The following is a 67,563-nucleotide window of genomic DNA, read 5'->3' as shown; positions in this document are numbered from 1 at the left end:
TGCGTCATAAGCCTACATAGTTAAACAGTGGGCATTTAGGCATACGTCTGTGGTCGTATCCCGCTGAGCATAATGGGGTTTACGACTTGGTTCTGTTAGAGATACTTAGCATATTCTTTGAGGCGACCGAGAGTCTAGGTACAAGTCCCGAGGCTCCTTCTTCGGGGCTCTGGGTTTCCATTGGTATGCCGTTCCCACAGATACTGGGCATAGAGCTCAAAGTCCACAGTCCGACCCAAGATGGATCCTGCTCTCACGATAGAGCCCGTGCCGTTTCCTCCTTCACAGGGTCCCCACCTGGGACGTCCTTCTCCGCCGAGGACCACTGCTGACTCGTTGGCAGAGATCCCAGGACTCCTGCCCACGGCCAGGAAACTTCTCGCTGGGCTCCCTGCAGAGCGCAGGGCAGCCAGAGACCAGCGGCCACAGGTGACCCACCTCGGATCCTTAAGACCAAGGTCCCGTTGGACTCCAGCCCCGTGGAACAGGCCCGATCCGTCGCCTTGGGGTTCCCGCCCCCAGCACGTGATCGGTTGCCGAGCACCGGAGCACAGGGGACCCTCAGGCTTCCGGGGTCGCACACCGGCTCCGCACACGGCCGCGGAGCGTCCCCTACAGACTCTGGGCCTCCAGGTCATCGGGGAGGGGAGGGGGACCTGAAAGCCCGACCGGGACGATGGTCCACCTCGGACCAGAGCCCTACACGAGGTCCAGGTGTCGGAAGCACGTGCTGCGGGACACAACTCCTTCAGCAGGACAGGGCCGAGGGTGGAGTGCAGATATTTACACCGGCAGCCCCAAGGCAGAGTCTCCTCTTAGCCAAGCATCCCGACCGGTTTCTGTGAACTGCTTAGATTCCCTAGTGTACGAGCCCAAACCCGCCTCCCCAGCTTCCTTGAAACTAGTCTGGACAAGGTAGAAGGGAGACAGCATCGGAGTGAAGCCAGGATTCCTGCGTCATAAGCCTACATAGTTAAACAGTGGGCATTTAGGCATACGTCTGTGGTCGTATCCCGCTGAGCATAATGGGGTTTACGACTTGGTTCTGTTAGAGATACTTAGCATATTCTTTGAGGCGACCGAGAGTCTAGGTACAAGTCCCGAGGCTCCTTCTTCGGGGCTCTGGGTTTCCATTGGTATGCCGTTCCCACAGATAACTGGGCATAGAGCTCAAAGTCCACAGTCCGACCCAAGATGGATCCTGCTCTCACGATAGAGCCCGTGACGTTTCCTCCTTCACAGGGTCCCCACCTGGGACGTCCTTCTCCACCAAGGACCGCCGCTGACTCGTTGGCAGAGATCCCAGGACTCCTGCCCACGGCCAGCAAACTTCTCGCTGGGCTCCCTGCAGAGCGCAGGGCAGCCAGAGACCAGCGGCCACAGGTGACCCACCTCAGAAACTTAAGTCCAAAGTCCCGTTGGACTCCAGCCCCGTGGAACAGGCCCGATCTGTCGCCTTGGGGTTCACCCCCCAGCACGTGATCGGTTGCCGAGCACCGGAGCACAGGGGACCCTCAGGCTTCCGGGGTCGCACACCGGCTCCGCACACGGCCGCGGAGCGTCCCCTACGGACTCTGGGCCTCCAGGTCATCGGGGAGGGGAGGGGGACCTGAAAGCCCGACCGGGACGATGGTCCACCTCGGACCAGAGCCCTACCCGAGGTCCAGGTGTCGGAAGCACGCGCTGCGGGACACAACTCCTTCAGCAGGACAGGGCCGAGGGTGGAGTGCAGATATTTACACCGGCAGCCCCAAGGCAGAGTCTCCTCTTAGCCAAGCATCCCGACCGGTTTCTGTGAACTGCTTAGATTCCCTAGTGTACGAGCCCAAACCCGCCTCCCCAGCTTCCTTGAAACTAGTCTGGACAAGGTAGAAGGGAGACAGCATCGGAGTGAAGCCAGGATTCCGGCGTCATAAGCCTACATAGTTAAACAGTGGGCATTTAGGCATACGTCTGTGGTCGTATCCCGCTGAGCATAATGGGGTTTACGACTTGGTTCTGTTAGAGATACTTAGCATATTCTTTGAGGCGACCGAGAGTCTAGGTACAAGTCCCGAGGCTCCTTCTTCGGGGCTCTGGGTTTCCATTGGTATGCCGTTCCCACAGATACTGGGCATAGAGCTCAAAGTCCACAGTCCGACCCAAGATGGATCCTGCTCTCACGATAGAGCCCGTGACGTTTCCTCCTTCACAGGGTCCCCACCTGGGACGTCCTTCTCCACCAAGGACCGCCGCTGACTCGTTGGCAGAGATCCCAGGACTCCTGCCCACGGCCAGCAAACCTCTCGCTGGGCTCCCTGCAGTGCGCAGGGCAGCCAGAGACCAGCGGCCACAGGTGACCCACCTCGGAATTTTAAGACCAAGGTCCCCTTGGACTCCAGCCCTGTGGAGCTGGCCCGATCCCTCACCTTTGTGTTCCCCTCCTGTAGCCCAAGATCGGGCTCCGAGGACCGGAGCATAGGGCACCCTGAGGCCTCTGGGATCGCACACCGGCTCTGCACACGGCCGCAGAGCGCCCCCGAAAGACTCCGGGCTTCCAGCTCGCCGTGGAGCGATGGACGACCTCAGCTCTTGAGTCTGGCGGGAGGTCGGGTAATGGGGACTGGACGGCCACCTCCATCCGGCGAAGCAGGGCGTTCTCACCTGGGCGAGACCACCCCGAGACCCCGGTTTCCGGCGTGCCTCGGCCTTCCACCGCCGGGTCTGGCCTGGAGGCTGTCTCTGCAGGCTTGGGTGCCCGCTGCTTCCGTGGGAGACAGATTCGGAAACGCCAGCGCCTCCTGGCCGGGGCTCGGACCTATGCCCTGTGTGGTCTGCCTGGTGTCTATCAGTGCTGAGGCGCTGATGGGCCGCGGGCCTGGAGACCGCTGGCCTGGGACCAATTTAAGCTGCCTATTCTTTTTTTCTGCCCTGGTGTTCTGGAGAGTTTTCTCCAGAGGGCAAGATGGATGCCCTGCCCTCCAACAGGAGAGGATGATAAACCTCTCTAGCGGAATATCTGAAGGTGGGCAGGGCACCCGAGACCGTGTCCCAGGAGAGTCCCCTCCCATAGGCACCCTGGAGTTGTTGGCTGAGCTGGGCCTGCTCAGGGACAGGTACTCCCAGCTGGAGGAGGAGGTCGACGTTCTCAAAGAACACCTGGGGCAGCAGGAGGCGTGGGTCCGAGAACTCAAGGGCTTCCTGCTCAACTGCCGGGGCTTCCTGGAAGCCTGTGCCCCGGGGCAGGTTGTCTGTGTCCCCCCATCCCCGGGAAGGAGCTGGCCTGAATAAACAGTTTTGTGTGCAGACACTGTCCCGTGATGGTTGCGCCGGGTCAAGGGCTGCTCCAGCCCACACGTGTCCTCGCCCTGCATCCAGCCGGCTCGGAACTGCAGATCCCCAGGCTCACGGCCAGCGCCGGGTGCCACTCTGACGGGAGGGAAAGCAGCAGAGGGGAGCCCCACCCGGGGGTTCCAACGGAGACCCTTTCTGGCACAGGCATCCCAGCCAGTCGGTGGCAGAACTTGGCTTTGGACCTCGACACTGTGGCAGCAGGTGCCAGGCTCACGCAGACCTCCGGGGAGCAAATGTGGTGGTGGGGGGTGGGCGAGGCCAGGCTGGAGACAGGTCGGGGCGCCGGCTGCCCTGGGCTCGTGGGGACAGAACTCGGGGGTGCTGCGGCTCGGATGGACGAAGGATGTGGAGGTGCAGGGTGGGGGCCGCCACCCGGCTGTCCACTCAGCCCAGACTCCAGTCCTGGGAAGGGAGGTGCTTGGAGCCCGGGGAAGCCGCAGCCCGGCCAGGCGTCTGCGTGGGGGCTGAGCGTGGTGGCCCCGCGGCTCGAGGCCTCTCCCCCGGCCAGGGTTCTCTGTCATGGGCACAGAGCCTGTGGGCACGTGGCTTCCATCCATGCTCCAGAACTGATGAGGTATGGCTGTGGACGATCTCGGCAGCAACAGCCAAACATCCTGACACGCTGACTGTGGTCCCGCCAGCTGTGCACCAGGACCCGTCTTTCACGAGAGGGACAGGGCGGTCTGGTAGCCCCCAGGCCCGGCCCCGGCCACCCTCCAGCACTCACCTCCCACGGCAAAGCAGGAGAGGCCACACTGAATCGGGTTCTCGGGGAGGCTCCTGTGGGTTTCCGCCGGGAGCGATTGCTGGTTCCGGTGTGACGTGGTGAGCAGCCTGCCAGTCTGGCTTCCGTAGCAGCGGCCCGGCCCGCTGGCAAGTGAGCAGGCAGGCTCCGTCTTGTCCACATCTTCACTGACACCTGTTACTTTGTTTCTGGATGATTTTGTGTTTTCCTGGCTTTGTATTTTGTTCCTGGGAAAGCACATTAAGGAGCAGGGGCCGCGCACACTACACACACACACACAAAGTAAGTAACTTTTTTTTATACTAATAAAGGTTATTCAAAATGGGCCAAGTAATTAAAATGCAGCTTTATCTTCAAATACAAGAATTCTCAGAATGAATTCCCCCAGACAGATTTGGGGGGATTCACACAACGTCTCTGCCACGCAAATCTCTGGGCTTTCGTGTTCCTGGAGTCTTACTCTTACATCCCACCTGCTGGATCTGGAGGCACTTGGAGGCGGAGCCCCAGAGATGGGGCGTCATGAGAAGAGGGGGTGAGCTGGCACTTCCCCGGTGGTCTAGTGGTTAAGACTCCAGAGGAGGCCTGGGTTTCATCCCTGGTGGGGGAACTAAGATCCTGCAAAGGGAAGTGAGTGAAATTCGCTCAGTCGTGCCCAACACTTTGCGACCCCTTGGACTTATTTTTGGGCTCCAAAATCACTGCAGATGGTGACTGCAGCCATGAAATTAAAAGACGCTTACTCCTTGGAAGAAAAGTTATGACCAACCTAGATAGTATATTCAAAAGCAGAGACATTACCTTTCCGACTAAGGTCCGTCTAGTCAAGGTTATGGTTTTTCCTGTGGTCATGTATGGATGTGAGTGTTGGACTGTGAAGGCTGAGCGCCGAAGAATTGATGCTTTTGAGCTGTGGTGTTGGAGAAGACTCTTGAGAGTCCCTTGGACTGCAAGGAGATCCAACCAGTCCATTCTGAAGGAGATCAGCCCTGGGATTTCTTTGGAAGGAATGATGCTAAAGCTGAAACTCCAGTACTTTGGCCACCTCATGCGAAGAGTTGACTCATTGGGAAAGACTCCGATGCTGGGAGGGATTGGGGGCAGGAGGAGAAGGGGACGACTGAGGATGAGATGGCTGAATGGCATCACGGACTCGATGGACGTGAGTCTGAGTGAACTCCGGGAGATGGTGATGGACAGGGAGGCCTGGCGTGCTGCGATTCATGGGGTGGCGAAGAGTCGGACACGACTGAGCGACTGAACTGAACTGACTTATAGTCCGTGGAGTTCTCCAGGCCAGAATACTGGAGTGGGTAGCCTTTCCCACAAGCCACTGGGAGTCTGCTAGGTGGGAAGACCCTGATCCTTGATCAGTGATGCTTTCAAGGAAAGATGTTGATCCAAAGGGGAAAACGTGGAATTCATTGAGGAATAGTCAGCTAACCTTTGGAGCTAAGGCCGGCCGGTAGGAGGCGCTCTCATACCCCCTTCGCATGTCAATCTCCCTGGCTGGAAGAGACTTCTATCTGCTTTCTGGCAGGAAGAAGAGAACTTCCCTCTGCCCCTGCCCCCAGCAGCCCAGCTGATTTGGAAGATTCTGTGCTTTGCCCCTCCAGTGGACTCTGGCTATCAGAGCCCCACCCAGATTTTTTCCCTAGAAAACAAGTTCCCAGGGCTCGTGCTCCGGATTTGCCTGTGGTGGGCCTTTCTCTGTGCGTTCTGAACTCTGGTCCCTCCACTGTGTTTATTATAGCTAATCTGGTGCTTGAAGTGGTCTGTCTTTGTGGCTAATGGTATTGAGGATCTTTTCATTTGTTCTTTAGCTGTTCGTGTACCTTCTTTGGTGAAATGTGTTGCCCACGTAAAAAATTAAGATATTATTAAATTACAGATCTTTTTATTCAGCTGGTAAAGAATCTGCCTGCAATGCGGGAGACCTGGATTCGATCCCTGGGTGGGAAGATCCCCTGGAGAAGGGAAAGGCTACCCACTCCAGTATTCTGCCCTAGAGAATTCCATACACAGTCCATGGGGTGGCAAAGAGTCGGACACGACTGAGCGGCTTTCACTTAATTTCTCGTTTCCTGGTGAAAAAAACTGGCTGTCATACTATTACAGCTGACAGAGGCTTCGTTAGTTAGCCTTTAGCTGCGCAGACTCTGAAAGCCCTGATGTGTTTACTCAGGTTGACGCGTGTGTGTGTGTGTGTGTGTGTGTGTGTGTGTGTGTGTGTGGCGAGGCTGGTGAAGATGTCTGTAGAGGGTCCAGACGGCGTACCCCCCGCAACAGTGGATTTCTTGTGCCGCCTCAGGTGCATGGGTTTTTAACGCTGTTTCTTTAAAAAAATCATTTAAAAAAAGAGTGTGAAATTTGGCTTAATTTGAAAGTCTTCTAACTAGTGAAACCTAATTTAATTTCTATTTTTGCAAGGACTAAAAGGGGGTAAGTACATGGAGCGGCTTGAAAGGCAACTTGAGTCGGTGTGGGAGCCAGGGACGCCGGAGGCTCTGCCCGCACCGGGCCTTTGTACACTGTGGCGGCCTCTTTCCTTACCGAGTTCAGAACCGCCACCCCCCCCTCCCCAACGCGGGTGCCTGGGCCGCCGCTGTGGGCGGCAGCCGCGCCCCTCTGCGGAGAGCAGCCCACGGACAGGCGCTGGGAGCCTGCGGACGTCCTGGCACAGCGGGCTCACTAGCTGGGGGCCGGCCCGCGAGGGCCCAGGGACCGCCGCGGCCGCGCTGCTCGCGGGAGCGCGCTCCCCACCCCGCGGGAGCCCCCGCCCGCCCGCGCCGGGCCCGGGGCCGCAGGGGACCGGGGGCTGCGCGCACAGACGGGCCGGCCCGCCCCGCCTCAGGTTCAAGGAGGGACCCCGCCCCGCCGGGCTTCCCGTTGATTGGCTGGACGGGAGGAAGGCGGGCGGTGATTGGGTGGGCCGGCGGCCGCGCCTTCTTCCTCGGCCGCCGAACGGCGAGCGGAGGCGCTGGGTGCGGGCGCCGGCCCGCCGCGCCCCTCGACGTCACTACCCGGCGTGCCGCGCGCCGCGCTGCCCCTCCGCCCGCTGACGTTTCGGCCGCCGCAAGATGGCGGTGCAGGAGTCCGCCGCTCAGCTCTCCATGACCCTGAAGGTGCAGGAGTACCCGACCCTCAAGGTGGGGTCTGCGGCCGCGGTGCGCCCGCGCCTGCCAGGGGCCGCGGCCGGGGCGGCGAGCGGGCGCGGGGGTGGGGGGCGGGCCCGGGGCCGGGGCGCGGCCTGGGGCGCCGGGCGGGGGCCCGGGGCCCGGGGCCTGGGTGCGCTGCGCTCTGCGGCCGGGCTCCCCGGGGCCTGCGGCCGGGCTCCCCGGTGCCTGGGTGCGCTGCGCTCTGCGGCCGGGCTCCCCGGGGCCTGCGGCCGGGCTCCCCGGGGCCTGGGTGCGCTGCGCTCTGCGGCCGGGCTCCCCGGGGCCTGCGGCCGGGCTCCCCGGGGCCTGGGGCCTGGGTGCGCTGCGCTCTGCGGCCGGGCTCCCCGGGGCCTGGGTGCGCTGCGCTCTGCGGCCGGGCTCCCCGGGGCCTGCGGCCTGGGTGCGCTGCGCTCTGCGGCCGGGCTCCCCGGGGCCTGCGGCCTGGGTGCGCTGCGCTCTGCGGCCGGGCTCCCCGGGGCCTGCGGCCGGGCTCCCCGGGGCCTGCGGCCTGGGTGCGCTGCGCTCTGCGGCCGGGCTCCCCGGGGCCTGCGGCCGGGCTCCCCGGGGCCCGGGGCCTGGGTGCGCTGCGCTCTGCGGCCGGGGACCTGCTGGCCGGGCGGGCGCGGCGTGTGGCCGTCTCTGCCGCCGCGACTGGGCAGGGAGCGCGTCTCCCTGGCGCCCCACTTCGCCCTCTGGAGCTCTTCGTCCTCGAAAGAACGCGAGCCGCATCAGGGACCGTTCTGGCCGTGGCCAGGCTGGTTGCTTTGGAGGCGGGGATCTCGGGGGTGTGGGGTCGGGGGCACCCAGCGAGAGAAAGACCGTAGCCGGCGGTTGCGTCCAGCTTTCGTCCCGGAAGCTTCTGTCAGACGGTGCTGACGGATGGCTTCCAGCCTCTCATTAGGGACCTGTGCAGAGAGGCCTCACCACCGCGGGGCGTCACCAAACCTGAAATACAGCTCTTGCAGCTTGGCCGACAGTTGCGTGACCTTGGATGGCCACTTAGCCAAGTCGACGTAGACTGCAGTGGAACCGCCTTTCCTGGGAGAGGGACCCCCAGTAGTTCTTATCTAGTTAGTAGAGGATTCAACGCTGACTGGCTGCAGTGAAACAAAAGTAAATTCCTTCAAGGATCAAGGTTGTAACGTTCCCAGGAGAGCTGCAGCTGAGCCTGTGGAAGTCTGAGTTCTTTCCCTGGGAGTCAAGTAGCGTCTCTGCTCCTGGAGGGCCGGGCTTCCCTGTCCACCAAAATGGTGACAGGTGGTGGGTGCATTGTGGCAAGATTGCCATGAGCTCTGGTCGATTCTCGGGAGACCTCTGGAGGGTCCTGAACCCTTGGAGATTGTTTGCTCTGCTCAGGGTGCAGTGCGGGCTCTGGCTTAGGAGGTAGCTGCCACACTCCTTATTCCTTGAGCCCTGACGGGAAGGGAGGGAGGGAGGGAAGCCCTGTGCCGCTGACGTGAACCAGACGCCTGTTTGCTGGACCCCGCTTGTAGGGCGTGGTGTTTTTATATGCAACTCAGGCAAGACCCTGCATCTCAGAGGCCAGGGTTCTCTGCTGCCCCATGCACCCAACTAAGTGCCCCCACCACCACCAAAAAAAAGTATGAGTAGGGAGCTGTTAGCTGCTGACCCATTATCTCACTCAGACCCCATCAGGCCCGCCATTTAACTGACAGAGGAGAAAGCTGAGACATGAGAAGGTGGGAAACACCAGACTGGAAGGATGTCTCCTCCAAGTCCTCCTCTCTCAGTTCATAACCATGAACACAGTTTGAGTTCCAAACCTGTTAAATAGACTTTGACTGAAGTAGTCACGCAGCCTTCCCAGGTAGCTCAGTGGAAAAGAATTCACCTACCAGTGCAGGCGACAGGAGACGTGGGGTCGATCCCTGGGTCAGGAGGGTCCCCTGGAGGAGGAAATGGCAACCCAACTCCAGTGTTCTTGCCTGGAGAATCCCATGGACAGAGGAGTCGTTGGGGTCGCAGAGTCGGACACAGCTGAGCGCACAGGCGCAGAGGAGGCGTGCCGACACTCTTAGAGGCAGAGAGACATTCTAGTGTCGTCTCAAGTGAGCCTGCCAGCTGAAAATGTTTCGCTTCTTTATTGGAATGATTTTGGAAAGTAGAATTTTCACGAGGTGCTCTGTCCGTTTTTCCTGTACAGATTGTTTACATCCCGCAGGATAATCCCTCTCGTCTTGACACAGGTGTCGCTGCTGGTGAACCTTTCTCGGGACTAGTTCCCAGTGGGCGATGAGGGAGTTTCACTCGGAACGAGGGCTGCTCTGTTGGGAAGCAAAATTAGAGCACAGGAAAGCGGTTGTCTCGGGAGCTCTGCTGGTCTCATCTGAGCGGGGTGCAGAGGTGCAAGGGGGCCGAGGCCGGTGCTGGAAGGCCGAGCTCCAGCGAGAAGGCAGGTCCTCTCGCAGGCAGTGGGGACCAGTATGCCGCGGGCAAGCCTCCTTCAGACAGGAGAGGGGTGGGGGGCGGCGGGGCGTGGCCCGGATTGAGGCTGCTGGCGCCCTCTGACCTGCCCTCCTCCCTGACCCCAGGCCTGGGGACCCTGGGGCGCGTGTCTGCAGTGGGGCTGCAGGAGGCCCAGCAGCAGCCCTGGCCTCCGCCCCGCCGGCTGACAGCCGCTGGCCTGGCCGCCCTGGCTGTGGGGAGGCGTCCTCCCCGCAGTGGGCGCCGGGGGCGCGCCTGGGCCCTGGCCTGGCCGGCGAAGCTCCCTGGAGTGCTGTCGGTGTTGGGCTCTGGCTCACGCCCCCCGGGCCTCAGGGAAGGAGAAGTGGAAACCTGTGAGCTGGAAACCCTGTTTTAATTTGTCTTTGGAAGTGTTTTCTGATTATGAAAGCAGCTTGTGTTTATTCTCCAAGTTATTTTGCTGACTGCCCCTTTCGGTTTTGGGGTTTTTACTTCTGTTTTTTCCCTTCAGAGAACTGAAGGGAAATCGTGTTTTATAGAGGCGTGTCTGTCACCCCACGAATCAGCAGGGTCCGCTCAGCCAGGATTGGGGACGTGGTGTTGGTGATGGGAGACCGGCCCTGCACCTCACTCCTCCCGTGGGTCCCCCTGGGCCCACCCCCGGGCACCCGGAACCTCGTCTGGGCGCCTCGGCCAGGGGTCGCCCGTGTCAGCACCCCCTCCCAGCACCCCCCCGCCCGGCACGTCGCCCCTCACTCTATCTGGGGACGGTTCGGCTGTGTTTTAATTCTCCATAGAAGTATGTAAGTTTTCTACTTTTAGCGTGGTGACAGTTTTGTTGACCAAGTACTTATCTGCAATTTCAAATCCTGGCTTTGTACTTTGCGTTCCAAGTTTATGCCTAAAGTTACAACTTGCAGTCCAGTTTTCCAAACTTGGTCTCAGCTGGACTTGGGGATCCGCGTGGTCTGAGGTTTGAGACCCGCCAATGGCGCAAAGCACGGGGCCTTGGAGACGAGGGCATGGTGGCCGCGGGCTGGGTCCTCACCTCCTTTTTCTTTGCGTGCGTGCTAAGTCGCTTCAGTCATGTCCAGCTCTGTGCGATCCTGTGGACTGTGGCCTTCCAGGCTCCTGTGTCTGCGGGGCGCTCCAGGGAAGGGTACTGGGTGGGTCACTGTTCCCTCCTCCAGGAGGTCTTCCTGACCCAGGGATCGTCTGTTAGATCTCCGGCATGAGCAGGCGGGTTCGTTACCACTCGCGCCAGCTGGGAGCTTTTTTCTTTAGGTTCTGTGATCAGAGAGTGACCGCCTCTCCTGCAGACACTCGCAGCGCGGTTGCCCTCCCGTTCGCGGGTCCAGCCTCGTCACACCTGCAGAGGGCTGTCTGCTGTCAACTGAGAGCGCCCCCGGCCCAGCCTTGGCCTCCCAGAGCCCGCAGACCTAGCGCTCGGCTGGAAGGCCCTCTAGAAGCCCCGTGCCCACCCTGCACGGCCTCCCAGCCCAACACTGCCGCGTCGCTTGCTGATGCTGGGACATGGGACTTCATGGAGGAGAGCCACCAGCGCGTCCTCTGCCCGGGCCCTCCTGCAGAGACGCAGCCTGCCGGGCAGGTGCTCCGCGCGCTCTGCAGGCTGCCTGTGGTTAAGTGCTGCTGCATCTTAAACAGATTCGAGTCTGGGAGAGAGAGCTTTCTGGGCTCCAGTTCCCTGCGTAGCTGTCAGAGCCAGCGCCGACCCTAGCCACGGGCAGTGCTGGCTGAGGGCCTTGCCACCGCCACGCGCTGCAGGCCCCGGGCTTCAGGCGGGTCTGGCATGACTGTGACCACTGAGCTTGTCAGCTCTATGCTCTAGTGAGGTTCAGACATGGCTGGGGCACACTTGGGGAGTGTGAATCCCTGTAGGTGCCTCCGTCTCGGTGCGTGCTGTTTGGGGGAGGGCCGGGTGAGGCCCCGTTGGGTCATCCCCGTCGCACGCTGGGTGGAGGAGGCCTCGAGTTGGGGACCTGGGGTTCAGGGAGGTCCTGCGAGGGGGGAGGGCCCATGGGGTGGGCTGCTGGATTTGGGGAAGAGCCGCATGGGCTGAGTTGAAATCTTGGCAGGCCTGACCCTGAAGGCTTGTGGTCCAGCTGGAGCAGGCGTCTCCAGGCATCCCTGAAGCCCTGCAGAGGGCAGGGGCACTGCGTGCCTGGGGCAGGGAAGAGAAGGCACGGGGGCCTGGGCAGAAAAGGCCCAGGGCGGATGTCTGACTCCGCCCTGCACCTGGCCGAGCAGATTCCCCGGGAATGGGCAGTTATTCTCAGGTGTAGGTTATTCAGAATCTTTTGAAAAGGAGAGCTGCTCACTGTTTCGATCACTGCTAGCTGTTGCTTAACAACTCAGTATTGCTGAGTAGGGACCAGCCGGTCCCTAAAGAGATCCTTTGGTGACAGTCTCTCTCCCTGACTCTGGAATGTGTCGCGCTGAGTAGAGGGACCCTGGCGGCCCAGGGGCCTCATGGACCAGAGACCCAGCCGTCACCCCCGCCCCTTTCCTCTCACAGCTGCGGCCCTGCCCCTGTGGGCGAGCTGCCCCTTCGAAGCGGGTCACCAGCCCCACCCGAGCAGGCCTCTCCCGGGCCCGGCCCCCTCCGCACCTCGCCCCGCGGCTCTCCCTGGGCCCTGCCCGTCGGAGTGGGCGTCCAGACGCCCCAGCAGCGGCCGGGCCCGTATGCTGCCGCCAGGACGTGGCCCCGGCCTCGCCCTGGTTTCTTCTTTCTGTCTTCACTCAGCATCTGGTGCTTTTTCTTTCAGACCCTCCTTGGGCCCCTGGTCCTCGGGGCGGGCGCCTGGCCCGAGGAAGGCGGGTGCCGGGGCCTGCTGCTCCGGGTGGGCCTCCCCTCTGTGCAAGGGGCCCCGCGGGCACTGGCGTCCACCTGTTGTTGTTGAGAGCGGCGGTCTGGGTGTGAGGCCTCAAGGGTCCTTTCTGACCTCCGCTCCCCCGCCTGCACCCCTCTCCTCTCCGAAGGGTCTGCTGATGGGGAGGACGGTCTGCTCACGACCCCGGCCCTGGCCCGAAGGTGTGCGCTGTGACCTTCTGGGTGACGAGGGGGCAGCCTCTCGGGTGCCCTCTGAGACGGCCGCCGCCCAGCCTTGTGCGCCGCTGGCCTCCAGGCCAGCTCTGCCCCACCACTGTCCAGCAGGGCCTCGAGGTGCACCCTTGGCGGGCTGTGCTGCCCGCCTCGCCCCTGCAGGGCCCTCCTCCAGACCAGCTCCCCCTGGCTCCCACAGCGCCACCCCGCCGGGCCCTCCCAGGCTCCTGGCCCCACCTCATTCCCCCATCGGGGCCGCTTATGGCCCTGGTGACCCTGTCTGAGCACCCCCTTGTGTGCCCTGACTCCCAGCGGGACCCCTTCCAGCCCCAGAGCGGTGGCCTGGAGCCTGCCCAATGCCCCGTCTTGGTCTGCCCAGCTTCTTAGCAGCTGGGGGTCTAAACTTGTTCCTGTGCCCGCCGCCTCCCCATACCCGCACCCTGTCGCCCTAGTCCCGGTGGGGAGACTTGGCTGAGCCAGCCCAAGGGCTGCGCTGTGGAGCCCTCCTGGACCCCCACTCTCCCAGCTCGCCCCTCCTCACTCTGCCTGCAGGACAGACACGCACTCTGGCCGCCTCTCGCCCCGGCTCCCTGGGCTGTGGGCAGCCCTCACTGTCCCGGCTCCGCCATGCCTGCACAGCCGCAGTGGGGCCGTCCTTCTGGCCTGGCAGCTCCCGTCCCACTTGGACTGAAGTCCAGGGTGGCTCAGATGGTGAAGAATTGGCCTGCAGCACTGGAGACCCAGGGAAGGCACCCTGGAGGAGGGAATGGCAGCCCACTCCAGTGTGCTTGCCTGCAGAATCCCGTGGATGGAGGAGCCTGGTGGGCTACAGCCCATGGGGTCTCCAAGAGTGGAGACTTGACGGAGCCACTGACACTTTCACTTTCCAGGGCTGTTAGAGGGGCCCCTGGCCAGCGGTGACTGGGCCCCTCTCCCCCGTCCTTCCAGCTTCCCCCTGCCCCCTCCCCTCCCCTCCCCTCCCCTGCTGCTCCTTCCCACCCCTCCCCCACTGCCCCCACTTCCCCCTTTCCCATCTCCCCTCCCCCACTTCCTCCCCCTTCTCTTCCCCATCTCCCCTCCCCCACCTCCCCTCCCCCACTCCCTACCCCACCGCCCCCATTTCCTCCCCCCCTTCATCCATCTCCCCTCCCCCACTCCCCCTCCCCACCTGCTCCCCCACCCCTTTGGACGCTGAGCCACAGCGGCCTCCCACTGCTACAGGACATGCCAGCACTGGGGGCCTCACAGTCTGTGCCGCTGTTTGCTTTGTGCAGAATCCTTTCCCCCGTGTCCCTGTGGCTTGTTGCCCTTGCTGAGGTGGACCAGTGGCATGGAAAGACTCCTGTGAGGACCCTGGCTATCAGGATGAGAGGGCCACAGAGGTGCCAACGGTGTCCTTCCCTCCTCCAGCTTTGTCCATCTCACCCCATGCCCACAGGCGTGGACCAGAAAGGTCATTTTCCTAAGAAGCCTGTTTAGAAATAGGGGTTTTCAGCCCTGCTGTCCTTCACGAGCCTCTGCAGGGGTGTGTGTGCCGGGGGAGGTCAGCCCAGGACAGGGAGGGGCGTCTGCTGTGTTTAGGGTGCAGCCCAGAATTTCAGAGGACTCCTTTAGCTTTGTGATAAATATGTGAACCTCGGAGGTTCTTGTGAAAGATAAAGGGCCTTGTGCCACTGGTGAGAGGCTTCCTTCTTGTGCCTGCAGAAGTGGTGGAAAGCGTGATGACAGAGGAAGATGCACTTCTTTGTCAGCGAATACGACGAGGAGACCACGGGAAGCCCTGGAGAAGGCGGGGAGCTGCACACCCTGGGGCAGATGGCAGTGTGTGGGAGGGTGGCTGAGAGCTGGACCGGAGTTGCAGAGGTTCCCTGCAGGTCTCAGCGGAGGGTGTTTGCCAGGATCTGTTTCAGTTACGAAAACAGGCAGGGTCACTTTCTGTGAGCCACTGAAGGGCAAGGAGGTGCTGGAGGAAATAGTTTCATCAGCTAATTAAGTGGAGAAATCCTGTAGTCTTAAAAGCTGTATTGCAGCACGTTATCAAGGAAACATTAAGTAGATTTGATTAATACAGGTTTAAATCTTTGGTATAACTAGATAAGATAAAACCAGAATTATCATTATTATTTTAACTTTTATTTGTTTTGAGTGCACTGGGTCTCGGTTCTGGCACAGGGGAGCTTTAGTGGAGGCGTGTGGGAGCGCGTTCTCTGACCGGGGCTGAACCTGAGCCCCCTGCATTGGGAGCGCAGAGTAGGCTCAGCCACTGAGCCACCAGAAAGTCCCGAAACCAGAATTCAAAAGCAAATGACAGACCTTAAAAAACCCACCACCTGTGACCCGTGAAGAGCTGGTTCCAGCTGATGAGAAAGCTCCCCGCCCCGCTTCCTCGTGGAGTGCTGCAGAAGGGGGGCAGAGACGTGGGAGGAAAGCGTGTGGAGTTGGACCATGAAATCGCCCTTCTGTGAACATGATGACTGGGTAGTCTGTACCAAGTAAACAGATTAAAAAAAAAAAATTCCCATAAAGAAAAACGCAGGACCTGATGGCTTCTCTGGTGAATTCTGTTAAATGTTTAAAGAAGAAGAGGCACTGCTCCCTCACAAGAACCAAAGTGCAGGAGAGGAAGAGCACTTGAGCTTAATGAGGTCAGTTTTACCCTGATAGCGGGACCAGACAGACGGCCCGCAAGAAAACTGCACGAGTCTCATGAGTGAATAAAGGTGCCGAACTCTCAGCAGTGCCTGCAGACGGGGCCTGGCAACACATGAAGAGGGCTACACGCCGTCACTAAGTGGGGCTCACCCCAGGAATGCAAGGCTGGCTCAACACGCAGAAGCCGGTGCATCGCCACCCCAGAAACAGGACGAAACCGCACGACCGTCTCAGCAGGCGCAGGCGGAAGCGCTGAACAAAGCCCATCACCCTTTCACGATACAGCAGCGAGCCAGCTCGGGATAGAGGAGGACGTCCTCAGCCTGGTAAAGAGCAACTCTGAGAAAACCGCAGACGCCATCCCACTCCGTGGTGGAACTCGGAAAGGTCAGCAGAAGGATAAGCGTGTCCACTCACCATTCCCATTCAGCGTCGCCCTGGAGACCCTCACGGGGGCTTAGGCGAGAAAGCTAAGCAGCAGGCAGGCAGACTGGAGAGCAAGCGGTGACAGTTTGCAGATGAAATGATCGTGAGCGTGAAGATCCTGAGGAACACATGTGCGCCGCGCACCCGCAGATCTCCCCGAGCTGAGAGCCAGGCTCAGAACCGTTTCGGACGCAAGACCAGCAGATAGAGATGACTCTCATTTTCCACCCTGAAAATGAACAGTGAAAAGGGAAATGGAGGAAGCAATTTTGTTTATAGTTAAATGATGATAGATTGAATTTCATTAAACCAAAAAAGCTTGTACTTCAAAGGATGCCGTTTAAAGAAGAAAAAAGATTACTTACAGAAGGAAGATATTTGCAAATAATTTCTAAGGCTTTAGTATACAGAATATACAAACGACTCTTACAGTTCCATAACAAAAACAAATAAGCTGTAGAAACGAGCAGATGGTTATGAGGAGACTTCTGAAGAGAGAGAGGAATGGCTGATAGGCGCGGCGGAGATGCAGGCGGCGGCGGCAGTGGACAGTGCGGCCGCAGTGAGGCTGCACCTGCCGCCCACAGGAGTGCCTGGTCAGAGAGCTGGACGGGAGGCTTGCTGGATGAGGATGCGGAGAAGCCGAAACCCTGGTCCTCGCCAAGGAGTGTCGCGTGGTGCGCCGGCTGAGGAAAGCCGCCTGCTTAGACAGTCACCGCACGGCCCAGCGGTTCCCCTCTGAGAGCGGCGCGGACACGCCCAGGCAGCCCGTGCGGGCGCCTCTCTGCAGGTGGGAGCAGCCTCGGCGCCCGTCTCTCTCGCGGTGCAGAGGCGGCGCGGTCCCGTGCGGGGATGCCGCTCGGCCCTGAGCAGGAGCGGGGCGCCGCGCCGCAGCCAGAGCCGCGCTCGCGGGCGCTCAGCCAGAGGCCGGACGGGATGAGGCGCGCTGCTAGAAGTGTCCCGCACGGGCAGGTCCGCCAGGTGGACGGGGGCCCCGGCTGGTTCCTTGACGGGGGGCACGACTTCTGTAGGCAGGAGTTTCTGTTTCGGGGTGAGGAGAATGTTCCGAAAGCAGATGGTGCTGCTGGTTGCATGGCCTTGCGATTATAGTAAACGCCGCCGGGCTGTATACTTGAGTTACAAGGGTAAATTTTATGGTGTCTGAAGTATATGTCAGAAATTTGTGAAATAGCGATGCGGCTTACTGTAAATTGTCCTTATTCTTAAGTTGTCTTTCGAAGGCAGAAGTCCTAGTTTGGATAAAGACTGACTGGTCGACTTCTCTTTTACAGTTGGTGCTGTCTGCATCCCTGCGGGAGAGCGTTCCCTGAGGGCCAGGAAGGTCTCCCCCTGTGCTTTCCAGCTGGGAGCCTTAGAGTTGCAGTGCCTACCTTTTGTCTGCGGTCCCCTTCGAGGGAATCTGTGCAGATGGTATGAGGCGCACGTTGGCCCTCTGTCCGAGCGGGCTCCTTCCGGCGCCTCTGCTGCGGACGCGGTTGGCCCTCTGCCCGAGTGGCCCTGCCTCCTTGGTTGGCCACACAGACTGTGCCCGTGGGTTCCCACCAGGTCCACCCCTCCTTGGTCTCCGAGCCTCCCTGGGCCAGTGCTTTGAATCAGGCACCACTGTCCGCATGTTAACAGAATCATTTAGAATCTTTTTTTTACTGTGGTCAAAACCAGGTGACCATCTTCATCGTTTCTGACCGTCCATCAGGGCTGTGTCGTGCAGGGAGCTCCGTGCCCGTCTCGGTCGGCTTCTGATGATCGGATGGCGTGCCACAGCACACGTGTTCTTCCCGGTCCTGGAGGAGGGACCCAGGGCAGGGGGGACCCGCACGCCCCCAGCACTGCTGCCCCCGTCCCTCCGCGGGTCCCAGGTGCTCCAGGAGGCCCGGGGGGCGTTGCCCCGCGAAGGTGGGGCTGAGCGCCCATGCTCAGTGTGGGGGCGGTGTCTGTCTGCTTCAGAGCAGCGCCAGGCCCTGTCCTCTGCCTGTTTTCCAGCCTGTTCTTGTCTGTCTGTCTCTCACGGGGGCCGTCAGGCTCCTCACGCAGCCCAGATGCTCACCCGTCCTGGTCGTGGGCTTCACACACATTTCCTCCTGTTCCTGGGTTGCCTCTTCCCTCTGATGCTGGTTTCTTTCGTTTCACGAAGTTCTGAAGTTGCGCGTTGCTCATCCCGTCTCTGCCGCCTGTCCTGATGGGCGCGAGTGGAGGAGCGGCGCCTCCTCTTGGGTCTGGCTCTTCCCTGGGTTCCACCCTCACTGCCGTCTCTCGCGTCTCCGTGATTTTTTTGTCGTCTGCACCAGGACTGTCTCTGAGTAATTCTCCTTCCAGAGGATTTGGCAGCCAAGCCTGGAGTCTCACCGTTCGGGAAGCATCTCCGTTTTGCCTTCTTCTCAGTGACACTTTGCACTGGCCTGCTGCTGCTGCTGCTGCTGAGTCGCTTCACTCGTGTCTGACTCTGTGCGACCCACAGACGGCAGCCCACCAGACTCCCCCGTCCCTGGGATTCTCCAGCAAGAACACTGGAGTGGGTTGCCATCTCCTTCTCCAATGCGTGAAAGTGAAAAGTAAAAGTGAAGTCGCTCAGTCGTGTCTGACTCTTAGCGACCCCATGGACTGCAGCCCACCAGGCTCCTCTGTCCATGGGATTTTCCAGGCAAGAGGACTGGAGTGGGGTGCCATTGCCTTCTCCTTAGAGTGGTTTCAGTTCACTTCAGTCGCTCAGTCGTGTCTGACTCTTTGCGACCCCATGCATCGCAGCACGCCAGGCCTCCCTGTCCATCACCATCTCCCAGAGTTCACTCAGACTCACGTCCATCGAGTCCGTGACGCCATCCAGCCATCTCATCCTCGGTCCCCTTCTCTTCCTGCCCCCAATCCCTCCCAGCATCAGAGTCTTTTCCAATGAGTCAACTCTTTGCATGAGGTGGCCAAAGTACTGGAGATTCAGCTTCAGCATCATTCCTTCCAAAGAAATCCCAGGGCTGATCTCCTTCAGAATGGACTGGTTGGATCTCCTTGCAGTCCAAGGGACTCTCAAGAGTCTTCTCCAACACCACAGCTCAAAAGCATCAATTCTTCGGCGCTCAGCCTTCTTCACAGTCCAACTTTCACATCCATACATGACCACAGGAAAAACCATAGCCTTGACTAGACGGACCTTAGTCAGCCAAGTAGTGTCTCTGCTTTTGAATATGCTGTCTAGGTTGGTCATAACTTTCCTTCCAAGGAGTAAGCGTCTTTTAATTTCATGGCTGCAGTCACCATCTGCAGTGAGTTTGGAGCCCAAGAAAATAAAGTCTGACACTGTTTCTACTGCTTCCCCATCTACTTCCCATGAAGTGGTGGGACCGGATGCCATGATCTTCGTTTTCTGAATGCTGAGCTTTAGGCCGGCGTTTTCCCTCTCCTCTTTCACCTTCATCAGGAGGCTTTTCCTCTCTCACTCTCTTCAGGAGGCTCTCTAGTGTGCAGCATTTCTGGAATTCTGTCCCTTTTGGCAAAAGCCCTTCAGGAAGGCGCCTGTGGAGCTGGTGACGACAGGACAGTTGGGGACAGCGCGGGAGGCGAAGCCTGGGTGGCCGGGTGGCCTGGAAAGGACATGGGTTCCAGGAGCTTCTGAAGGGATGGCGGGGAGGGAGGCCGGGTCTGTGGGAGGCCTGGGCGGCAGAAAGGGGAGCAGAACACTCAGCACCGGGCGTGTGTGGCCCCGAGTGCGGGAGAGGGGTGTGGTGGTCCCTGGTTCACAGCTGCCAGGTGGGGGGGGGTCCCCGGGGTGCCGCTGCCGGGTGGGGGCATCCTTGGGGTGCAGCTGCCAGGTGGGGGATCCCTGAGGCACAGCAGGCAGGGTGGAGGGTCCCTGGGGCGCAGCTGCCAGGTGGGGGGGGGTTCCCTGGGGTGCAGCTGCCAGGTGGGGGGGTTCACTGGGGTGCAGCTGCCAGGGGGGTTCCCTGGGGTGCAGGTGCCGGGTGGGGGATCCCTGGGGTGCAGCTGCCGGGTGGGGCATCCCTGGGGTGCAGCTGCCGGGTGGAGGATCCCTGGGGTGCAGCTGCCGGGTGGGGGTGTCCTTGGGGTGCAGCTGCCGGGTGGAGGATCCCTGGGGTGCAGCTGCCGGGTGGAGGATCCCTGGGGTGCAGCTGCCGGGTGGAGGATCCCTGGGGTGCAGCTGCCGGGTGGGGGTGTCCTTGGGGTGCAGCTGCCGGGTGGAGGATCCCTGGGGTGCAGCTGCCGGGTGGGGGATCCCTGGGGTGCAGCTGCCGGGTGGAGGATCCCTGGGGTGCAGCTGCCGGGTGGGGGGGTTCCCTGGGGTGCAGCTGCTGGGTGGGGGTGTCCTTGGGGTGCAGCTGCCGGGTGGAGGATCCCTGGGGTGCAGCTGCCGGGTGGGGGATCCCTGGGGTGCAGCTGCCGGGTGGGGGATCCCTGGGGTGCAGCTGCCGGGTGGAGGATCCCTGGGGTGCAGCTGCCGGGTGGGGGATCCCTGGGGTGCAGCTGCCGGGTGGGGGATCCCTGGGGTGCAGCTGCCGGGTGGAGGATCCCTGGGGTGCAGCTGCCGGGTGGGGGGTTTCCCTGGGGTGCAGCTGCTGGGTGGGGGTGTCCTTGGGGTGCAGCTGCCGGGTGGGGGTGGGGGTGTCCTTGGGGTGCAGCTGCCGGGTGGAGGATCCCTGGGGTGCAGCTGCCGGGTGGGGGATCCCTGGGGTGCAGCTGCCGGGTGGGCGATCCCTGGGGTGCAGCTGCCGGGTGGAGGATCCCTGGGGTGCAGCTGCCGGGTGGGGGATCCCTGGGGTGCAGCTGCCGGGTGGGGGGGTTCCCTGGGGTGCAGCTGCCGGGTGGGCGATCCCTGGGGTGCAGCTGCCGGGTGGGGGTGTCCTTGGGGTGCAGCTGCCGGGTGGGGGATCCCTGGGGTGCAGCTGCCGGGTGGAGGATCCCTGGGGTGCAGCTGCCGGGTGGAGGATCCCTGGGGTGCAGCTGCCGGGTGGGGGTGTCCTTGGGGTGCAGCTGCCGGGTGGAGGATCCCTGGGGTGCAGCTGCCGGGTGGGGGTGTCCTTGGGGTGCAGCTGCCGGGTGGAGGATCCCTGGGGTGCAGCTGCCGGGTGGGGGGGTTCCCTGGGGTGCAGCTGCCGGGTGGAGGATCCCTGGGGTGCAGCTGCCGGGTGGGGGATCCCTGGGGTGCAGCTGCCGGGTGGGGGATCCCTGGGGTGCAGCTGCCGGGTGGGGGATCCCTGGGGTGCAGCTGCCAGGTGGGGGATCCCTGGGGTGCAGCTGCCGGGTGGAGGATCCCTGGGGTGCAGCTGCCGGGTGGGGGGGTCCCTGCAGCCGAGCGCTCACTCAGGCAGGCAGTGGAGCCACCACTGCCACTTGGGTTTCACAGGCTGCCCAGGTTCTCGAAGGGGGCTCCTGCCCTGCGCCCCCACGGCGTCTTGCATGCTCTCCCCACGCGGGCCGGGTCGCAGATCCCAGGCCTCTCAGCGCCCTGAGGCGTCTTCCCCGGTGTGCGTGTGCGTCGTGTGGTCTCGGGGGCTCTGCCTGCCGCTCGGCCCCTTGCAGAGACGCTCCCCCCTCCCCGAGTCCGGTCTCCCGCAGGCAGTGATTGGAGGCCAGTGTGCCTGCTCCCTCCAGAAGTCGCACCTGGAGGCGGGTGCGCCCTCCACCGAGGGGCTGAGTCCCTGGCTGTGCGGCTGCCTCGAGCCCGGGCCTGTGCTGGCTGCTGGCGCACGGTGCTGCGCGGGTGGTCACTCCTGAACTGTGGGCCCCCAGGCGCCTCCGCTTTGCTGACACGAGCAGTGAGTCCAGAGGGGCAGCAGTGTGCGGGTGGGCCAGGGGACCAGTCGGTGGTCTGTGCAGGGGGCCCGTGCCGTCCGCCGCTAGCAGGGGCCTGAACGCCCTGTCAGGCCGTCGCCGTGTCCGCTGGGTCCGTGCTGTTAGCCCGGTGGTTTTGAGAGCCGCCACCCCCCTGCCCACGGCCATCAGGGAGCCCGAGGCCTGGTGGGTCGGCTCAGCTTCCCGTTGATGAGCTGAAGTGTGGGCAGCCGGGTCTCCATGCTGAGTGGGAGTGGCAGCCGGGGCAGGCGGGTGGTGGGGTCTCCTGGTCTCCTGGCCAGTCCCCGCCCCGGCCCCGCCGTCACCCAGGGACATCTGCTCCTGGGAAGGTCAGGCCCTGTCTCCTCCCCGCCCCGCACAGCACCTGGCACAGGGTCGGTTCCCCCTGAGTGTCGGGGCAGCCGGCGGGGCCCCCGCGAGCAGTCCTTGCCCCGGGCAGGGCGGGTTTGGGGCAGCCCCTGCCCAGCTCCGCGCAGGCCTGCCCTGTGGGCAGCGTGTGCCGTCGGGGAGCCCCACCTCTTGGTAGGGAGTCCCTCCCAGAGTCCCCAGGTGCTGTGCCTTCAGTGGCGCTCCGGGGGCTGTCTGCCGTCCTGGGTTCTGGGGAATGGGCGTCCTCTCTTGTGAGCACTCCCGCCTCCGCTTCCCTGACCGCTGCGTCCAAGGGGCTGCTTCCTGCCCGTGCTCCTGGCCTCATCAGCGTCCCGGCCGCTGAGCCGGGGCCATCACGGGGCCATCGTGGGCTTTCCTGCCCCCAGTGTGGTCTTTGCCTTAACTTTGTGTTGTTCTAGATGAACTTGGGGGCACTTCTGTTCACCAGCACATGGGGGTTTCTGGGGAGAGTGGAGGCTGCCCTGCGTCTCACGTGGGTTGGGTGCATGTCAGGCTTTGTGTCCTTGTCTGGGAACACAGGTGGCCCTTGCTCACATGGGCCTTTTGTGGGGCTCAGGCAGGTTTTAGAGGAGACACATTTTTAGCGAATGAGAAGCTGAAGCCTCTTGCTTCCAAAAGTGCCGCGAAGGAGGCCGCCCCTCGCGAGGAGGAGAAGCGGCCCCGCCCGCCCCGGGCGCTGACGCAGCGGCCTCCCGCCTCCGTCTCCCGCAGGTGCCCTACGAGACGCTGAACAAGCGCTTCCGCGCCGCGCAGAAGAACATCGACCGCGAGACGAGCCACGTCACCATGGTGGTGGCCGAGCTGGAGAAGACGCTGAGCGGCTGTCCCGCCGTGGACTCTGTGGTCAGCCTCCTGGACGGTGTGGTGGAGAAGCTCAGCGTCCTCAAGAGGAAGGTCAGCGCTCCCCCGGGCCGTGCCGCCTGCCCTGCCCCCAGCCTCCGGCACCCGCGGGCACCCCCTTCCCCGGCTGCCCCCAGGGGCGCTGTGCCAGAGGGTGGCCCCCCCGTCCTGCTCTTGGCCTCTGCCGCCGCGAGACTGGCTTCCCGACCCCTCCTTCCGGTTCCCGTCTCCATGTGTCCTGGGCCCAGGATGGGAGCAGGTTTATCATTTCTTCTGTTTCACCTCAAAACAGCACGTTGGCCTTCCTGTTTCTGAGGATGGTAGATATACCCCCAGAGTGAAATAAGATTTTTGAAAACATTTTATCAAAAGTATCGGGAGCTCGTGAGACAGAAATCATCAGGTTTGGAGAACACGTGGTCTGGGGTGGGATGGGGCAGAAGGTGAGGGACCCCTGCTGCCTCGGGAGAGGCCCCCCCTCCCCTAAGGGCCTCCCTGGCCCGGGCCTCGGGCCATTAAGAGCGGGGGTCTGATGGCAGAAACTCTGTACCTCGGGCGAGGGAGCCCAGAAGCAGTTTGCCCAGCAGGCGTTGGCACCCTGGTTCACAGCCTAAACTGTGCGCCGTGACTCCACCCCCAGCCTCCGTCTGGTAGGCATGGTCCCAGCAGCTGCTGCCTCCAGGCTCTCCCAGGTGGAAGCTGCCTTCCGTCTGAGCCTCGGGTGGTTCTGCGACATTAGCCAGCACAGTGGGAGGTGACAGGTACACAGAACACCGTGAGGGAGACTCAGAAGGAATAGGAAGTCCTCACAGACTTCAGAGGCAGAAACTAGCAGACACCACGCTTCACTGCGTTTAAAGGGTGAAAAAACAGCTCGGAGATATCTGCAGGGAGTAGAAAGTGCAAGTGGTTTGAAGTTAAAAATAGCCAAGTAAAAATTCAAGAAAAGAAAGATAACAGATGAGAAACTCAGATTTTACTCACAACAAAATGTTACATTTAACAATCGGATGCAGCTAAACAGAGAGTTGGAGAGCTGGAAGATCGTCTGAGGAAATTACCTGGGACACAGCGCAGAGATGAGAAGAGGGCGAGAGGTGGGCGAGTCGGGCAGAGCCTGCCGTGGGCCCCGAGTGCAGGGAGATGACTGGGAGGTTTCCACTGACGGTCCGCAGCTCAGAGACCTCAACCCAATAACTGCGAACGGGCCTGCCTGGGGTGCTCACTCAGTGAGACTGAAGAACTTGGAGCAGCAGGTAGAGGAGAGGCCCCCTGTCAAGGAGCAGCGAACACCCCGACAGCTGACTTCTTGACGGTGGGATGTGCTGGAAGCAGCCAAGGGCTGACCAGGACTCCGGACCTGGCGCCCAGCACGTAGGCGCCAGCCGCCGGTGTCACTGACGTTCCCGTGGAGAAGTCACGGACCCGGTGCCAGGGTCTCAGGGCCACACTCCAGGTGGTCGCCAGCGGCTGCTGTGTGATAAGCGGGCACAGAACACTGCAACTTGGCCATCTTAATTCCGGACTAAATGGTCTTTAGTTCGGAGAGAACTAAATAGAGAAAGTATTTAGAGAAAGTGTTAATAGAGAAAGCATTATAAAAGATAAAAACTCAGGTTTTAATGACAAATGGATTCATTAACCGCGAAGCTGGACAAAGGTAAAGTTCTCTGTCTCGGGCAGTGCAGCTTGAGTACCTAAAACAGAAAGTAACGTCCCTGTGGGGAAGGACAGACCCTGCCATCGCCTTGGAAACGGTAGCTCCTCCCCTCCCCTCCCCTCCCCTCCTGTGCAGCCCAGGGGCCTGTTGCCCACTCTGGCCTCCCTGCTGCCTAGCCGTTGTGGTCCAGGTGGGCGGTCTAGGTGGGTGGTCCGGGTGGGGGTCCGGTGGGCAGTCCAGGCGGCCGGTGGCAGCCGGAGACCCTGAGCTCTTGTGACTGGCACAGGCGGTGGAGTCCATCCAGGCGGAGGATGAGAGCGCCAAGCTGTGCAAGCGCCGGATCGAGCACCTCAAGGAGCACAGCAGCGACCAGCCGGCGGCGGCCAGCGTGTGGAAGAGGAAGCGCATGGACCGCATGATGGTGGAGCACCTGCTGCGCTGCGGCTACTACAACACAGCCGTGAAGCTGGCACGCCAGAGCGGCATCGAGGTGGGCGCGGGCGGGGCCCTCGCCCTGTCCTGAGCCGGGCAGCCCCTCCCTCGCGTGATGACTGGGAGGAGCGGGGGTGTGAACGGGGTGGCACCTGCCACCGCACGCCAGAGGCCTCCCGTGCCCTTGCCTCGTGTGTGAGCCTCTCTCTGGGCCGGGCGTGCTTTCTGTCCGTCCCTTTGTGGCGGCCCCAGGGTGCAGGCGTTGAAGCGCTCGATGCCCCAGGCCGCGTGCGGTGGTGATCGGCCTGCCGGTGCCCTGCGCTGCCCCTGCGGGTCCCCCTGTCTTCAGGCTGCTGGCTGGGGGCGGCGGCACCCCAGTGTCCCAAGGGCAGCCTTCACTGCAGTGGGCATAGCAGTCAGGCGTGCCTGGCAGGAGTGCGTGGCCGCCCCGCGTGCCCACCTCCAACGACTGGAGCTTCTGGTGGGAGCACCTTTGTTGAGGGCCGTGTCCTCGTCTCTGCATCCCGGGTCCCACCCCAGCCAGCTCCTCTGCTGCGCTTGGGACCCCCGGGCCTGAGCCTCCGTGCCCTCGTGTCCTCAGGCCCCCTGGCCCCCACCACAACCCCATCCCCATCCAGTGTGCGTGGCTCCCGCCCTGGGCTGACGGGGCTCAGCCCTGGTGGCTCCGAATGTGGTGTGACCTTGCTCCCGTCCCAGGAGGTGCCTGGGGTCTCCAGCAGCGTGCCCGGCCCAGCTGCTTCCCACGGGCTCCTGTCCTCACCTAGTTACAGCTCCAGGCCTTTCCTCCAACGTGGCTGGTACACTCGCAGGGGGTCGGGGGTGGGCGTCCTCCCGCTTGCAACCAGCCCCGGGCAGCTCCTCTAGCTGGGCCTGCCCGGGCCCAGGCTCCTGCTGTGGATGGCAGGGCTTCCAGTCTCAGCTTGGTGCCCAGGGGTCCTCAGCGCCCAATCCCCCGCCCACCATGCCAGCTTCCTCCTCACCACAGGCTCTGCCTGCCTCACCTCGGCACAGCTTGTCCGTCTGTCAGGCTTCACTCCTGCACCCACCCCTGCACCTGCAAGGGCGTGGCCAGGCTCACCCACCCTCGCTGGCTGGTGATGCCCAAGCTCCCTCTGCCTCCTGGCCCCCAGGTGTGCGCCGTGGGGGGAAGCACGAAGCCAGACCAGATGCAGTGAAGGTGAGCCGTCTGCAGAGGCGCAGAAAGGAGCAGCGGGGGCGGGCAGGGGCCGGTGGTCACCTGTCTGCAGTGGGGGGCGGGCAGGGGCCCCAGAAGGTCAGTTGGCGTGAACGTCTAGGAGCCAGTCCCAGAAGGGGTTTCCCTGTGGAGCCCCCAGCCTCACACTGAGCACAGAAACGAGCTTGCTTTCTGAAGCAGACACAGGAGGGCATCCTCCTGGCCTTGGGGTGGGCAAGGCCTCCCAGGAACAGGCTGTAGCACTGGGGCTCCTCCTCCTCATCCAAAGACACTGTGAAGAGGGACGGGCGCACGGCCCTGCTGGGGCTGTGGCGGGCAGCAGGCCTGGTGGGGTCAGCCGAGGCCCCGTGTTAGCCGCCTCCCGGGAGGGGCCGTGGGCAGTGCTCCCTCACTGGCTCGCTCTCGGCGGGCTGGTGTAACATATTTACCGCGGCTCCCACAGCCCAGGGGCCACGGTCATCAGAGGACTGTCCACAGGAACGGGAGAAGCTGGGAAAGGCTAGACTCCGGGGGTGTGGGCGGGAGAGGCCCCCGCCTGGGAGTCAGAGAAGGCCTGGGGAGGATGGGGCACGGGAGAGAAGGAAGACAGCCTGGCCTTGGCCTAGCGGGAAACGTTCTGGAAAAAGGAGGCCGTGGAGAGACAGCCCCCTCTGTCTGGAGGGCGGGGCGCGGCCGTGGCTGGAAGCCTTCCAGCCCCGCTGTAGGGAGGGCCCGCGCGCGAGGGCCGGACTAGCGAGTCTCGGCTGCACAGCCACAGGTCACTTCCTCACCTGAACCCCGTGCTCAGGGCGAAGCAGGAGAGCAGCTGGGCGGAGCAGGGGCCTTGGCGGGAAGGCTTGGAGTCCGGAGCTGGCCCAGCCACGCTCCAGCCCTCTCTGACCGCGTCCTGCTCTGTCTGGCAGTCAGGACGTGGAGCCGAGGAGGGGTCAGGCTGGGGCGGTTGGGGGCGCGTCCTGCAGGCCCTAGCATCTGCCAGCATCTGCCACTGCCCCTCCCGGGGCCGCGGGTGGAGCCTCTTGTTAGTTTCGCTGTCAGTGCCTGGTTTCGCGGCAGCCTCACTGGCCGTGCGCCTCCACTGGCTGGCTGGCGTGGAGCAGGCAGCCCTTCCTCGCGCTGCGTCCACCGGTAGGGCTCTGCGTCCCTCTGCAGCACAGCTCGCGCGGAGCTCGGCCTGGCGCGCTCCGAGCTGCTCTGCGCGGCGCGCCTTGGCCAAGAGCGTGCGGGCGAGGCGGTGTCCTGCCCCATGGTCTGCGGTCCGAGTGGCCGCGAGGCCGAAGTGGAGGCTCTGGAGACGCGGGAGCCCGGGGCCGCTGTGTGCTGGCTGTCCCTCCGCCCGCTGACAGAAAATGGCCCGGTCAGTCTGCGCCTGAGGGAAGAGAGACTCCCTTTCCGAAGTCTTCTTCCGGCGACCCCTCATTTGTCATGTCGGAACGTCCATTACCTACCCAGCGTGGCCGGGGAGGTCCTTCTCCCAGGCTACTCCAACCTCTTGCCTGGGCCCCGCGCTTCCTGTCTCCCGCACTTCCTGGCACCACAGCGTCCCCTCAACTTGGCGGGTGTGCACTCGAGTGGCTGGGCTCGCTCCTGTGGGTCCCTGGCTCTGCTGGGCTCCTCCAGCTCAGCGGCACTGGGCTGGCCCGCACAGATTGCACGCCTCGGGGTGGGAGAGAAGCGGACCGCAGAGGCGAGAGACGTGCGGCCCCCTAAGCTGCCCCTTCTCAAAAGCCTAAACTTGAAATCAATCTGCAGAGTAAAACGCATAGAAATTGCGAGTGTGGACCGCCGGGATCTCCATATGTGGGCCCTGTGAGAGCTGGTGGGGTCCCAGGTTCTGGCAGGACCTGGGCTGTCACCTGGCCCGCGCGCTGTGCAGACCCGGCCCGCGGCGCGGTGTCCCACGCCGGAGAGGATGTTCACCTGAGAGGAGGCGCAGGGTGCCAGCTGCCGGGCGCTGTGTCCGTGCAGCCTCGGGCGGGTCCGGGGTCCAGTGCTCTGAGCCAGGGCTCCCTTCACTGCAGGATTTAGTGAACATCGAGATGTTCCTGACTGCCAAAGAGGTGGAGGAGTCCCTGGAGAGGCGCGAGACCGCCACCTGCTTGGCCTGGTGCCATGACAACAAGTCCCGGCTGCGCAAGATGAAGGTGCGAGGGCTGCGCCGGGGCGGGGCTCCCGGAGGGGGCGGGTCGTGCCTGGGCGGAGCTTGCCGAGTCGGGAGGGGCGGCGCCAGCTGCGCCGGAGCCTGTCGTTTCGGAGTTGTGTGGATGCATACGTCCCCGTTGTTGGGTTTGGTGCGGGTTTGGGGTTGTTATATGAGAGGGTGGTGGTGGGTTTTAGGGAAAGCACTCTCTGCATTATGGTTTGGACAGATGTTGAGTAAAGTTCTGAAGGCACGTGGTGTGGACCACGCATGTGCTGCCGGGGATTGGAGCCGGGTGGGCCCAGCTCCTACCCACCCACTCACTGACTCTGGAAGGCACCCTGCGAGGCGTGGATGCCCGCCTGTGAGGGTGCAGAGTTCCAGGCTGGGATATTCTCGAATACAGCCTTTCTTGAGACCTAGAAGCAGCTTAAAAAATAGACACTTAAACATAAATTGCAGGATTTAAACTTGTTTCCTGAAAGGTGTCAGCGCCTTAGGGCTTTCAGAAATGCTTGATTGTATTAACCTTTCCTGCCTCCCGTTAGAAAAACTGTGTTCTAAACTGAGTGCCTTTAACCCCGCCCCGTTGAGCTTGTCGTGTGCACATAGTCACCAGCCAAGGGTGACACTCTCTGCCACTCAGGGCCGCCAAAGCGAGCACGACGCGAAGACGGGACGGAAAAGTAGAGTGGCCAGTGGCTCCCCTAAAGAGAGTGAGGATCTTGGTATGGAATCCATAAAAGGAAAGCCAGAATTGGTATGTAACACGCGCCCGCGCTCTGCTCCACCCCCACGGCTGTGCGCTCGGCGGGAACCAGGGCAGAAGGAAAACGCCTCCGGTGCAACAGGCAGTTTCTGCAAGCCCTGCTCCCTCCCCGAGAACACTGCTGCTTGGCCAGGCACGCCACGGGGGTCGGGTCGCAGCGGGGAGCCTTGCACCTGCCTGCCGGGGGTGGGCTGGCGGGGCGAGCCCACCAGGGCGCGCTCCTGTGGTCTCGCCACCTACCCGGAGGGAGCATAAGTAGCTGTCCGGAAGTGCACCCGGAGGCTGAGGGGGCGCCAGAATGCGATCAGTGCAGAGCTCCACTGAACACAAGCCAGTGTGCACGCCCTGTCCAGCTTGTCCCCTTGTGGGCACACGTGAGCGCTGGTACTTGATCACATGTGCAGGCTGGGGGCGGGGAGTCAGGGGCCCCATGCCAGATGCCAGGGGCCCCTCAGACCCGTGCTAAGGCTCTAGACGAGAAAAGAAACTTTGAGACCCACGTTTCCTGTCGTTGAAAATGCCTCCAAAGGAGTGAGTGCAGCCCGCAGAAGTCTCCTGGGTTGAGGCGGGTCTCGGACACGGCAGGCCGGCGGGGGCCGCGTGCGCACTGCGTCTGCAGCCTCAGTGGGGCCGTGAGCGGGAGTGCGCAGAGCCTCTCGGGCCGCTTGCGATGCGCTCACCAGGTGGCGGCAGTCCTTGTCCGGTCTGGACGCCCGCTCGTGCCTGCCCTCTCGGGACTGTCTGAGGGTTAACTCGGAGAGCAGAGAGCCACCGTAAACGCGGAGACGCATTTCCACGGGGCGGTTCTGTAGAGCTGACCTAGGGTTTAGTGGTAACGCCCCGCGGCCGGGAGCCCCACATGGAAGTGGTCATCGTTCCGTGGGAGGTAGGCAGCGCCCCTCCCCTCCGTCCCTGGCTCAGCCATGCTCCCTTGGCCTCTGAAAGGGGCTGGGATTTTCTTCACTGGTTTATGCGGTGCCTGCCATGCCACCCTCGCCCTGCCCCACCCGTTTGGGGTCAGGACAGACTGCTGCCCGGGGCGCAGTGCCCCGCACAGGGTGGGGAGGAGGGCTTGGGCAGGGAGGCAGACCACCTTTTCTGAGCCCCTGCGGAGTGGATGTGTGGGTGCCAGGTGAGTGGCTCTGCACCTCTGCCGTGCCCGGCGCCAGCGCCACGGTCTGCAGTCAGGCCAGCCTGTGCGCCACTCGGTACGCCTGGGGCCGGGCCGGGGGCCTGTGCAGGGTGCCCTCCCGGGGCCCCTCCAGCCCAGGCATCTCCACAGAACGCAGTGTGTACGCCAGGCTGGGGGGCAGGGAGCAAGTCACGAGGTTGGCATACTTGTGGAAGCAGCAGGCACAGGGCAGTGTTGACACCGTCTAGGGGCCTGGGCACTGTGGGCAGCTGAGCGGAGGCCCTGAGGTCGGCCTCCGTGCCATGCGCTCCACATGCTCCGTTTCTGGGTGGAAACACTGGGTGTTTTCTAAAGCTGTGTTGAAGATGTTATGGTCTTAGTTTTGTGGTAAAATAATCCAGTTTTTCCATCTTAGGTCACAAAAAGTTAATTTTGCCTGCTTGCCCTATACCCCTAGCTGCAGGAGTTTTAGCCCAAATTGGGTTGATACTGCTAAGGTTTCAAAGTTCGCTTGGGCTCCTTACAAGCTACCCCACTGATGCGGCCATATTAGCATCCCCCGGGGTCTCCTGTAGAGCCTCGGAACAGAAGCCTCCCAGATGGAGCTGGGCCACGGCCGCCTCCCAGCACAGCAGCCCCAGCCCCAGGGCCCTCGCACCCGCGGCACAATGTGGGCTCTTCCAGGAGCCGGCCCTGACCTGCTTGCCCACCTCTGCCATCTTCGCTCGGTCCTGGCCACCTGCCGAGGCCCCGCCCACCTAGGCCCTCTGAGCTAACTCGTTCCCAGAGTCGCCTGTGGCCCACACTGTGAGGGTCCTCATGCGGGTCTCTGTTCCCCAGAGCCCTCGGTGTGGCCCAGGGCTGGAAAGAGGAGACCTGCGGGTAGGAGGGGGTGGTGAGGGTGCTGTGCTGACTCTGCTGACCAGGCTGTCGTGTCTGTGCAGCCAGCTGCGGCTTGGGAGCACCCCTGCTGCTCCTCACCCCATGTCCGCCTGGCCCTCCCTGGCCTGGCCCTGAGAGATGTGGGGTGGGGCCAGGCCATGGCCTGTCAGGACCCAGCAAGTATTGGCTACAGGTTGAAATTAGGATTTCAGCAGCAGCCCTGCCTCCCTGGCAATGCTGCGCTTCTGTAGCAGTGCGTGCAGCCTCGAGCCGGGACACAGCTTCAGGTGAGCCTGGCTAAGCTGATCCTTATCTTGTCTTCCCCCTCAGAGCTGCCTGGAGTTTAGCCTGAGAATCCAGGAGTTCATTGAGCTCATCCGGCAGAACAAGAGGCTGGATGCGGTGAGGTAGGACCCCCGAGCGTGCGGGGCAGGCTTCCAGGCCGCCCCTGGGCTAGGTGTGGGCAGGCGCAGCCGGCGCCGGGGTGGGGGCTGTGGGAGCGCGGACGTCTCCAGGTGGCACTGTGCCTTTCCAGACACGCGAGGAAGCACTTCAGCCAAGCCGAGGGGAGCCAGCTGGACGAGGTCCGCCAGGTCATGGGCATGCTGGCCTTCCCGCCGGACACGCACATCTCCCCCTACAAGGTACGGTGTGCCCTGGGCGTAGGGTTGGGCCGGGCCTGCAGTCACTGCCACTGACCAGGGTGGCCCGCACACCACCCAGGCCTTTGTTCCCATCTTGCTGGCAAAATCTTTGATCAGAACAGCTCCTAAAGCACTTCAGCTGGAAAGGGCAGTTCCGAGTGCCTGCTCACTCCTCTGGAGGCCTGGTCAAGGCTGGACAGGCCTGGCCTCTGCGAGGCTCAGCAGGCGTCCTTGCTGACCTCACCTGTTCCCGCCCTGCGTTCTCTTCCCTGCGTCAGGATCACTGGGCTCATCTCCCCTCATCCCCCCCACCCCCAGGATAAACACCCAAGAGAAGCCCGGCCCCACCTTCACCACTCTGCCCACAGACGGCTTCAGCCGGATGCTAGACTCGTCGCCCGCAGCCCCGTCCACGAGCACACCTCTGCCAGGCTCGCCACCCTTTGTAACCAGGAGCCTTTGCTCCAGTTCCCAGTAACTCAGTCCTCGTCGGGTCTGAGGTCTCATCACAGTGGCCTTGATGGTGCACAGCTCTCAAGTCTCTCTGCAGACACGGGGGTGCGCTCTGCCACGCTCTTCTCTCCCTGAGCCCTCGCTTTCAGTGGCCCATTCTGTCGGCCTAGCTGCTGCCCCGGGTGGTGAAGCCCCACCCCCGGGTTCAGGCGCTTGTCGCCACAGCGTCCACTCCTGGCAGCCATTCTCTGGGCTAGTCCCTTCTGGCAGCTGCAACCCGTACCACAGACCAGGGCTGTGAACAGCAGGGTGCACTGCTCAGGGCTCGGGAGGCTGGAAGTCCAAGGTCAGGTGCCAGCCTGAGGCACGACTTCCGCTGGGTCCTCCCGTGGTGGAGTCCGCTGGGTCCTCCCGTAGTGGATTCCGCTGGGTCCTCCCGTGGTGGAGTCCGCTGGGTCGGGAGCTCTCTGGGGCTCTTCTTAGAAGGACAGCAGTCCTGTTCGTGAGCCCCCTGCCCATGACCTCATTTCCTCCCAGAGGGCCTCTCCCGACCATCACTTGGGGCCTCAGTGTTTCAGCGGTGTACTTGTGGGGGAGAGAGTAAAACCCTTGGGTGGTGGACCACCGTGTCCTCTGGGCCGTGAAGCTGGCCTCTGTCCAAGGCCGAGTGTTTCCCTGCAGCCCCGCTGCCCCTCAGTGTCTGTGGGAGCCTCTGGGCAGACCCAGCCCCCACCGCCCAGAGTGCCTGCAGGTCCTTTGGAAAGCTGCTGGAAGCTTCTTCCCAACTGAATTCACGCTTTCTGTGGTGTTTGGGAATATAATAAATCATCAGGCCACAAAGATCTTCAGGTCTAAACTCAGATTTTAACTCAGCGTTTTCTCTTCAAAGTGCAGCAAAGGCCAGCTGCCCTTGGGGATGAGGTGCCCAGCTCAGGAGGGTGTGGAGCAGATCTCTTTACTCCTCGGCGAGGCCTCACAGCAGCTGTAAAGAGCCAGGCAGTGATGTCATCACTGCTGTTGGGTCCAGAGGGAGCGAGCCTCAGAATAGACCCCAGGGCGGGCTTCCCCTCCCCTGGGCAGAGTTCTCCACCAACTGGGACACGACAACCTTTGGCTGTTAAAGTTGGTCTGGCAGGTTCAGTTCAGTCGCTCAGTCGTGTCCGACTCTGCGACCCCATGGACTGCAGCACGCAAGGCCTCCCTGTCCATCACCAACTCCCGGAGCTTGCTCAAACTCACGTTTATCGAGTTGGTGATGCCATTCAACCATGTAATTCTCTGTCGTCCCCTTCTCCTTCTACCTTCAATCTTTCCCAGCATCAGGGTCTTTTCCAATGAGTCAGTTCTTCGCATCAGGTGGCCAAAGTACTGGAGTTTCAGCTTTAGCATCAGTCCTTCCAGTGAATATTCAGGACTGGTTTCCTTTAGGATGGACTGGTTGGATCTTCTTGCAGTCCAAGGGACTCTCAAGAGTCTTCTCCAACACCCCAGTTCAAAAGAATCAGCTCTTCCACGCTCAGCCTTCTTTATGGCCCAGGAAAGCTGGTCTGGCAGGTTACCTGGCTCCAAAGAGAAGGCCTGGGTGACAGGAGAGCCGTGACCCCGTGCAGGTGGGGGGGGGGGTCTCAGGTGCAGGGAGCTCGGAAACAGAGTTGGGACGGCTGTCCTGGAAGCAGGAGCAGGGGACCAGGCATTCCTGACGTGCTGGAGCCGCCTCATCAAGGGAGCGATGCCTTCGTCCCTCGTGGCAAGAGGTCACAGACATGTCCAGATGGGTCATGGTGGGAATGGACAAAGTGCTTCGTTTTGAGAGGGCTGTAGCAGACACTGCAGGGCTCACAGCTGGTGCTGGGCGCGGCAGCCCCTAGGGGCGGTCCTCCTTCACCATGGACGGTTGCATAAAAGACATGTTAAAACCATTTTTTAAATGTTGGGAGTGTGATGTGAGCCCTGTGCCAGGGCTCTGAGGGGCTCACAGAACCTCTGCCCGTGCTCTTGCCTGGCTGCCTTCCCCTCCCTCCCTGCCTCCACCCCTTCTTGAGTCTAAACCTGGGTGGTTTTAGGGACCCACATGAGCCAGGTTTAACTTTCTATTCTACTAAGCTGTTCCCTGGAATAAGGCTTCTCCTTGCAAACCTTAACACCCTCAGCAAGAGGCTCTGGAGCTTGCTCACTGAGTGGCTTTCCTCCCAGCCGCGAGTCCTTGACTTGCCTCCGGGCCACAGGACCCACACTTCGGAGCATCAGCATAGGCTCGGATCGAGTCGACATCCCAGAAAGGGAGTCAGCCGTGGCCTGGCTGCGGGCGGAAGTCGAGGCTGCCCTCTGGGCGCCGGTGCGTGGCTGAGCCGGGTGGCTCTCATTTTGTGTTTGCAGAGAAGAGACTTTAAGCTTGTTTGTTTCCTGTTATCACGACTCTGCCCCGCTTCTTCCAGGACCTGCTGGACCCGGCGCGGTGGCGGATGCTGATCCAGCAGTTCCGGTACGACAACTACCGGCTACACCAGCTGGGAAACAACTCCGTGTTCACCCTCACCCTGCAGGCCGGCCTCTCCGCCATAAAGACGCCGTATCCTTCTCTCCGGGAGTGCTCCCCACGTGCCCCTTCTAGTGCGGGGCTGGCGTCCAGACCCCGCTCCTTACCAGCCTTAGCCCCTGTCCTTGAAACTTCTGCAGTGCCCCCCGCCCCCAGACCGTGCCTTAATTGCATTGCAGCCCCAGTGTTGAGACAGTGCCAGGAGGGCTCCCGTGCCCAGAGAGGGACCATAATGCTCAGCAGCCTCCCCGGGGTGCTCGGGATCCTGGGACCTCGGCTGGCCCACCCTCCTTAACCCGTGCGCAGGCAGTGCTACAAGGAGGACGGCAGCTCGCGGAGCCCCGACTGCCCGGTGTGCAGCCGCTCGCTGAACAAGCTGGCGCAGCCCCTACCCATGGCGCACTGCGCGAACTCGCGCCTCGTCTGCAAGATCTCGGGAGATGTCATGAATGAGAACAACCCGCCCATGATGCTGCCCAACGGCTATGTCTACGGCTACAATGTGAGGGCCGGGGGCGGGGCCTTGCGGAGGGGGCGGGGCCAGGGCCGAGCGCCCCGGGGGTTGGGGCCTGAGCTGTCCTCTGCAAGGCGGGTTGGGGGGCAGTGGAGAAAGCTCAGGACTTCCTGGCAGGGGTGCCTGCAGAAAGCGATTTTCGTGAAGTGAAGCGATTTGTTTCCTGAGAGTCGGTTCTCTGGGCTTCTCATAAACGTTGATGTAGGCTGGATTGGCCCTTCTTAATGCACCTGGTCTTTCTTTTCAGTCCCTGCTCTCTATCCGGCAGGATGATAAGGTCGTCTGCCCGAGAACCAAAGAGGTCTTCCACTTCTCCCAGGCCGAGAAGGTGTACATCATGTAGGGCCGCCTCGCCGAGCGGCCTCAGGCCCCGCCGACCTGCCTTTCTGTTTCTGCGACCAAAGATCTGAGCAACGACAACACTCCTGGGGAGAGAGGAGGAGAGACTGAACACGCGCGCACTCGGGCTTGAAACCCGTCAGCTGTTGATGCTTCTGAAGTGCTTCACCTTTCAGAGAAGCTTCTTTACAGACTGACCACGCGGAGGGAGGCTGGAACCTTTCACCACAGGAACTGATTCCTTCCGCGTGTTCTCACAGCCCCTGCCCTTCTGCTAACAAGGAGCCGCCGGGCGGACTGGTCCTCGGCCATGGCCCGGGAGCGGCAGTGGCCACGCCAGGCTGACCTGCGGTGACTTGGTGCCACGAGGGACCCTGTCACTCCTCTGTAGAGCTGCTGCCAAAACGCCGGCACCGCGGCTGCAGGCGGCGCTGGCCTCCAGGACCGCCGCCCGCCCGAGGCCGCACCCGAGGGGCCGCGTTCAGCCCTGTAGGCTCAGTGTCACGCCGCTCCTGCCGCCTCGTCTCCTGCCTGAGAATGTATCTCGTGGAAACCCACTGGACCGGTGTCTGCAGAGGCCTTGCCGACGGCTCAGTGACTCTAGCTCTAAACACTATTCATTACAGAAGCCAGTAGTTCAGTTGAAGTAACCACCAATGACTTTTCAAATCGGACGAACTGTTGTAGTTTACATGAAACCCTACGGTAGAGGTTTGTACTCAGCGCTTATTTTTGCATGTTGAGGTTGATTAGCTAATAAACTGTAAACGTAAGACTCGCCAGTAAAGGTGTCTCTACTTCTGTGTGCAGCGGCAGCGCGTCGGACCCCCCGGGGGGTGTCAGCCACCTGCCCGTCGGTCCAGGGTGGGCCCCCGGACGCCCTAGAACTGCGCTCACGGGACCGCGCCCTGCTCCAGGGGCCCCTCAGCCTCGTGGCATCCCAAGCAACTCCCGACACTGGGGGTCCCCTGGGGTCCTTGGAGACATCTTGAGGAGCCTCCTCCCGCGTGGGAATGGGGGTGTGCATCCCTGCCTGCTGACCATCAGCAGGAATGGTGCCCTGGGGGGTTAGGGTTAGAACTCAGGGGCCACATGGGCGCCTCCGCCCACCACTCTGGCCCCCGCAGTCCAGGAGTGCCCAGCTCCCTTGGACAAACTCCTTTCCTTAGTCGGCACAGCTTCTGTCACGGTGGCCAAACAGGGCTTGGAAGCAGCTGAGGCCACCCTGGCCCGGTGAAGGCAGGGCGCACTGCCGGGGCTGCCTGGTCCACCAAGTCCCCAGTGCCCAGCCCGGGCGAGCGCTGGTCCACTCACTCCATCCCCGCCGTCCTGCAGACGCCTCCTGTGAGGACCAGGGTGGGCTCCGTGGCCTCTGCTGACTGCCTCCTCAGCCTGTTCTGCGCCATGCTCCCTGGCCGCCTCCTTCCTGGACTCGCCATGGCGCTGCCCTGGCCCTCAGCCCGCCTGGGCTCCTTGCTGGTGCTGGCTACTCTAGCTTCAAGCCTCGGTCTGGCTCTCTGCTTCCTTGCCAGCTGCCCACGCTGACCTCTGTGCCCTGGGCCCACGTCCCAAGGGGAGCGCGGCATCCAGGATGGGACTGTGCTCTGCTTAGTTGGGACCAGCCAAGGATAGAGCGCTATTTAAGTGGGGTCTCCCCGGGCCCGGCGCCCACACGCCACCCGTCAGGCCTGGCACACGCGTGGGCTCGCTGCTGTGCAGGCACTTGGGGAGAGCTGTAGTGGGCTGATGGGTTCTTCGCTGCCGTCCATACCCAGGGAGGGGGACAGTGGAGGTCTCTGCTGGCCTTGCCCCCATCTCTGCCTGCTTTCTTGCTCTTTGCTCTCTATGGAAGTAGGTCTTAAGAGCACGTGGAGGAGATGGATTTCGGCCACGCGTCTGGTGCACGTGGCCTGCAAGCCAGTCCGGCCCTCTGGGCTGTCCCCAAGACCTTCCCAGGCCAGTGTCCTGGGCAACCCTGTTTCTTGGTAAGAGTGGCTCAGCCAGGCCACTCAGGCATGGTGCACATAGAACCCCACTGTCGGGGCCCTGGTGGCCCACCCACAGGCAGGGCAGCTCACCCTTTTCGCTGCCCGTGGTGCCCACTGGTGCGTGAGAGTGACTTCCTGTCTGCACACCGGTTGACATCGGTCGCTTCCAGGTAAACCGGCCATGAGCATTCTCGGGCACGACGTTTGCTGAGCGTGCACTTGTGCTCTGCGGGAGGACGTGGGGTTGCTGCTTGTGTGTTCGCGTTCGCTAGGCAGGCAGCTGGCCAGCGTGGGCCCCACACCCTCGTCGGGCTCGGCGCCCACCGCCCATGCGTGCTGGGTGCGCTGCTGGCCATGGGCTTGCTCAGCTGTGAGCGTGGCATGTGTGGGAGCGTGGGTCATGAGTCGACAGCTGGATGAGATTTGCTGAATGTTCACACACCTCAGCTAGCAGGCCCAGGTGGCCAGTACCCCGGCCCCCCCAGACTCTACTTGCCCCACGCAGCTGCTGCGCCTGTCTTCATGGCTGAGGTTGAGTTTCACCTCCACTCAAAACGAATCACAGACTGAGCTCTGGGTCTAAGTCCCACCCAGAAACACTCATGGTTCCTGCGGCCCTGCTTTTCCACACACACCCAGCCTGGCTGTCTGCCCGCCACAGACATGCAGGCGGTTCCCAGGACAGTTGGTACCCAGAACGGCTGATACCCATGACTCCGGACATGTCTTCATTCCTCCTGGGTAGACGCCTGGAAGTAGAGTTGTTGTGTCCAGGTATCCCAGAAACCTTGAAACCAGGGAGTGTGGGCCCCTTTTGTTGACTCATTTTCTAGGTTTTTTAGATTGCGTTTTAGAATCAGCTCATAAGGGTCTTCCGGGAAAAAGCCAGTCTGTGGGGTTTAAACTGGAATTGCGTAGAATCTCTAGACCAACTTGAGGACGGCCTCTGTCTACTTGAGATGTGGGGATATTCCTGTGACCCCGGAGGCCACAGGTCCCAGGAACAAGGTGCCGGCAGCTGGATCCTGGGGAGGCCCTGTTCAGCACCTGCTCCCCCTGTCCACTCGGGAGGACGCCGGTCCTACAGCATCGGGGTCCCACCCTGGCACCCTGGTGACCTCACTCAACTGCCTCCAAACAGAGAGGGAGGGAGATTACGGTTCGAGGGAGGGGGGCCTGATTCAGTCCATAACAGGGACTCAAAGTCAACAGTTCTGAGTCTTGCCGTCCGTGACACGTGTCTCACCACTCACTCAGGTTTCCTTGGTCTTCCTCATTCACGTTTTACAGTTTTTAGTGTACATTCCCTGGACATACTTTATTTACCCTAATTACCTCAAGATTTGTGATGCCATTGTAGGCTCCATCTCTAAATTTCCCTTTCCAGGAGCTCCAGTGTGGTAGCGGACAGTGATTCTGTATGCAGACCTTGTAACCTGTGACCTTGCTGAAGTCCCTCACTAGCCTTACTCCCTGGTAAGTTTTAAGACCTATTCTATGTACACAATTGTATCATCTGTAAATGGAGACACTTTACTTCTTTCTTCCCAATGTCCATGTCTTGTGTCTCTTTTTCTTTCCTTCTTGCATCAGCCAGAGCCTCCGGCTCATGGTTACAGCAGGAGGGGGCACATCGTGGCCTTGTCTCCATTCTTGGGCAGAAAGTGTCACCTTTCCCTGTTAAGAAGTTTGCTGTTTCTGCAGGTTTCCCTGGGTGTTCCTTATCAGGTTGAGGGAGTCTCCTGAGTATCATCGTGAATTGATGAGTTTTGTCAAATGTTCTTTTTTTTTTTGTCTAAGGAAATTACCATGTGATTTTTCTTCTTTATTCTGTTGATACGGAGAATTACATTCTTTGATTTGAATGGTTACACAAAACTTGCCTTCCTGGATAAATCTCACGTGGGGTGTCGTTTTTTCTGAGCTGCTGGATTTGGTCTGCTTGGGGCTTCCCTGAGCGCAGCACCTGCACTGTGCTCCATTATCTGTGGCGCCGGTAGGACACGTCGCGAGCTGCTGCCCTTCCTCTTCCGGGTCACTCGCTTCTCCTTAACTGCTCCTTGATCAGTTCAGCTACAGTCGGCTTTCTATCAATCAGAATTTCATTTTTACAGACCTCACAGCGCACATTTTGGATTATTTCCTCCCATTGTTTGACTGCTTTCAATTGATTTCCCCTCTTTATTGTTTCCTTCCTCCTGCTTAGTTTGTGTTTGTTGTTCAGTTCAGTCGCGCAGTCGTGTCCGACTCTTTGCAGCCCCATGGACTGCAGCACGCAGGCTGCCCTTCACAGTCTCTTGGAGTTTGATCCAACTCATTTCCATTGAGTAAGTGATGCCATCCAACCATCTCATCCTCTGTCGTCCCCTTCTCCTCCCGCCTTCAATCTTTCCCAGCATCAGGGTCTTTTCCAGTGAGTCAGCTCTTTGCATCAGGTGGGCAAAGTATTGGAGCTTTGGATTTAGCATCAGTCCTTCCAATGAATATTCAGGATTGATTTCCTTTAGGATGGACTGGTTGGATCTCCTTGCAGTCTAAGGGACTCTTGAGAGTCTTCCCCAACACCACAGTTCAAAAGCATCCATTCTTTGGTGCTCAATCTTCTTTATGGTCCAACTCTCACACCCATACATGACTGCTGGAAAAGCTTTGACTAGAGGGACCTTTGTTCACAAAGTGATCGTCTCTGGTTTTTAATACTCTGTCTAGGTTTGTCACAGCTTTCTCAAAGAACAAGCGTCTTTTAATTTCATGGCTGTGGTCACCATCCACACTGTGTTTGGAGCCCAAGAAAATAAAGTCTATTTTGGATTTAATTATTCTTTTTCTAGCTTCTTAAGGGGAAGACTACTGCTGTGGAACCTTTTATTTCTAACATAAACATTCCTACATTTTAATGTTTTAATTTTCATGCAGTTAAAAATATTTTAGTTTCCCTTGTGATTTTTTTACGTGACCCATGGACTGTTGGAGAAAGCAATGGCAACCCACTCCAGTGTTCTTGCCTGGAGAATCCCAGGGATGGAGGAGCCTGGTGGGCTGCCGTCTATGGGGTCTCACAGAGTCGGACACGACTGAAGTGACTTAGCAGCAGCAGCAGCATGGACTATTTAGATGTCTGATGGCTAATTTCCAAATATGTGGACATTTTCCAAATATTAGTTGTTAAATTCTAATTTACTTCTGAAGAAGTTCTGTAACATTTCTTAAACCGTAAAACTGCTGGACGAATCCCCTCAGCTTTTGTCTGCAGCGGCTCCCTCCCACCCTCGGTAGTCTGGGGCACGCTCCGCTGCACGCACGATCCCAGGTTGACGGCGGTTTTTCTTTTACTGCTGCAGGGCTTTTTCTCATTGCCTTGCAGCTTGTGTTGTTTTGGCCAAGAAATTTGCGGCTCTCTTCTCTTTGTAACGTCCCTTTTCTCTCCAACTGCTTGTAAGGTGCTTCCTTGTACTTGTTGATTCAACATTCAACAAGTATTGAGTACCTACTCTGTGCCTGACATCATGAAACAAAACTGCAGGGAACGAGGGATAAGGAAGGTTGAGAAGTGCTTGCCAACGAGACTCTCAGCCAGGGCTGAACATTCTTGCAAACGAGAGGTTCTGCCTAGTGGAGGGAACTAGGGATAAGGAAGGTTGAGAAGTGCTTGCAAACGAGACTCTCAACCAGGGCTGAACATTCCTGCAAACGAGATGTTCAGCTAAGAATCCTCTGTTTGTTCCCGTGGGAAAAGAATATTTCTTGCACACAAGGATGTTTCTCTGATTGCTCAAAAGGAACAGACCCAGGGACAAAACGGATTCCAAGTTGATAAGAAAGTTCCCCAAAACAAAGTCTTAGCTGCAGTAAATAAGTCCAGGTAAAGGTTATCTCGCCCTGCGCCTGCTCACTGTATCGTCTCTGAATCACAGTGCTTGGCAGCTTGCCCTGTAGGTTGTTGTGCAAGGGATATAAAATAAAGCAGCTGTAAGAAGCAAGTGTTAAAATATAAAGATTCAAACCACTCTGCAGTGTTGGTGTTTCATTCCGTCACCAGCACAAGACAAAGATCCCTGTTCTCATGGAGCATACCTCCCGAGAACAGGAGAATAAACGCCCCAAAACCCTTCAGTTCAGTTCAGTTCAGTCGCTCAGTTGTGTCTGACTCTTTGCAACCCCATGAATCGCAGCACGCCAGGCCTCCCTGTCCATCACCAACTCCCGGAGTTCACTCAGACTCACGTCCATCGAGTCCGTGATGCCATCCAGCCACCTCATCCTCAGTCGTCCCCTTCTCCTCCTGCCCCCGATCCCTCCCAGCATCAGAGTCTTTCCCAATGAGTCAACTCTTCGCATGAGGTGGCCAAAATACTGGAGCTTCAGCTTTAGCATCATTCCTTCCAAAGAAATCCCAAGGCTGATCTCCTTGCAGTCCAAGGGACTCTCAAGAGTCTTCTCCAACACCACAGTTCAAACGCATCAATTCTTCGGCGCTCAGCTTTCTTCACAGTCCAACTCTCACATCCATACATGACTACTGGAAAAACCATAGCCTTGACTAGACGGACCTTAGTCAGCAAAGTAATGTCTCTGCTTTTGAATATGCTATCTAGGTTGGTCATAACTTTTCTTCCAAGGAGTAAGCGTCTTTTAATTTCATGGCTGCAGTCACCATCTGCAGTGATTTTGGAAGCCCCAAAAATAAAGTCTGACACTGTTTCTACTGATTCCCCATCTATTTCCCATGAAGTGATGGGACCGGATGCCATGATCTTCGTTTTCTGAACGTTGAGCTTTAAGCCAACTTTTTCACTCTCCTCTTTCAGTTTCATCAAGAAGCTTTTTAGCTCCTCTTCACTTTCTGCCATAAGGGTGGTGTCATCTACATATCTGAGGTTATTGATATTTCTCCCAGCAATCTTGATTCCAGCTTGTGTTTCTTCCAGTCCAGAGTTTCTCATGATGTACTCTGCACAGAAGTTAAATAAGCAGGGTGACAATATACAGCCTTGACATACTCCTTTTCCTATTTGGAACCAGTCTGTTGTTCCATGTCCACTTCTAACTGTTGCTTCCTGACCTGCATACAGATTTCTCAAGAGGCAGGTTAGGTGGTCTGGTATTCCCATCTCTTTCAGAATTTTCCACAGTTTATTGTGATCCACACAGACAAAGGCTTTGGCATAGTCAATAAAGCAGAAATAGATGTTTTTCTGGAACTCTCTTGCTTTTTCCATGATCCAGCGGATGTTGGCAATTTGATCTCTGGTTCCTCTGCCTTTTCTAAAACCAGCTTGAACATCAGGGAGTTCACGGTTCACATATTGCTGAAGCCTGGCTTGGAGAATTTTGAGCATGACTTTACTAGCATGTGAGATGAGTGCAATTGTGAGGTTTTGAACATTATCTTGCATTGCCTTTCTTTGGAATTGAAATGAAAACTGACCTTTTCCAGTCCTGTGGCCACTGCTGAGTTTTCCAAATTTGCTGGCGTATTGAGTGCAGCACTTTCACAGCATCATCTTTCAGGATTTGAAATAGCTCCACTGGAATTCCATCACCTCCGCTAGCTTTGTTCATAGGGATGCTTTCTAAGGCCCACTTGACTTCACATTCCAGGATGTCTGGCTCTAGGTGAGTGATCACACCATCGTGATTATCCGGGTCGTGAAGATCCTTTTTGTACAGTTCTTCTGTGTATTCTTGCCACCTCTTCTTAATATCTTCTACTTCTGTTAGGTCCATACCATTTTTGTCCTTTATCGAGCCCATCTTTGCATGAAATGTTCCCTTGGTATCTCTAATTTTCTTGAAGAAATCTCTAGTCTTTCCCATTCTATTCTTTTCCTCTATTTCTTTGCATTGATCGCTGAAGAAGGCTTTCTTATCTCTTCTTGCTATTCTTTAGAACTCTGCATTCAGATGCTTATATCTTTCCTTGTCTCCTTTGCTTTTCACCTCTCTTCTTTTCACAGCTATTTGTAAGGCCTCCCCAGACAGCCATTTTGCTTTTTTGCATTTCTTTTCCATGGGGATGGTCTTGATTCCTGTCTCCTGTACAATGTCACGAACCTCATTCCATAGTTCATCAGGCACTCTATCTATCAGATCTAGGCCCTTAAATCTATTTCTCACTTCCACTGTATAATCATAAGGGATTTGATTGAGGTCATACCTGAATGGTCTAGCGGTTTTCCCTACCTTCTTCGATTTGAGTCTGAATTTGGTAATAAGGAGTTCATGATCTGAGCCACAGTCAGCTCCCGGTCTTGTTTTTGCTGACTGTATAGAGCTTCTCCATCTTTGGCTGCAAAGAATATAATCCGTCTGATTTCGGTGTTGACCATCTGGTGATGTCCATGTGTAGAGTCTTCTCTTGTGTTGTTGGAAGAGGGTGTTTGCTATGACCAGTGCATTTTCTTGGCAAAACTCTATTAGTCTTTGCCCTGCTTCATTCCGCATTCCAAGGCCAAATTTGCCTGTTACTCCAGGTGTTTCCTGACTTCCTACTTTTGCATTCCAGTCCCCTATAATGGAAAGGACATCTTTTTGGGGTGTTAGTTCTAAATGGTCTTGTAGGTCTTCATAAAATCGTTCAACTTCAGTTTCTTCAGTGTTTCTGGTTGGGGCATAGACTTGGATAACTGTGATATTGAATGGTTTGCCTTGGAGACGAACAGAGATCATTCTGTCGTTTTTGAGACTGTATCCAAGTACTGCATTTCGGACTCTCTTGTTGACCATGATGGCTACTCCATTTCTTTGAGGGATTCCTGCCCGCAGTAGTAGATATAATGATCATCTGAGTTAAATTCACCCATTCCAGTCCATTTTAGTTCACTGATTCCTAGAATGTCAACGTTCACCCTTGCCATCTCTTGTTTGACCACTTCCAATTTGCCTTGATTCATGGACCTGACATTCCAGGTTCCTATGCAATATTGCTCTTTACAGCATCTGACCTTGCTTCTATGACCAGTCACATCCACAGCTGGGTATTATTTTTGCTTTGGCTCCATCCCTTCATTCCTTCTGGAGTTATTTCTCCACTGATCTCCAGGAGCGTGTTGGGCACCTAATGATCTGGGGAGTTCCTCTTTTGGTATCCTATCATTTTGCCTTTTCCTACTGTTCATGGGGTTCTCAAGGCAAGAATACTGAAGTGGCTTGCCATTCCCTTCTCCAGTGGACCATGGATGAGATTACAAGCCTGTGTGAGGTTACAAGCACTGTGGGACAAAGTGGACCAAGTCCAGGACAGGCAGGCAGGGCGGCTTCCCTGGTGGCTCTGGAGTAGGGCATCCGCCTGTGAGTGCAGGAGACACAGGTTTGATCCCTGGGCCAGAGGGTTCCACAGGCCGCAGAGCAACACAGCGGTGTGTCCCCAGTACCGAGCCGTGTTTAGAGCCTGGGAGCCACAAGTACTGAAGCCTGCACACCCGAAGCCTGTGCTCCACAATGATGAGAAGCCGTGCACCGCAACCAGAGAAAGACCCACGTGTGCACCAGGACCCAACACAGCCAGAACCCAACACAGCCAAAAAGAAAGCGCAGGTGGGGGCTGGGCCAGGGCGGTCCTGTTACAGCAAGGGAGGTGAGAGGCTGAAGCAAGATGTGCCAGGGGGGATGCACAGCCTTGAAGGCATGGGGTGGCTTCCGGAAGCCCCGCTGGCTGCAGGGGCAGGGAGAGCAGGAGGGAGGTGGCTGGGTGAGCCGCACAGACCCAGAAGGCCCCGTGGTCTGTTAAAGGTTCCGGCTTCACCCTGGGATGGGAGCCACTGAAGGGGCGAGGGGATCACAGGATCTGACTTCAGCTTCTAGGGGGCCCCCTGGCTGCTGCGAGGTGAATGGTCTCTAGGGGGCAGGAGGGCAGAGGTGACTGCGGTGACCCGCTGAGGGTATGCGGCAGGGACCTGGCAGTGGCCGCAGGGCGACCAAGTGCGCAGATTCTGAATTCCCCCTGAAGGTGGGGCGGTCCGGACATCTGGACTGTGGGAAAGGAAGAGGGGTCCAGGGGGCCTCCTGGGTCATTGGCGCAAGCGCTTGGAAGGACAGAGGAGCCTCCATCAGCTGAGACGAGCGGGCGGTGGGGCAGACTCAGGTCTGCAGGAGCTGGGCGGCGAGGGCCGTGGAGGGGAGTCCGGGGAGGGGAGCTGGAGAGAGGGGGTCCTCCTCGCAAGGGAAACACCCTGTAGCCACAGAAGGGAGACCAGAGGCGGGGGCCTGCGCAGGGAGGCCGGCGGTCATTTCTTCTTTCGCTTTTTAATTCGTTTTGTCTCATTTTTCGTTCCTTCCCGCCACCCTTTCTTAATAGCTATTTATTAAGATGTAATTCACATACCACAAGAGCACCCTTTCCAAGGATACAGCTCGGCAGTTCAGCACAGAGACGAGGCTGGGCAACCACCCCCCGCTCCGATCCCGGGTCGCCTCTTCTGGGCCTTCTGTGTCAGCGCTACCACACGGGCCCATCGGCGCCCGGTTCTCCGTCCCGAGACGGGAGCCCGGCGCGCGGGCACCGCCGCCCGCGGCGCCGTCGGCCCCTTCTGCCCGACCCAGGCCCCCGCACACAGCCCAGCGGCCGTTCGCCGGTCCGTGCGGGCGCCGCGGGCCCGGGGAGCCTCCCGAGGGCCCCGGCTACGGCGGGCGTCCGAGCCCGCCGGAGCCGCCAGGCCTGGGGGCGTCCCTGCCGCGGCCTCGGGGGGACCGACGCCCGGCCCCGCGCCGGTCCCGGCCCCGCGACGTGCGGCCGGCGGGCGGCTGGCACACGAGCCAGGGCGGGTCTTCTGGGGAGGGGCCCCCGGGCCGGCCTCCCCGCGCTGCCCACGGACCGGGGAGGGCGCTGCCAGCGGGGGCACCGCCTCTCGGGGACGGCCGCGGCGTCCGCCCAGGACCCGGCCCGGGGAGCCCTCCGGGCAGCGCCAGCAGGGAGAAGCGCGCCCACCAGGCGGCCCGGGGCGCGGAGCCGCCCCGCTTCCGGGCCGACGCCGCAAAGCCGCGCGCGCACCCCCAGCGGGGCCCGGCCCAGCCCACGAGCACACGGTCCCTTTAAGGCCTTGCCGCGCCCGCCCGCCTCCTGTTTTCTCGCGCGTCGTCGGAGCCCCCCCCACCCCGCCGCACACGCCTTCGGCCGGGAGCGCGCCTGCGTCACCGCGCAGGTCTCGGCTCTGACCCCGCGTCCACGCCTCGGGGTCCAGGCGGGCCACTGCTCGCCACGCTGCGGGTCACGTGACAGGAGGAGGGCGGGGCCTGCGCCGGAAGGGGCGGGCTAAGCAGAGAGCGGCCGCCAAGCGGGTTCGACGGGGCTTCGGCCGCGCCGCCCTTCCCCCCGCGCCGCCGGGCTGGGGCGGGCCAATGACTGTCGCGATCTGGGGCACGTGACGGGGGGCGGGCCCTTCGCCGGAAGGGTGGGCTGCGGCGAGCGGCAGGGAGCGCGGTAGGTGGAGCTGAGGGGCGGCCTGCCGGGCCGGGGTCGGAGCGCAGCCTCCTCTCGGGGGCGCCTCCTTCGTGCCCCGCCGCGCCCTGCGCCGGACGCCGCCCTCTTCGGTCCGGCCGCGCCGCGGACTGCAGGGCCGGGGCTCGTCGGCCCTGACCGGCCCGAGGGCGGCGGGGCGCTGGGGCTCTGCCCCGGAGGGCGGGCCCGCCCCGGCGGCCCAGCATCGGCGACGGCAGACGTTACTGCTGGTGGGAGACGCGGCGGAGCGCCGGGCGTCCTCGCCGCCCCCGACGCCGGCCCTCCCCCTGCGGCGCGGGCGCCCCGGCCCCCTCCATACCCGCCTCAGGCGGCTGCCCGCGAGCAGGTCGAGTTGCAGCAACTCGCCCTGCGGGTCTAGAGGCCACCCTGTGGCTTTCGGAGGGATGGTCGAGCTGGCGAGGGAAGAGGTGCGCCTGCAGTCCTGCGGGAAAGCTAGCTTGAGTGTAATTCAGCCGTTGTGGTCCTTGCCTTCCCGCCGAGCGTGACTGCGTGCTCCGTGGCTCTCGGATTGTAGACCTGCAGAGCACCGGTCTGTTGTTGCCCTTTTCCTAAGTACCATCAAAAATGTCTTGTTGACCCGGCCCGGAATCTCGCCTTGAATTGTTTCAGTGTCAGGGGGTCATGTCACAGAGGCCAGGTCGCAAGGACCCCCTCAGCGTTGTGCCGATACCCTGTGCCTGACACAGTGGAACCCAGCGACATCTAATAAAACCCAGAGCTGTGAAATACTAGGTGGTCGTTTAGCGTCTCTGCGTTTCCTGTTTCTAGATATGGATCAGAAACTTTCAGAGTTGGTCGAAGAGCTCACAACTTCAGGAGAGCCCCAATTGAACCCCGAGAAAATGAAGCAACTGAAGAAAATTTGCAAGTATGTCTTAAGGCTCTGTCTCAGCAAGTCTGTGCCAACCCTAGGAGAATGTGGGGCTACCCTGGGGTCAGCTCCCCTGCTGGGGAAGAACCAGCAAAGGAACACCCCCCCAGGACATCTCCCCAGGGCCCTGCAGTGCTCGGTCCTGTTCTGGGGCAGCAGTTCGAGGCAGGGGTGTGCAGCGTTAGGAAGAACAGGTCTGTTCAGTTCTCTGTGTGGGTGCCTAACGTTGAGCGCACGTGTACGATTGAAGGGTTACTCAGTGTTGGAACACGTGTGGGAGGAAGGTTAGAGGTCACACGGGTGGACTCTTGCGTTGGGGGGTAGGTCCTGTCTTTGGACACCGCTCTTACCTAAGAGCCTCTCAGGCACCAGCAGCAGAAACGAGGAACTCTGCTGGTGATCCTTGCCATACGTTCACAGAATAGAACTTACATGATCGTTTCAGTGACAAGAATTTACACTTTGGTTAAAAACGGTGACTCAGGTCAGGCTTTGTTGCATTCCCCGAAAACCCCCAAAGAGCAGGGCATGCAGGGTGGGGAGGGTGAGTGTAGCTGGGAAGAGGAACGAGAGAGGGGTTGCGGTGTGCACGCCTCCCGGGGTAGCTCCCAGAAGGCCACAGAGCTTTCCGGGGGGCTGGGGGTGGTCTCCCCTTGGGGTGGGGTCTCTGCACCACTGCTAGCTGGGTGGGCCAAGAGTCCTTCAGGCTCCCAGGCACCCGGCTGTGGATGGGTGGTCAGCCCCCGAATGAATGACAGCGCCTGGCTGGGTCCCGTGAAACCATGCGCCCTGACCCTGAGCTTCACAGCGTTTTCTTGTGTCAGGGAATGTTTTTTTCTGTTTGTCTTCATGAAAGTAGTTAAAAGCTCGCTTTGTGGGCTATCCAGCAATAGGCAGGGGCCAGGGTTGGCACGTGGGCAGTGCTCGTCTGCCCCGGGGGAAGGGCAAATGGCTCTGGAAGTGCCCGCGTCCCTGCCACTACGGCTGTGTCTCCAGGTCTTCAGAAGAGCAGCTTGGCCACGCCTACCACCTGCTGATGGCCCAGCTGAGCCAGGAGCACGCAGAGATCCGCCTGTCCGCCTTCCAGGTCCTGGTCCAGCTCTTCGCCAGGTCTCACCAGTTCAGAACACTGGTCATTTCCAACTTCCAGGAGTTCCTGGAGCTCACGCTGGGTACTGACCATGAGCGGCCCCTGCCGCCCCCCAGGGAGGTGGCACAGAGGCTGAGGCAAGCGGCCACCCGGGCCGTCCATGGCTGGAATGAGAAGTACGGTGCGGCCTATAAGAAGCTGGCCCTGGGCTTCCACTTCCTAAAGCACAGCAAACAGGTGGGCAGGCCTTGCTCTGCACCACCGGCCCGTGCGGTCTGGGCAGGGGGTGGCCTGGAGCCGGAGGAGCAGCTGTGAGGGAAGGGCCTCAGCTCGTCCCCGCGTGTAGGTGGGGCTGAGCCTTTGGCCCTGATTTCCACAAGGTGAACAGGAGCGTGAGAGCCATCTGCTCAGACACAGCTCTTTTCTCTGCCAGGCTCTGCGCTTGGGCCCAGCCAGTCTGGGTGGACGACACCTGCTAGGACCGGTTACTGCCCCTCCCTCCCCACCCACTCCAGGCCTGTGGCTGCTGCCCTTCCCGCTGCCCCCTGGGGTCCGCTCGAGCGTCCTCAGGCCTCTGGGTCTGGCCAGCAGCCTCCCTTCCCACTGCGGCATGTGTGTGACTAGAAGCCTTTTTACCTGACTTGACTAGGAGACGCCGATGGCTGTGTTCATGCTGGGGGTTTAGTGTTCCCGCTGAGTGTGTTGCCGTGCACGTTAAAGCAGCACGCGTGAGCCTGAGGCCACAGCGCTTCGGCCTGTAGCTCCTGAGCAGAGCTGTGCTGCTGCGCCTGCTGTCAGGCCTGGTTGCAGCTCACATTTTGTTAGATTTTTTGTAGCTGGACCTGACCTTTACCTAACCTTCTCAGGTAGACTTCCAGGATGTGGACGCTCGGACTCTGGCAGAAAGAAGGCGAGCAGAAGAGAGACAGAAGCACTTGGACAGAATCTACAAGGAGAGGTCCCAGTGGGCAGCGCGGGAGATGGAAGGTGAGCCGTGGGGAGTGGGGCACCACCCCGAGCCAGCCTGCTGCTCCTTCCCAGGCAGAGCTCAGGTCCTTGCCCAGCACTGCGCCCCTGTCACAGGGCCTGCTCTGGGAGTGTGGTGGGGGCGGGGGGTGAGGAGGAGGCTGGAGGTCATCTGGCCCCGTAGCCGCAGGAAGACCTAGATCCCCGGGCACCTGGCACCCTGCAAGGGACTGCCAGGGCCATGGGCCTAGGGGTCGCGCTGGAGGAGGCGCCGGCTGAGGCTCGCTGGGGGTTTGGGGGCAGGTGGGTAGACAGGGTGGACAGAGCTGGTTCAAGTCGAGGGTGGGGGAGGGCCCCTGCAGGCCGCCCACCCTCTCCTGCGCGCCCCGGCGGCCACGCTGCAGACGCGCGTCCCATGGTGGCCTGAGCGTCGCCGTCCATCTGACCCTGACACCCCTCAACTGCAGTCTTGCCAGTCTGCTCCCCAAATCTCTGTGCCCGCCCTCCCTGTGGGCGGCACCCAGGGTGGGAGCAGCTTGAAGGGCGGCAGGTCGAAGGCCCTTCCAGAAGCCTGGCCTTGGGAAGGCCACAGAGCTGGGAGATTCCGCGGGCAGCCACAGCCAGAGTGGGCTGGTGGGGCGGAGCTGAGCTGGAGTGCCGTCCAGGCAGGCTCTCGCCAGGCATGGCTGAGGGTGTCGCCCCGAACGTCCCGGAGTCGTCTCCGGAGCAGGGCACCCGCCGGCCTGTGGGGGAGGGGGCGGGGCGCGCTCTGTCCCCTCCCGGACGCCACTCCCGCTGGGGTCCATCGAGCCGCGTCCCGTTCTCCCAGAGATGTCCGCGGAGATCCGGGGCTGCCTCACCGAGCTGGAGAGCTGCTTCCGACTGCTGCTGCCCTTCGACCTCGACCCGGTCCCCGGGTCCACCTGGTGCCCCGTGCCCGAGAAGGGTGACGGGGACGAGGAACAGCCCTGTTGCAGCAAGAGCCTCCCTGCCTACTCAGGCCGCCCGGGAGCCGCGGGCGCGGGAGGGCCACCCTCGGAGGAGGAGGACAGCGACCCAGAGGGGTTCGTGCGGCACCACGGGCTGGGCTCCCGGCAGTACACGCTGGACGTGGAGCTGTCCTCAGGTAGGGCTGCCCCCACGCCAGGCCGCCTCGGCCACAGGCCCTGGGACACTTCCGGTGCTCCGGCCTCTGGGCTGTGAGGTGAGCATGGGAAGGCACTCTGGCGTGTAGGGCACAGGGTGCCAGTCCTCTCTGACGTGCAGGGTGCTCCATGGGCCAGAGGGCAGCTGGGAGGAGGAATCGAGAGAAACCGTTTTTTTTTGCCATGTTTGTGACAACATGAGCCGTGCCCACGCTGGCGCCGTGGGTTCCTGCATTCCAGCTTCCGTGGGTGAGGGGCACTGACTGTCTGTCCCACCCCACCTAGCTCGGGCCCCTCAGGTGGGGTGAGGCTGAGGCTGGAGGCCACCCAGCCTCTGCAGCCACAGTGAGACCTTCTGCCCTGCAAGGAAGCACCAAGGCCTCAACACAGGGGTCACACTGGAGGGGGTGCTGGCTGAGGCTTGCTGGGGTGGCAGAGCTCACAGGGAGGACCCTGGGCTGAGGGGCGGGTGGGGCCTCCATCCTGAGGGCAGTGTGGCCGTCGGGGGCGGGGGGCGTCCCCTGACTTCATGGCCTGGAGAGGGCCGTTGGGGTTAGGCTAAACCTGCTGTGGCAAAAGCCACAAGACAGAGTCTCCTTGGCTGGCAGGTTTGGGTGCCAGATGATGAATGGCTGGCGGGTGGTCCAGTCTGGGATACCCCGTGACCTGCCTGGGTGGCAGTCCCTCCGTTGACCGTTCATGCATTTGCTGCAGACAGCCTGAGGGTGCGTGAGAGCGAGGACAACTCGGCCGTCATCCGTGCGGCCCAGGATGCGCTCAGGCTCATCCAGAACAAGCTCCTGCCGGCTGCATGCTCCTGGGTCCAGGTGTGTTCCTGGATGCGGGCTGGCCCCTGGGTCTGGGCGTGCTCCCGGCTCTGGGCGTGCTCCCGGCTCTGGGTGGGCTCTGGGGTCTGGGCGTGCTCCCGGCTCTGGGCGTGCGCCGGGGTCCGGGCAGGCGCCTGGGTCCGGATGGGCCGCGTGGGCTGACAGCGGGCGCAGGGCTGGCCCTAGGGGAGAGTGAGTGCCTGGCCTAGGAGGTGCTGTCCTGTCCTCGCAGCTGTTCACCCGCGCGGGGACACACGGTGGGCGCTTGGAGGGTGCCATCCACCTGAAGACCGAGCTGGAAGCGGCGTTGAAGAGGTCCCGGGAGCTGGACATCGTGCCGGAGGAGGGCCGTAGCGGGGAGGTGAGTGCCCCCAGCTGGCTGTGAGGATAGCCAGGGGCCATCCCCCATCCGAGCTCAGCCCTGCGGGTCTTAGTGTCTCCTCTCCGGGAGCAGACTCGTCTGAGTGCCTGAGACCGTGGCCAGGCCCTGCCCGCAGGCGGCGGGGCTGGGCCAGGGTTCGGGCAGGAGGCCACGGAGGCGACGGGGGCGCTGGGTTGAGGGGAGCCACAGCTGCAGGGTGTGTGTGAGTGTGTTGGGGGAGGGGATCTGCAGCTGACTGCCTTAGTGATTAGAAGGGAGCTCTGCCACCTGGAGGAGACGCGGTGGGTGTGGGGTGACGGGCCCCGCCCCTCCCGTTTTTCTAGGGGTCCCGGGGTGGGCAGGCGCCGTTCTTTGATGAGGACAAGGTCAGGTTTAGGACCCCGGACTTAGAATGGAGAGCGGCCGGCGCCCGGAGCCTGGCCGCACCCTCGTCCTTGCCGGTGGGCCGAGCTCAGGCCGCCCTCCGCTTCCGCCCCGCGCTGCGCGGCCCTCGGGGGCCGGCAGGGGGCGCCCTCGCCCTTCTCCTGCGGCGGGCGGGCGCGCGGACCCGGTCACGGGCTGCTCCGGAGGCCGCCTCTTTACAGGGCTTTGCTGAGTACACAGCTCAGTGAGAAGTCAGTCAGTTCTGGGGGTTGTGACCTCGATGCTTCTTTCACAGTGAGAGAGGGTGCCTTCTGGGCACAGGAGAGCAGTTGGTCCTGTGTGTGCGTCCCTGTCTCTGAGCCTCAGCAGAGCCTGGGTGCGGTGTCGGGGCGGGGTCAGGCCCGAGAGCGGCCCGTGCTGTGGGGATTGGGGGTCAGCCCCGTGCGCCCCTTCATGGCCGGCTCAGCCTGGCCCATCTTATGCAAAGGCCATCTCTCGGTTGCTGTGCTGGTGGGGCTGGGTGACCCGCCCCGGTAGCTCCTAGGTTTCCTGGGCTGGAGGCAGCCAGGGCTTTGGGGAGATCCATGAGGGGGCCCCAGCAGCATGCCTGCTCCTTGTAGCCCGGGACCACCCTGCCCTGCAGGACTCTAGGCCCAGGACCGGCAGCAGAGCCTTCCGGGTGTCCTGCCGCGGCTCCCTTGAGGGCCGCTCGGAGAGGCCAGCTGCAGGGAGCCAGCCCTGAGTGGCCCCTGGGCCTGACCCAGCTTGAGCGTCAGCAGGTCACTGGCCACAGCCGGGCAGCCCCAAGGCCTGGGAGGCATGTGGTCAGGTCAGAGGGGGCCCTCTCCAGAGAGGAGACTGAGGATGCAAGGGGTGTTCGGGGGGTCCAGTCGGGCCAGGGGACGTGGGGTCTGCGTGGTGGCTTCAGCAGGAGGAAGCGGGGCTGCCCTGTCTTCTCCTCTAAGCCCCAACTTAGAGGCTTGAAGCCCTTGAGCACGTGCTTGTCGGTTCTCCGGGCCACAGACCTGCGGATGGAGTGACTGGGCGTGCAGCTGAGAGGCAGCGCCTGCTCAGGCAGCCCGCCTCCCAGAACGGCCCCACTGCGGTGTCTGCGCGGCTCTGCGCGGCCGCGGTGACGACACACAGACCGGCGTCTTCGCCTGGTCGTCTTCCCGTGAGACGGCTGCAGCTTCGGTCTCTGCCTGGTGTCTCCACTAGCAGGCTGAGCTGGGAGTGTGCAGTTCAGTGCTTGGGACCCTAACACCGCGGGAGACGAGCAGGCCTGAGGTCCTGCTGCTCCCACTGTGGAGGCGCCGTGTGTGCGGCACCTCTGCCCCACCGCCTGGCTGGGCTCTCTGGCCAGGCTCCCCGCTTTAGCCTGTGTTGCCGTGTTCTTTTCCTTTCGATGTAGGTGTTCTGTCTTTAAAGAGGATTTAAGCCGGCTTAAATGTGTGTAACTTTTTGTTTTACGGTGTGTCTGAACCAGCTCCGTGTGGAAGCGGGTAGAGATCGGTCTTAGCTAGGTCGAGGTGGAGCATAGTTTGGTAAATTTAGTTTCCAGCCCTGTTGCTGGAGAACAGGCCCAGTAATCGTGGCTGCTACACCTGTCATGCTGGTAAAATCCTTGGAAACTTTTAAATTGCCTGTTGTTTAATTATGTAGCTATGATCATCACTTACTTTGTATTGTATGATTCATAAAATATTAATCCCCTCCCCCCCAGTAAGACAGAAAGTAATGATTCTCTGCATCAGTCTGTGCAGACTCTCTGCAGAGCAGGTGCTTTCTCAGCCCCGGGCTCCTCGCTGCAGCCGCTGGAGCGCCCCCACAATGCTCCCCTTCTCCTGTTGCCAGTCTGCCGGCAGCCTCGGGTTTAACCCCCACACGCTCCCACTCGTTGCAAGGGCGCAGATCCCGCGTGACTTCTGTTAGTGGCCGGGTGTGCTGGGCTCTTGCGGCTGTGCTGGGCTGGATGCCGCTCGGTGCCGGCTTCCTGAGCGGAGAGCCTCGGGGTGAAGTACTGACCGTGCCGCGGCCCCAGGGAGGCAGGGAGCTGAATCAGCTGCCGTGAGGGGCTTGTGCCTGGCCGGGTCAGGGAACCTTCCTGGGGACTGCTCTCTCCATCACTCTCGCGCCAAAGGCCGCTGTGCAGGGGCGGCAGCTGGGGCAGGGGCTGCCCGTGTTCTCGCGAGGACTGGGAGCACGTTGGCTGCTATGGGGGCAGCCCCCCGCCCCCGCAGGCCCTGGGCCATCCCTGCCCTCCAGCCCAGCTCCCCAGCGCCCTCCAGGGTGGCTGCTGTCTCCTGAATACTTCCACAGGCGGTTTCCTTAACCCCAGAGTCAGCCCTGTGAGGTCGGCTCCATCCCTAACCCTGCTTTACAGGTGGGAAGGCTGAGTCTGGGGGAGTTGCACGGATCTCCTTGTTCAGGCCAAATGCATGGTGAGCACGCGATCTCGCCCAGAGGCTGGGCTGGGTGAGGCCAGCCAGCCCGCATCAGGCCCCAGGTGGGGTCCCAGGAGCACGGGCTGCCCGTCTGGACGCAGGACAGGCTCAGGAACCTGTCGCCTCTGCCTGGAAACGGTGGCCTGGCACCTGGTGGGCCTGACGGGGCGGTGGCAGCCTCGCACACCCCGGCTGGCTGGCCTCAGTGCTGGAGCGGCCGGGGCTGGTGGCTCCAGACCCCTCCATGTAGGAGGGCGGCAGCGCCCCGCGCCCACTCGAGGCTTGTGGCGGTCACCACCCGCCCGCAGCAGGCCCACACCTGCCAAGGTGCGTCCAGGCAGCGGAGATGCGCGTGAGATATTGGCCTAGCTGGGCAATTTGCACGCGGTCCAGGGAGGGCATTAGCATATAAATAGCAGCTGTGATGACGACCCTCACAGCTGAGCACGGTTAATTTTTGGTTTATAAGATAGAATGGGCTTTAAGTGCGCTGCCATCAAGCTGAGGAGACAGATGCAGCTTGGCGCTCACTTGTCTGACGGGGCCTTACATCTTTTTTTTTTTTAAAGGGAAACATACACGCGTAAAACTGAACAAAAGTGATTTCTTGGGTGAAAAGTAATGGCAGTGGCGCCCCAAGTTAATTAGATCGCACAGAATGTGTTTAATGGTCCAGCTCTATCGTGGGCAGGCCTTGGGCGGGCAGGTCTGGGAGGTGGCCCTTCCCATCCTTCTCGAGTAATTAGCAGCCCGCTACCCTACTTCTGTAATCGGATTATGTCGTATATTTTAGCACTTTCATTGCTTGTTTAATTATGATTTCAGAGCCTCATTTTTCTAAATCCTTTTAACTGGGTGAGAATCAATTTGTGTGGAATGAGAGGAAGGCCTGGGGCATCCTCTGCCTCCCTGGGGCCCTGAGGGTTCAGTCCCGGGGCCTGGGCATCAGCCGCAGGGCCTGGCCTGCCTGCCTGGCCCAGGACTGGACCTGGCAGGGGAGGTGCACCTCTGGGCCCCTGGGCGAGGGCGGGCTGCTTTCTCAAGCGTGTCTGATGGTCTCTCTTCACAACGGGGAAGCTCAACTCCCAGCAAACTGCTCTTGAGGACCGTCAGCGAGTCTGACCCTGCTGTGCAGGCCTCCTGCCTCACCTGATGCTCGCAGGCTGTGACGTCCCCCAGGACCCTCAGGGGTCTCCGTGCCCCTGCTCTGCCCCCAGCCGCCTCCCACCCATGCCCAGTGTAACTTCTGACTTGATCTGTGACCTTTAACCTCAAGAGGAGGTTGCCACTATGGCGCCTGGGAGCCCTGGGCTGGCCCCTCAAGTGCAGGTAGACACTTTCCGTGGGCCTGGGTGTCCCCAGCCAAGCGCTCCTCTAAGGATGGGAGAGGACTGCCTGGCTTGGGTGATGGGGGGTTCCCTTCCGCTGCCCTCCAGGGATGGGGTGACCCGGGGCTCAGCACCTCAGAGCCCCGCGCAGCCCAGAGAGCTAGACCTCCCTCGAAGTGGGACCCGTCTCCCCGGGGGCCTGGTTCGCGGGTCACCCAAGCCCCCGAGGTATTTGGGACGTAAGGGTGGCAGCGACCCCCGCAGCAGCTCTTGCGGGAGGTCGCTGGCACCGCCCTGCAGAGCTGTGCGCCAGGGTCTGGGGCCTGAGGAGGCCGCCCTGCAGGCCTGCGGGCCTCACGCGCATCTAAGCCCAGGGCTCCCGGGCTTAGTCACAGGGATACACAGTTTTGCCTGGGGAGAGAGAGGGTATAATTCCTAATAGTTAACTAAGCATCCAAATGTTTTTTAGGAAATGAAAATTTAATAAAAGCCCCGGGTGGAATTCAAGGGTGTGCGCGATAAGCATAGTCTCTTATGAAAAGGAGCTCCGTGTTTAAGGTCTGGCGCGGGTGTTGGGCGCTGCAGCACGCACTCCACATCTACCTTTTGGAAAATTAAAACACATAAATTCTGTTTAGTGTTTGATACGCACGGCACTAGCCGGGACCGTAATGCCCGAAAACCTTGGGCTGCTTTCCACCTTTCATAAATTCCTGGGTAGATTCTATACAAAAATAATTTTCAGGTCCGCGGCTCATTGTTATTCAAACGTGATTGATCGTCGTCATTTGCTCGGCTCTGGAGTTAAGTGCCCCTGTCATTTCCAAAGAGTATAATTGGGACGTTTCACAGGTCAGCGGTGGAGACAGGCTTCCCTTTTGATCAGTGTTAGACTGATAACAAAAATTACAGTTTCCAATGATTAATGTCTCCGTGCCTCCCAGACGCGCGCTGCGGCTTGCACCCAAGCTGAGCATTTGCATCTGATTAGGCCTCCCAGCAGCTCCTCAGCCTCTGGGTCCTGGGCAGCTGTGGCCTGGCTGGCCGCCTGCCCTGGGGTCGGCGGGCCGGCCCCTGTCTGTCTGCCCCGGGCAGCCGTGTGCCCCAGGGCCTGGCTGTCGGGATGGACCCTGGAGGGGAGGGTGAGAGTCCAGTGGGCATCAGCCCGGCCACGGTCTCTGAACATTTTCTACAGTTGGGCCTGGGGCTGCAGGCCCTCAGACTCCGGGGTGTTTCCGGGCGGCACTGGCCGTGCAGCCCAGCTCCCAGGCACATCCGAGCGGCGCCCTCTCGGGAAGAACGGGCCCCACGCCCCGTCGTAGGGATGCGGGGGTTGAGAATGTGAGGGGAGGGGCTCTCCCTGAGAGGCGCAGGCTGCTGAGCCCTGGTTCAGGCTGCATGTGGCCCCAGCGCGTGGCGGGAGTCCAAGGCCGCCTCCAAGCTGTTTTCCGGAGGAGCCCCCGCCCCGTGCAGTGAGCCCCCCCCAGGGTCCCTGCCACTCCGGCCCGGCTGGGTGCCGCCAGGGAGGGTGCTGCGGGGGAGTGGATGTTGGGGCACTGGACTCGGGGTGGGGGTGGGTGGGGGGATCCAGGCTCGGAGAGCAGCAGGGAGGGCTGCCCCGTCCAGGGGAGGCTTTCTCTTCAGTGGCCTTGTAACAAGCCGCTCTCGAGGATGGAACGTTCTGGAAGTGCCGTGGTCACAGCCGCAGCGCTGGACACCTGGGGGCGGTGCTTCTGGTCTGGCCGGAGCTGGGTGGAGGGCCAGGACCTCGGGCCCGTGGGGCTCCCTGGGCCGCAGCGTGCCCGTCTGTGGGTCTCAGCGGGCCAGCCAGTGGAGGCGCATGTGGGCTGCTGCAGTTTAGGGAACGAGGTGGACTGTGAATGGGGCCACGTGGTACACGCTGAGCCCCATCCTGGAGGCAGTCCACAGAAGCGAGGCTGGGGCTCTGCCTGTGGCTGTCACTCACAGCTTGGGGTTTTTCCCCAGATGGCAGCCCCCGGGGACGAGGATGAAGACGAGGACGACTTTGTGGAGGTCCCGGAGAAGGAGGGCTACGAGGCCTGTGTCCCCGAGCACCTGCGGCCTGAGTGCGGTGAGCAGCGGCATGGGCCCGGGAGGGGGGCCCTCAGGACGCGGCCCCTGAGGGCGGGCTTGGGTCCAGCCTGGGCCCGCAGAGCAGGGGGCCGGCCACGGGGTGCCCAGTCTGTGCCACGTCGTCCTGGGGTCTCAGCCGCCCCACTGGGTGCCCCTGCGGAGCCACTTCCATTGGAAACCGTGATTCTCCCCACGAGGTCAGGCACCTGCTGACGCAGGCCTCCCTGAGTCCTGGTCCCGTCGGTGGGGTCGCGGCTCAGCCTCTGGTCCAGGAGCCCCAGGGTCCCTCGGGAAGGCGCTGCTGCCCCCTGCCTTTGCCGGAGTTTCTCTCCAAACACCTCCAGGAGCCGCATGTGCACAGAGCACCTTGTGTGCAGAGGGAGCGAGTGAAGCCTGCGCCACGTGGGGCTTGTGTGGGGAGTGAGCAAGCTGTCGACTCGAGGTTTGAGTTGGCATGCGAGCTAAAAGTGAGTTTGTCCAGGAGTTAGGTGCTCAGGCAGTTGAGGTGTGGATGTGACCAGGGTGTCCCCCACCTGCTGTTCGAGGCCCCCCCGTCCGCTGCCTTGAGGCCCTCCCTGGGTGCCCGAGGGTGCAGCTGCTGCCCACCCCAGCCCTCTAGCCCCCGCCGCACCCTCATGCTGACCTCGCTGGCCACGCCGTCCCAGCGCAGGTCTCCTCTGAGCCCTGGGCCGTCTCTGGGGCCCTGCCTCCTGACGTGCCCCTCCAGGTGCCTGGTCTGGGTCCGCCACCTGCAGGCCTCACCCCGTGCCCAGGAGGCGGCAGGGGCGGGCGCTGGAGCCCTGAGGGGCCCGGCCCATCTCTGCAGTCCGCCTTGGCCGCCTCCCTCAAGGGGGTGCTCGGTCTCCAGGCACCAGTGTAGGTGACCACCCCCGGGTGCTGCCAGCTCCCGCTTGTCCTCACGGCGGCAGGTGCACGGAGTGTGGCCGCGCTGCTCCCCAGGGGTTTGTGGGCCGGGCGCCTGGGGCCCCCTGCAGGAGGGGCCACTGTGCCCCAGGACAGGCCTCTTGACAGCGGGCGGCAGGAGATCCCTTGCTCCTCAAGGGGTCCAGGGCTGGGTCTGCACCATGGACCCTGGTGCTGCAGGGGCAGCGCAGGAAGTGCTGGGCGCCAGTTCATGATGCCCGTTGATCGTCGTCACTGGTTTTCAATTAAAGGCGATGACTCTGCAGTAGATTCGTCTAAACCCGTAGCTGGGGAGACAGCGCCTGTTTCTTTCTCATTCCTTCCTCTGAATTTTCACTGAGGGGCTTTTATCTTCTCCTTAATCCTACCATTTCTGTCAGGACATAATCTCTTTCTCAAATTTACATTTTAATTACAAGGCCAGCTGAACTAGGTAAAATCAATAGTGTCAGGCTTGAGCCCAGCTCTGCGCTCAGCCCCCGCCTCCCATTTCCTGCCATCGATCCCACCGCCCCGCCTGCTGCAGCGCAAATAGGTGCTACTTGGCTACTTCAAACAAAAAAGGGATTTAGACGTTTGTTGTGATTTTTCTTAAGAGCCGTTGCGGGAGTGAATTTGAGCTGAGGTCCGGGCCTGGGTCTGATGCCCCAGTCGGCAGGTGGGGCCTGCGGCCGCCGGGCTCCCCCTCGGTGTTCTCCCCAACAGCACCATTCCCAGGGCCGTGGACTCACCTGCTTTTTGGATTTTTACTTGAAAGTATGTCATGGAGATTGATTTTCTACAACAGTGTGAGAATGGGAGTGTTTTTTAGTGCCCTGTTTACCCTGTTTCAACACGCTTACTCATCTTTTTAATGGTTTAAAACAACAAATCAATGAAAAGTATATTTCATTCTTGTAACTCTTAGGAGTTCTCACATCGATTGTTGGGCAGTGATTGTATCCATCTTCGTAAGTGCCACTGCGGCCACTTATCGGCCTGCCTCCCCACGTGTGCGCATGGCTGTGCGTCTGTACCAGCTGGGAGTGCGGCATTGCCAGTATCCCGGGTGGGTCGCCTGGAAGGCCTCATCCCTGGACCTGGGGTTTGCTGGTGGCAGAGCCTGGTCCCAGCCTGCCTTCCGAGTGTGCTCAGAGCTGGGGGCTGCCGGTGACCCACGCGGAGCTGCCGTACTGAGGACTGGCTCTGCCCCGGGTCCTCTGCTCTCAGCCACAGGCACTCGAGAAGCAGGGGTGAACCCCATGCTCAGTCTGTGTGTGAGCTTGGAGGGCGTCTGGAGCAGGAAGGGCGGGTGAGTCTCATGAAAGACTTGGAGAAAACGTTTTCAGGTTTGTGGGCATCGTGGGGCTTCTGCAAAAGCACCAGACAGCATTGGGTGGGTGTGAGGCTGTATGCAGACTCCAGGCTCTGTGCGTACAGGGAGGCCGCATGCAGACTCCAGGCTCTGTGTGTACAGGGAGGGCACGTGCAGACACCAGGCTCTGTGTGCAGGGAGGCCGTGTGCAGACTCCAGGCTCTGTGTGCAGGGAGGCCACGTGCAGACTCCAGGCTCTGTGTGCAGGGAGGCCGCGTGCAGACTCCAGGCTCTGTGTGTGCAGGGAGCCTGTGTGCATACTCCAGGCTCTGTGCACACAGGGAGGCCACGTGCAGACTCCAGGCTCTGTGCGCACAGGGAGGCCGCGTGCAGACTCCAGGCTCTGTGTGCAGGGAGGCCGCGTGCAGACTCCAGGCTCTGTGTGCAGGGAGGCCCCATGCAGACTCCAGGCTCTGTGTGTGCAGGGAGCCTGTGTGCATACTCCAGGCTCTGTGCACACAGGGAGGCCACGTGCAGACTCCAGGCTCTGTGCACACAGGGAGGCCACTTGCAGACTCCAGGCTCTGTGCACACAGGGAGGCCGTGTGCAGACTCCAGGCTCTGTGCACACAGGGAGGCCGTGTGAAGACTCCAGGCTCTGTGTGCACAGGGAGGCCGCGTGCAGACTCCAGGCTCTGTGTGCAGGGAGGCCGCATGCAGACTCCAGGCTCTGTGTGTGCAGGGAGCCTGCGTGCAGATTCCAGGCTCTGTGTGCAGGGAGGCCACGTGCAGACTCCAGGCTCTGTGTTCAGGGAGGCCGCGTGCAGACTCCAGGCTCTGTGTGTACAGGGAGGCCGCGTGCAGACTCCAGGCTCTGTGTGCAGGGAGGCCGCGTGCAGACTCCAGGCTCTGTGCACACAGGGAGGCCGTGTGCAGTCTCCAGGCTCTGTGCACATAGGGAGGCCGCGTGCAGACTCCAGGCTCTGTGTTCAGGGAGCCTGTGTGCAGACTCCAGGCTGTGTGTGCAGGGAGGCCGCGTGCAGACTCCAGGCTCTGTGTGCAGGGAGCCTGCGTGCAGACTCCAGGCTCTGTGTGCAGGGAGGCCGCGTGCAGACTCCAGGCTCTGTGTGTACAGGGAGGCCGCGTGCAGACTCCAGGCTCTGTGTGTGCAGGGAGGCCGCGTGCAGACTCCAGGCTCTGTGTGCAGGGAGCCTGCGTGCAGACTCCAGGTCTGTGTGCAGGGAGCCTGCATGCAGACTCCAGGCTCTGTGTGTGCAGGGAGCCTGCGTGCAGACTCCTGGCTCTGTGCACACAGGGAGGCCGCGTGCAGACTCCAGGCTCTGTGTGTACAGGGAGGCCGCGTGCAGACTCCAGGCTCTGTGTGCAGGGAGCCTGCGTGCAGACTCCAGGTCTGTGTGCAGGGAGCCTGCATGCAGACTCCAGGCTCTGTGTGTGCAGGGAGCCTGCGTGCAGACTCCAGGCTCTGTGTGTGCAGGGAGCCTGCGTGCAGACTCCTGGCTCTGTGCACACAGGGAGGCCGCGTGCAGACTCCTGGCTCTGTGCACACAGGGAGGCCGCGTGCAGACTCCGGGCTGCATCGTTTTTTGCTTTGTCTCTCGCTTCTCTGAGTGAGTCCCTGCACACAGATGGAAGGATGGAGGTGCCGTCCGGAGGCCAGGCACAGGGCGTGGTGGGCTGTCCTGTGTTGATGTCCTCTAGCTCTGCTCTCCAGCAGCCCTGTGGCCCCTGGAGCTGCCCACTTGGCCGTCCTGTCAGTTTTTTCTGTTCCTGGGAAGGATTTCTTGGATGGGAGGTCCTCGGTACCTGCCATAGAAGCCGCGACCTTGACACCTAGCGGAGCTGGTTGAAAAAGTCTTAAGTTTGAACATCATCCCTCAGACCTCATACTCAGCTGCTCATGGTGCCCATGGATGTTCACGGCTTTTGGAGGAAAGCTGCTCAGACCTTTTTCTTCCCCTCTGATGTTTCTAACTGCTCTCCTGAGTGATTTGCCTGTTCTTTCTCTGTCTTTTTGCCCTCAGGAAACCCCTCGGTTTCCTTCTGATTCCAGGAAGCCTGGACTCTCTTTCCCCTATTCCAGTCATTTCCTCTCCTTCTGGGGTCAGGTGATGAGGACGTGGGCACGCGTCACGCCTCCATGCACGGAGAGCTGTCTGCACGTGTGTGTGGCCGCGTCCTGTGTCGCATCCCTGCCGGGGGCCGTCCTCCCCAGGCTGCTCAGATCCCCTCTTGTCTTCTGCTGCGTCTCCAGCCCCTCTTCAGTTCCCGTATCCTGGGTGCGTTGGTCGCTGTTCTTCAGGCTGTGCGGAGGAAAGCTCAGAGAGAGGGCGGGGCCCTCGGGGTGGAGCGCCTCTGGGTCCTGATGGCTCCGCCCCCTGCCTCCCGGGACGCTGGCCCTGTGCCCAGCTGGGCAGGGCTGGCAGGGGTCAGGGACAGCCTGGACACCGGCACCAGTGGGCAGGGGTCCTGGTGAATGGGGTCCAGGGGCGTCAGAGACACGGCCTCCACTGCTCTGGGCACTCGGCGCAAACGCCTGGCCCACAGAGGTCGGTGTCTGGTGGCTTCGGCAATGAGTAGCCAGCCATGGGCCTGGGCCGGCCGGACAGGTGCGCTCACGGGCTGTGCCGTCACTGGGGGCGGGGCGCCCTGCAGGGCTCCGTGCAGGATCCGGGGTGGCAACCGAGAGCAGACATCTCTGTGTTCCAGGGCTGGAGGAAGGTCTGGCCACACCAGGCTCGCAGGCGAGGAAGAGGCCTGGGAGTGACATGGAGGCCTGCGACCCCACCTCTGCGGCCGCCCAACTGCACCGGCTCCGACCCCACGGGTCCCCAGCCTCGCCCCCGAGCCCCAGGTGACGCCCAGGCAGCCCCACGTGTGCAGGGCGGGTGCCTACCGCATTTGCCTGGGGTGGGGACCTGGGGCCCTGAGTCCTCACTGCTGGCGTGCAGGCTAGGTCCGCCCCGAGGAAAGGCTCGAGGCTTCGGGGCGAGAGGGACAGACATCGGGGCACCCTGAGGCCCGCGTGAGGAGCGCGGTGTGAGGCTGGCTCCCCTGGTCCAGGCCTGAGGTGTAGGGGTCAGGGGTCAGGGCCCAGGGGTGTCCCCAGGACCTGGGGGGCGGGAGAGGCGGGTGGCCGGGGCGGCCCCGGGCTCCCCATCCCTGAGCGCTGCTCACCCTCCAGGGCTCCGCTGGCCCCGGAGCAGGCTGCACGGCGGGCGGCAGAGCAGGCCCGGGCGCCTGTCGTCCCCTTCGGGGTGGACCTGTGCACCTGGGGCCAGGAGGAGCCGACGGCCGGCAAGATCCTCAAGTGAGTGAGGGTACTGCACTCCACCCTGTGGGCAGTGGACACAGCTCTTAGTGCCCTGCCCACTGAGGCCAGTGGGCCTTGGAAGCCCCAGGGCTGGGTGGTGGTCCGGCCCTGCCCAGAGGCCTGTGGGCTTTTTGAATCTCCCTGTGGCCCCCTGAGGGGCCTCCCCTGTCCCCGCCCTGATGGTGGAGCATCGAGAGGTATGAGGGCCTTGGCCCGGCCCAGCCCAGCCCACACTCCCAGCTCTGCCCCAGGCCCACGTCACCATCTCCTGTTCTCTGCCTGGGCTCCTGTGGGCCGGGCCCAGGACTTTACAAGGAGCTTCCTGGACACCGCTGCGTTGCTGCGCCACCCGCACTGTATCTGCAGACCTGAAGGGTGGGGACGTGGGGTCTGTGTCTTGTTAACGCCCATCAATGAGCCCCACCCAGGTCCAGGCCACACTGGGGTGTCAGGCCACTGGGCTGTGCCTGGCGTACCCCTGCCATGCGCGGCATCTCCGCTTGCCCTGGGTGCACTCGCAGGCCCACCCTCGCTCTGGGCGCTGAGAGGTGGGTCTGTGTGCAGGTGTGACTCGGAGCACCGCTTCTGGAAGCCCTGCGAAGTGGACGCCGAGGTGGACAGCGCCAGCGTCTCCGAGGCCCTGCGGAGCCGCTGCATCACCTTCGCAGGGCAGTTCGAGCCTGTGCAGCACCGCTGCCGCGCCCTGCGGCCCGACGGCCAGCTCTGCGCGCGTCAGGACCGCCTGAAGGTGGGGCTGGCCCGGGGGGCCCATGGCGGACGAGGCAGGGCTGGGCTCCAGCCTGCTGGCACCAGGACCCCCCCGGGTGGGCACAGGGCTGGGCCACTCCACCTCAGTCTCTGCGTCGCCGCCTGTGTGGTCCTGAGCCCGCTCTGTGCTGGGCCCGGGGTCCATGGAGGCAGGTTGACCACAGGCTGCCCTCCCTGCCTGTCTCCGTCACGCTGCACCCGAGGGCCTTGCCTTGTGTGGCGTGTGTTGGAGGGTGGCGAGGTGTGGGCCGGCCCTCCTCAGAGCCGTCGGTGCGGTGGCCGGCAGCCTGTGCTGCATCAGAACTGCTCCATTCTCCTCACAGTGCCCTTTCCACGGGAAGATCATCCCGAGAGACGACGCGGGACGGCCCCTCCACGCGGAGGACAGGGCCAGGGAGCAGAGGCAGCAGCTGCAGAGGCCAGCGGCGCGCCCAGGTGGGTCTGGGGGACGGGGGCGGGCCTGGGGTAAGGAAGCCCTGCGCCCAGTGGCCTCCAGGCCAGCCCGTGGCGCCTGCGGGGGTCAGCTGCCACCTCCAGGACAGTGGTGACCGTAGCTCAGGAGCCGCGGCCAGGATGTGCAGCCCTCAGCGCTGGCGGGACCCTCAGCTTCAGCTTCCATCCCGGCCACAGTTTCACACGGCTCCTGATGGCTGGCATGGGTACACACACGGCTGGAAACCGCTTTCTCATTATCTGTTGGGGTTCTGGGTTTTTAGGCCCATGTTTAAGCATGTGAGGGAACAACGTGAGGCAGGTGAATGGCTGAGGCCTGGGGCTGCCAGCTCTTGTCTGCTTGCTCACCTGCTGCCTGGCCAGCCCGTGCACACGGGGCTGTGGGGTGCGTGTGGTGTGCAGCGTGTGTGGACCGTGTGTGGTGTGCGAGCAGAAGGCCAAGGTCCTGCCTGTGGTCCCAGGCGGTCCTGCCAGGCCTCTGAGCGTGGCGCGCTGTCTGGGGTACCTCCTCGCGGTCCCCGTCTTTGGCCCATAGACCAGTTTCATGCAAAATGGACAAGGGACTGGAGCCGCTGAGGCGCTGTTCTGCACCCTTCACGGAGCTCAGATGCTCCGCGCGAGCCGGTCCTGCATTCTGGCATGGGCTGGCTGCTGCCTGGCTCCCAGAGGCTCCTGAGCCGCAAGCAGGGTGGGGACCCACAGAAGCGGCCCCCTGCCAGGGCAGCCCCAGGTTCTCTCGGGGTAGGGCGGGGGCCTGCCCTGTGTCAGAATCCTATGGTTTGTCAACCTGGGTTGAGGTCTGGAGGCCCCCACTCTTGACAAAGGCATGGGCTCAGGCACAGGACCCCCTGAGGCGGAGGGTGGCTGTGTCCTCGGGGCAGTGCTGGCTTCCTGCAGGTCCCAGCCAGACCACGTGTCGCTTTAGCAGGTCCTTCCTTCATCAGGGGAGATCGGTGTTGGATTTCAGCCTCACAGCAGGGTCAGCCCCTGGGCCTTGGGCCTGGAGGGTGGCAGGGAGGGGCCTGACCCACTAATCCAGGGGCCGCGGCCTCCCCTGGTGGCCTGCACTCAGGAGCAAATTAAGTGCCTATTTTTTGTGTCAGCCCTGAAGAGTATCAGGTTCTGCAGCCCTCGGTGACTTGTTAACAACAGGTACCGGGCCGGGGCCGCGGCCAGCGCTGGCCAGTCAGATGTGAAATAGCGTCTCTTTACTAACTGCAGTATCGATCCCGCCTCCCTCGCACGCGGGCAGCTTTCTTTTCCCCAGCGCTCACCTCGGTGACAATGCGTGTGGGGCTCCGGGGCCCGTCAGCACGCAGGACGGCCCGCTGCTGGCTTCTATTGATTTTCTTCAAAGGCTTTTAAATTGCTCCTTCATTTTCCTGAGATGCTCATTCCACCTCTACTGGGTGCCGGCGTTTTTCCGTTGTGTTTAAACAATTGCTCTATTCACTGGGTTCCTAAACTGTGACGCCTTCTCATTACTGGGAGATAAACTGTTTGGACAGTTTTCCTTAATCTCAGATTAATCGTTCCTGTATCTGGATTGTGCAGCCCCATATCCCTTCACTTCAGAAATCAACTTGGGGAGGCCGTGCCATCTCCGAATCTGGGTGCCTGGCCACCCCCCCACTGGACGTGGCCTACTCACTGCCGGCCCCTCTGCCAGCTCGGGCTGCTCACTGTTGGGGTCTGGGGTGTCTGGCACCCTTCTGCCAGCCGGGGCCAGGGTCCATAGGTCTGGACACTGGCGGGGGCTCTGCTGGATGGACGCTGAATTTCAGGGACCTCCGCACAGCCCCGTCCCACCCCTCCCCTGGGAGAGAAGGAGGTTGAGGCGAGTGGACCTTGAGGCCTCTGCCCGTGGGTTGGGAGCTCTTTTCCCAGATTTGGACTGTTAACGCTTTCCATTCTGGCAAGTGGGCACACGGATGTGGCCTCTGGTGCAGCCGGGACAGGTGAGGCTGGGCCGGGGCTGGGGGACGTCTGTTTCCCTTTGGACCACCCGCTCCTGCTGTCCTGAGGGGGCTGGGTGAGCTGACACCCTCCTCGCAGGGGCCTGGGGCCAAGTTAGCTTCAGGCCAGTCAGGAGGCGCAGCGGGCAGCTCCCTTGGCCGCGGCTGGCCTGCGCCCACCCTCCGGCAGGGACAGGCCGAGGGCCCCGCTGGGGGCTGAATGGCCACAGCGCACCCGGAGGCTGACACAGCCGCTTGCCTGTGGCCTTGTCCCCTGGCCGCCAGACTTGGTTGCCTTCCTGCTTAGGGGCTCCATG

General features: G+C 61.3%; 2 protein-coding genes across 4 annotated transcripts in view; both read left to right on the top strand.

Moving 5' to 3' along the window:
• The first annotated feature begins 7,141 nt into the window (after positions 1-7,141).
• MAEA (macrophage erythroblast attacher, E3 ubiquitin ligase) lies at positions 7,142-36,344 on the top strand. 3 transcript variants are annotated; one of them, XM_052641744.1, is made up of 10 exons: positions 7,142-7,227; positions 22,724-22,906; positions 24,799-25,002; positions 28,179-28,301; positions 28,944-29,057; positions 31,411-31,487; positions 31,616-31,724; positions 34,613-34,746; positions 35,020-35,215; positions 35,496-36,344. In XM_052641744.1, exons 1-10 carry the CDS (start codon positions 7,159-7,161, stop codon positions 35,568-35,570), a joined length of 1,284 nt encoding a protein of 427 aa, XP_052497704.1. In that variant the 5' UTR covers positions 7,142-7,158; the 3' UTR covers positions 35,571-36,344. The 3 variants fall into 3 exon arrangements, with proteins under 3 accessions (XP_052497704.1, XP_052497703.1, XP_052497706.1); XM_052641743.1 differs by having other exon boundaries at positions 35,475-36,344; XM_052641746.1 differs by lacking the exon at positions 28,944-29,057 and having other exon boundaries at positions 35,475-36,344.
• An 11,099-nt stretch (positions 36,345-47,443) lies between these two features.
• Positions 47,444-67,563, top strand: part of UVSSA (UV stimulated scaffold protein A) — a 22,872-nt gene continuing 2,752 nt past the window's right edge. Inside the window, exons 1-11 of the mRNA XM_052641969.1 lie at positions 47,444-47,879; positions 48,879-49,209; positions 49,839-49,959; positions 50,768-51,064; positions 51,798-51,910; positions 52,143-52,271; positions 58,414-58,519; positions 63,467-63,611; positions 63,942-64,067; positions 64,635-64,818; positions 65,162-65,273. Of these exons, the coding sequence (XP_052497929.1) occupies positions 47,782-47,879; positions 48,879-49,209; positions 49,839-49,959; positions 50,768-51,064; positions 51,798-51,910; positions 52,143-52,271; positions 58,414-58,519; positions 63,467-63,611; positions 63,942-64,067; positions 64,635-64,818; positions 65,162-65,273 (1,762 nt within the window). The 5' untranslated portion in view covers positions 47,444-47,781. The remainder of the gene's footprint in view (positions 47,880-48,878; positions 49,210-49,838; positions 49,960-50,767; positions 51,065-51,797; positions 51,911-52,142; positions 52,272-58,413; positions 58,520-63,466; positions 63,612-63,941; positions 64,068-64,634; positions 64,819-65,161; positions 65,274-67,563) is intronic.

This window comes from Budorcas taxicolor, chromosome 6 (assembly GCF_023091745.1).
Source record: "Budorcas taxicolor isolate Tak-1 chromosome 6, Takin1.1, whole genome shotgun sequence".
Lineage (NCBI taxonomy): Eukaryota > Metazoa > Chordata > Mammalia > Artiodactyla > Bovidae > Budorcas > Budorcas taxicolor.
The sequence above is the reverse complement of the archived record's forward strand: the minus strand, read 5'-3'. Positions and strand labels throughout refer to the sequence as shown.

Excerpts from the sequence above, each read along its gene's own strand:
- MAEA (XM_052641743.1), top strand. The coding sequence starts at position 7,159 with ATGGCGGTGCAGGAGTCCGCCGCTCAGCTCTCCATGACCCTGAAGGTG. Across the intron at positions 7,228-22,723 it reads AGGAGTACCCGACCCTCAAG|GTGCCCTACGAGACGCTGAA; the intron begins GTGGGGTCTGCG and ends CGTCTCCCGCAG. Across the intron at positions 31,488-31,615 it reads AAGAGGCTGGATGCGGTGAG|ACACGCGAGGAAGCACTTCA; the intron begins GTAGGACCCCCG and ends GTGCCTTTCCAG.